At 36.8% G+C, this 72,089-nt stretch overlaps 2 protein-coding genes and 1 long non-coding RNA gene across 29 annotated transcripts in view; 2 read left to right on the forward strand and 1 right to left on the reverse strand.

Moving 5' to 3' along the window:
* The first annotated feature begins 17,890 nt into the window (after window positions 1-17,890).
* Window positions 17,891-21,891, forward strand: LOC117315710. The gene is made up of 3 exons (XR_004529747.1): window positions 17,891-17,998; window positions 18,949-19,039; window positions 20,127-21,891. It is a non-coding gene; the product is annotated as an uncharacterized LOC117315710 (long non-coding RNA).
* Window positions 21,892-32,991: 11,100 nt separating this feature from the next.
* On the forward strand, window positions 32,992-56,333 carry LOC117315858 (ras-related protein Rab-33-like). Its single transcript, XM_033870263.1, has 12 exons — window positions 32,992-33,132; window positions 33,298-33,409; window positions 34,870-34,953; window positions 38,854-39,047; window positions 41,588-41,668; window positions 42,126-42,262; window positions 50,725-50,860; window positions 51,782-51,893; window positions 52,805-52,888; window positions 53,318-53,511; window positions 54,278-54,358; window positions 55,109-56,333. The coding sequence occupies exons 1-12, from the start codon at window positions 33,027-33,029 to the stop codon at window positions 55,246-55,248; spliced, it is 1,461 nt and encodes a 486-aa protein (XP_033726154.1). The 5' UTR covers window positions 32,992-33,026; the 3' UTR covers window positions 55,249-56,333.
* Window positions 56,334-59,672: 3,339 nt separating this feature from the next.
* The window catches only part of LOC117315705, a 21,729-nt gene continuing 9,312 nt past the window's right edge, over window positions 59,673-72,089 (reverse strand). For 2 of the 27 annotated variants that reach the window (XM_033870032.1, XM_033870031.1), the window contains 7 exons: window positions 69,599-70,307; window positions 68,812-69,338; window positions 66,998-67,199; window positions 63,051-66,220; window positions 61,191-63,002; window positions 60,155-61,142; window positions 59,673-60,106 (listed from right to left, as the gene is read on the reverse strand). In XM_033870032.1, the coding sequence (XP_033725923.1) occupies window positions 65,631-66,220; window positions 66,998-67,199; window positions 68,812-69,338; window positions 69,599-70,307 (2,028 nt within the window). In that variant the 3' untranslated portion in view covers window positions 59,673-60,106; window positions 60,155-61,142; window positions 61,191-63,002; window positions 63,051-65,630. Of the gene's footprint in view, window positions 60,107-60,154; window positions 66,221-66,997; window positions 67,200-68,811; window positions 69,339-69,598; window positions 70,308-72,089 lie in introns of all 27 variants that reach the window. The other 25 variants (XM_033870039.1, XM_033870053.1, XM_033870050.1 and 22 more) reach the window with 25 other exon arrangements.

Consider the following 72,089-nt stretch of genomic DNA (forward strand, 5'->3'; position numbering starts at 1 on the left):
TTTATTTTTGTTTGTTTATTTGTTTATTAATTTATTGATTTATTTATTTTTTAATTTTTTTTGTGGGAGGAGTAATTTTACCTTTTTCTGGAGATGACATGCTTCTTCTTTAAGTAAATGCATAAAATGCCACCTGCGGTAGAGAAAATGATAAAGTAAACACAAACAAATGAAAACATAATCATAAAAGCGTCCTCTATCCGCTCATCATACCAAAACATTACATACAAAAGGTAGCGGCGAAGTTAAGTTAGAATTCATTAAGGTAATGCATATAAGTATTCATCATAAAAGGTGGGGTTTCAAAATGGCCTTTATAGCAAATACGATGGCTTGTATGTGCTACTGGTAGCCTCTGTATTCCTACGATTACAAATATGCATTTAAGTCCAAACATGTATACACACTCTAGAATATTTCAGCCTTTTGTGCCTAAAATGAAAAAGAAAGAAAATGGTGTTTAGAGAAAATGCTACGATATCATTTCTTCATTTTTTTTTTAGAAAACTAATTATGATTACGCTGATAACTACATATAGATATTAGATATCGTATATACAAAGCAAGATGTTACCATTTTGATTACATTACAAACGTGATGGACTTTTAGTAAGGACATGTTTTTTACATTAAGCCAAATTTTCTGATGGTCAAAACTTCCTATTACAGTTCAATAGTAATTATTTGCTAAAAAAAATCTTCAAACATTATAAAATAAATTGCCCAAAATTAGTAATTAGGACTTTTGCAAAGTAATTAAAATTGATCAATATTGGTATGTATTTTTTAAAAGAAAAACGAGCATAGGGGGGAATCTGTAGCCAGCTGTCAGTGATATTTGGTATGTGCCACATGATATTGTCGTAAGTCTAACTTTGGAAAGTCACAATTATCCATAACCGCATCTAGTTTGACCAATAGGGACTTGGTCTTTCTGGTAAGATCTTCCTCACGCTTTTAATAATTAGGCCCTTTCCTTAGCGTTTCGCTCTGCTGCTCTAACATATAAGGTCATAGGATTCCATTGAGACATGCTTTTTTTATTCTAACGAGTGCCTCGGTGACATCAATGAAATAGAGGCAAGTCAGTGGCATTGCTTGAATCATCCGTGATATTTCCCAACTACCCATCTGGATTTAGTTATGGATTATCAAGGTTACCTTGTAGGCCATCATGTTGAGTCTGCCAAAGTTTTAGATAAGATGACATCTTCGTTGTCAAACCAAGTGATTTCGAATCTGGCAAAACATTCCTAAGCATTCGAATAACAACGACATTGTCGTCTTTTCCAGGCAGAAGAAACTATCATCCATGATTGCTTTTGAAAGCTTCAAAGTATTAACGCTTCATGGAAAAGGTCCTACTGTGTCCAGAATATAACCATCAAGCATGGCTATGCTCATTAACTTGAAATACTAATGTAGTTCCGCTTCTTTTGGCCATAGTTAGAGATTCCCTGGAGCTTGTGATCAGAACTCTACAAAGGAATAAGGATATATGTACCATCAAGTATGACAGTCGCCCTGGAATGTTTTCTCTTGCAGGATATTCACGCCCAAGGAGTATTGGAATAATAGTTATGTCTAATGCTTTTACTATGGAATGAAATGTTTTCAATATACATGTACTAGAAACTGACATGTTAAAAAGAGTTCAACACTGTTTCCGCGACATGTTCATCTTCGATTTTACCAAGAACAACAGTAGCTCATCCTCCTGGTTTGGAGTGTAAATATCCGTGTCAATAGAGGACGAGCAATCTGAAAGAATTTCTAGAAACTGTCTTTTGCCTAACCTGTCCATGCTTTACAATCTCCATCATCAAGAGAGGAGAAACGCAGACTAAAGGAAGACTTCTGCTTTGATAGCGAATGCAATATCTCCAGAAGATCATTGATGATTATTTTTGATCTTGAAGTTGGCTTGGAAGTCAACATTCCTCTTTCATATGTACGAATTTCAACTTTTGGGTTTAGATATTTCCGTACGAGATGATGCGAACAAATACGTGAGGACCAAAGACACCACAGTTTGTGATGAAAGATGAATTAGTGTTTTGCGCGTTTTTATTGAAACTCTTCATACACAGTGTACATTTTGGCGTGGGACCATAAAATAGCTTTTCTATGGATAATAATGGGATGTTCCGTTACGTATCATCATCGTCACCAACGTTTCGATCTTAAGGTCATGAAAATTGAAGACATTCAAAATTTCATTTGTTCACACACAAAATACGTTTTAAAAATAAATATTATCGGTGGTATATTAACTGTTTTAATATTTTGGAATTAAATTTATATTTCAAACTTTCTTATTTCGTAAGAATAAATAATTATTCTTTTATCTTTTTTGTGGCCTTCTGTGATCGTAGTTTAGTAATTAAGCTACGTAATTAATTACAGTAATTTGGCAAGTGTATCATCGATTAATTTAGGTTAATTACATAGCCAAGGAACCAGCTTTGATGGCACACTGCCATGTATCGATGAGTGGTCCGTAAGTGTAAATAAACAACTTTTTAACATTGATAGAAACCTCATCTTTGAAAAATAAAAAAGAAGCTCAGACTTGGAAATGATAAAATAGGTAAACAAAAGATAACTGCATAATTCATTATTATTTTAATCGATCATAATATTTTATTGTCAATTATGAAGAAAAAAATACAGCATTTTTTTTTCTTTTTTGTCGACATTTTTCTTTAATGCTCGTGTGCATTTGTGTGTCACGCTAACGAGAGCATTGACACAACTGTCGCGTTTGATGTTTGATGTTATTTATCATAATTACCAGAAATGTATGTAAATTACACCAACAGGTGACAAATCCCCTGTAATGTATCACCTCCACTGAGGCCGTGCACGTTTTAATTGCATTCACATACAATACGAGCTTTAGGATTATTCAAGGTCAAGGTCATTGTTATTTTATTTATTCATTTTTTTTTTATTTTTTTTTTTAAATCCTTTTCATTTCTTCGGGGATTTGCATCAAACTTAAGACCCTAATTTTGAAGCATGGTCTCTCGGACAAGTATCGGTGTCAGGGTTATTGATCAAGGTCATTTTAACTTTCTTAGAATATTCATTGTCAGCACTGTAGCGATTTTATTCCTTGAAGGATTTACATTTACCTGATATCTGAGATAAGTTCCAAATGTAGGACCGTTGGGTCAAGGTTACAAAGAAACTTTAGAAAATAATTATCATCGCCTAATTCCTCGAGGGATTTGGATAAAACTTCAGATAATTGTAAAAGATCATAATAGCTAACGGTGGCCAGTAGAGGACATGTATTGTTTTAGAAATACCCAGTATACTTGTTATTGTCTTATCTATCTAACGCTATATTTAATGTACATAACGAAATTAAGCTTCCCGCAAGTATTATCTAAGGTAAAATTATTAAAAAGAAATCGGGAAAATATGAAAAACATATAGCAATATTTACCTTTAAAACTGAAAAAAAAATGTTTTTCATTTAGCACCATAAACATTGAGGATTGAAGTATTACCATATTACTATATTAATGACGTCATCACAACCTGGCTTGACCTTGAGTTACCAAGATTGTTCGTGACTTCATCAGACAAGAATGAGAGAATGTGTATTATGTAAACAAAAAAGGCAAAAGAATTCGCTAAAACTATAATTTATAACAAACGGCATAATCTCGGAACATAAAGGGATGAATTATTGCTTGATAATTATCAATACATCACGATAGCATTTAAATGTATGACTAACGAAAGTTATCATCAGAGCATTGCAAAAAAAGTCATTTAAATTAATCCAAATATATTCTTAAACCGTACCTAGCTAGGTATTGTCACAATAGTTTAGACGAACTTGCATTAGTACAGGTAAAATTAGACTATAGTAATGTGAAATTACACTAGTACAGGTAAAATTACACTGGTACACGTTAAATTACACTAGTACACGTTAAATTACACTAGTACACGTTAAATTACACTAGTACACGTTAAATTACACTAGTACACGTTAAATTACACTGGTACACGTTAAATTACACTAGTACACGTTAAATTACACTAGTACACGTTAAATTACACTATAGTAATGTGAAATTACACTATAGTAATGTGAAATTACACTATTACAGGTGTAATTACACTAGTACACGTTAAATTACACTAGTACAGGTAAAATTACACTATAGTAATGTGAAATTACACTATTACAGGTGTAATTACACTAGTACACGTTAAATTACACTAGTACAGGTAAAATTACACTATAGTAATGTGAAATTACACTATTACAGGTGTAATTACACTAGTACACGTTAAATTACACTAGTACAGGTAAAATTACACTATAGTAATGTGAAATTACACTATTACAGGTGTAATTACACTAGTAAACGTTAAATTACACTAGTACACGTTAAATTACACTGGTACATGTGATATGTCACTAGTACAGGTAAAATAACACTATAGTAATGTGAAATTACACTATTACAGGTGTAATTACACTAGTACACGTTAAATTACACTAGTACAGGTAAAATTACACTATAGTAATGTGAAATTACACTATTACAGGTGTAATTACACTAGTACACGTTAAATTACACTAGTACAGGTAAAATTACACTATAGTAATGTGAAATTACACTATTACAGGTGTAATTACACTAGTACACGTTAAATTACACTAGTACAGGTAAAATTACACTATAGTAATGTGAAATTACACTATTACAGGTGTAATTACACTAGTAAACGTTAAATTACACTAGTACACGTTAAATTACACTAGTACACGTTAAATTACACTAGTACACGTTAAATTACACTGGTACACGTTAAATTACACTAGTACACGTTAAATTACACTAGTACACGTTAAATTACACTGGTACAGGTAAAATTACACTATAGTAATGTGAAATTACACTATAGTAATGTGAAATTACACTATTACAGGTGTAATTACACTAGTACACGTTAAATTACACTAGTACAGGTAAAATTACACTATAGTAATGTGAAATTACACTATTACAGGTGTAATTACACTAGTACACGTTAAATTACACTAGTACAGGTAAAATTACACTATAGTAATGTGAAATTACACTATTACAGGTGTAATTACACTAGTACACGTTAAATTACACTAGTACAGGTAAAATTACACTATAGTAATGTGAAATTACACTATTACAGGTGTAATTACACTAGTAAACGTTAAATTACACTAGTACACGTTAAATTACACTGGTACATGTGATATGTCACTAGTACAGGTAAAATAACACTATAGTAATGTGAAATTACACTATTACAGGTGTAATTACACTAGTACATGTTAAATTACACTAGTACACGTTAAATTACACTAGTACACGTTAAATTACACTGGTACACGTTAAATTACACTAGTACACGTTAAATTACACTGGTACATGTGATATGTCACTAGTTTTTGTGTAATTACGCTAGTACATTATACTAAACTATTACAGTTTAAATTACACAAGTACAGGTGTAATTAGACTAGGACAGGTACAATCACATTAGTACAGGTACAATTACACTAGGACAGGTGTAATTACACTAGTACAGGTAAATTAACACTAGTACAGGTGTAATTAAACTAGTACAGGTAACATTTCATTACTATAGATATAATTACACTAGCCTATTACAGTCAGTACAAGTGTAATTAAACTAGTACAGATACAATTACACTAGTGTAGCTCAAAATACACAAGTACGGGTGTAATTACACAAATACAGGTGTAATTACACTTGTACAGGTGACATTACACTAGTACAGGTGTAATTAAACTAGTACAGATAAAATTACACTACTGTTGCTCAGATTACACTTACAGGTAAGATAACGTCTGTAGATGTAGGTTGGCGGGTATCATTTTTTTTTTATTATTATTTTATCATTGATGAAGTATTTTCCGTACAGCATGACCTCACTAAATCATCTGTAGTCTTTGTGTCTCTGAACTCCGTCATATAAGTATGTTTGAACCTTAGAATATCTCTGTTTTTTATCATTCAAATAATTACGTAAACATGATAAATGTTTGTATCGTCGTGTGCCCTATGATTAATATGATACAATGTTCAAAGGTCTGGAGCGATAAATATGAATTCTTGTCGTGAACATTGAAACAGGTGACGTCACACGGCATTATTCATTATTTCATTTATTCGTTCGTTCTGCTGTTCGTTCATTCGTTCATTCATTTTAACTTGACCAATCAATGAATGCTCGACATGACATTACAGCGTATCCATGTACAGATAATGACTTTCTAATGCCCTATCAGTTTCCCCCATAATGTACCTCCCTGTGACCTTTGTTCTTCAAGAAGACATAAAATGCCAAACAATCTGAACTAGAGATGAGGATACGCCAGAAGTATCCAATCAGAGGTGATCTACCATTGTAAAATAACCAATCGGAACACTCCTACTACGCAAAAAGTATCCAATCAGAGCTGCTTTACCTTCGAATGAATATATACATATAATACTTTTACAACACAAGACGTATCCAATCAGAGGTGTAAAAGAGACAGTCAATTAAAATTCTCCTGTAAAAGAGACAGCCAATTAAAACTCTCCTGTAAAAGAGACAGCCAATTAAAACTCTCCTGTAAAAGAGACAGCCAATTAAAACTCTCCTGTAAAAGAGACAGCCAATTAAAATTCTCCTGTAAAAGAGACAGCCAATTAAAACTCTCCTGTAAAAGAGCCAGCCAATTAAAATTCTCCTGTAAAAGAGACAGCCAATTAAAACTCTCCTGTAAAAGAGACAGCCAATTAAAACTCTCCTGTAAAAGAGACAGCCAATTAAAATTCTCCTGTAAAAGAGACAGCCAATTAAAACTCTCCTGTAAAAGAGACAGCCAATTATAAAATTCTCATGTAAAAGAGACAGCCAATTAAAATTCTCATGTAATTAAAACACCAGTGAAAAATATAACTTTTCTGATATTTTTCACTTCACTAGTGAAAAATTACTTTTTTTTCTAATATGACCAATCAAACACTGCTTACAAACACCTAAGGGAAAATTGAAAGCTGATTCAGTTTATTTTGCTACAGAATATCTAATAGTATCTTCAGTAATACCAAATATATTTCACTCGAGTTGCTAATAATTTAGTATGTTTCACTCGTGCTACGCATTCGAGAAAAATATCACAATGTTAGCCCCACTCGTGAAATATATTTGGTATTACTGAGGACAATGTTATATGTCCTCTATATACTAATGTTGAATGCACGCCAGTGACATTTAAGTATATCAATTATATTATCTTGTTGATTTGCCTATCCTGGCCGACTTTTGTCTGTAACAAGTAGACACTTAAGTGTAAAGTAATTCATTTTATAGAAATTAATCAAAGTTCGGCCTCGACGGTCGTCGGTCTGTCCATTAAAATAGCGGGTATAATGTCCGTTTTCAAACTTTTTTTTTTTTTCTCTCTCTCTCATTTTCGATACAGCGAACATCAGCCAACGAATGGTGCTTCGTTTGTCTCAATGCGACCTTTCAGGTATTGTAATTTTGATTTTTCATTATTATCAATCTATATTTCTTTCTTTATTTCTTTCTTTCTTTCTTTTTTTCTTTCTTTATTTCTTTCTTTCTTCTGTATATGGAAGTGATAGCTAAAACAGAAAAAGTTGATGCGGAGCGTAACCAAAACAGGAAAAAGAGAATCGGCCTGATCGGCCCCTAGCACTCTAAGACACACGTGTTCGGCCCTGATCGCCCCCCATGGCGCTCAAAAGGTTAAATCATATGTTTAACGAGCACAACAAAATGCCAAGCGTATGCCTTTTTTCACAGTGTATGAGTATGAATTACATACCTTTGGAGATATTCCTGCGCGAAGGTCGTAAAAATCGTACCTACTCTTAGGGTCTTCGTCTCTTCCCGTCGTTCTATACAACTTTATAATCCGAATGTCTCCCTTGACACCGTCTTGCTTTTTGGCCTTTAGATGAACGTTCATACCTGTGAGGAATTGGGGTTTTTTTTTCTTCTTTTTTGCTTGCTTTCTTGTCCATGAAAAACCAGGGTCATCTTGAGACGGATATCATTGTAGTAGTTAGTGACTACATCATTGAACATCATAAAATAGGCCCGTTTCATGCCATCCCGAGCAATTACCCATGGACAATGCATTTTTGGCTCGGGACAGAAAGACAAAATTGGCTCTCCAACGCTCGTCATATCTTCGGAAAAAAACACGCGATTTCTTTTCGACGTAAGTAAATGACCGCTTACGTGACGAAGCATGTGACCGATTCGGCTTTTTTCGTACTAAATCGGGCATACTCATTTTTACAAGCAACAGTCGAAGTGAATAATGTTTTTTATTCCTACAATGTACAACAACAGCAAACGGTATAGGCACGTGTATCGCTTTATTATTGATATTTTATAGAGAATACATGGTCAGTGTCTTAAAATATAAGCTGTATTTTGGCGAGGGTAAAGAAAGACAAAAGTGGCACGCTCTGGTGCTTTGTTATATGTAGGGTACCGGAATCTGCCGAGGTGAACCGAATGCGATGTCGCTGCAGGTTGACCTAGCAACCGTCAAGCGACATTTTAATAGTTCTCACTTTAACGAGATTACGCCGATTTAATGACTCCGATACATCAGGCACGTGACCGTCACGATCAACAATTCAACTAATAAGCAGATGACACATGAGCATATGTTCGAAGATTGATAACTTTACGCAGATCTAATTAACAACAAGTTTGACGGACCAAAACATCCGGAATTTGATAGATTGTCGAAAACCTAAAACGAAACAGTCTGAAGACAATGGCGGGTTCTGATTAGTGATAATGTTGTACTCCTGATATATCGGAGGTAATGCATGTTGTGATTTTGTATACTAGGAGAAAGTCCAATCAGCGAATTTCATTGACTGAAACACACAAAAATGGAGAAATAAGTCGCACGTGCATGCAGTTGATTTTAAGTAAAATCAAAATATAGGTTACCGACAGGCAAAATTTAGACATTTAGACAGGGCGTGTCTAGCATATATATATGGTATATAGATTGGTTGCGAACATAAACGCACTAGTTCTCAGGTCCATTAGGGAACATTTTTGTTAGATCCAGCGGAAGATTTTGACATGTTTAATAATGATATTGACTTTATACAAATTAGTATTTTAATTGATGTACTGTAATTAACAGTCTGCGTTGTCATTTATTTGTCTGTATAATTCTTATAAGGAGGTGGCTTCATCAGTTCCAATAACTTGTGCCTGATTCTTTTCACCGATTTCGGTTAATAAAATATGTTTAAAGTCATTCGGTCAATCATAAGACACGGAAACAGTGTATTAAGGATACATAGAATAGAGTACAGCTAGTTGTAGGTCGGATATGAACAAAACGACAAAAACAAAACGACAAATCATTTGAAATTATAAAACATTATCGAAACTGGTAGGTCGTTGGTACCTTAAGCCATAAAGTACATGGGAGTAGCCCGGATGTCAAATCATAGAGACGGAGACAATCGGTTATGAATAAGCGACGTCTCCCGAGCGGAAAAAGATGGATTAGGCCGGATGATGGATATGATCAAGGTTATCAAAAACCAAAAAAGTACACGTGTTATCCTACCTGGATATGATAAAGGTTTACCAAAATAACAACACACGTGTAATTCTACCTGATATGATCAAGGTTATCAAAATAACAACACACGTGTAGGTATAACTGGATATGATCAAGGTTATCAAAATAACAGTACATGTGTAATTCTACCTGATATGATCAAGGTTATCAAAATAACAGTACATGTGTAGGTCTAACTGGATATGATCAAGGTTATCAAAATAACAGTACATGTGTAATCCTACCTGATATGATCAAGGTTATCAAAATAACAGTACATGTGTAGGTCTAACTGGATATGATCAAGGTTATCAAAATAACAGTACATGTGTAATTCTACCTGATATGATCAAGGTTATCAAAATAACAACACACGTGTAGGTATAACTGGATATGATCAAGGTTATCAAAATAACAGTACATGTGTAATTCTTCCTGGATACGAATATACGATAATTATAACTGAAACTGAAGTAACAGCAAGATATGAACAAAATGATTGCCAGGACCATGTGGTCCGGAAGGCGAAGCGTCTTTTTCATTGACAACACGGCCATGTGAATCTAAATCAATGTCGGATTCGAAAAGCAAGGACCGGCAGGTCCTGCCAGAACTACCAAACATGTCAAAGAGCACTGAAAATGTCTAACTTCGTTAAAACAAGAGGCCCATGGGCCTTAACGGTCACCTGATTTTTGAAATATTTCAGTAAATTTGAATGAAAGAATGAATTTCAAAACAAATAAAACAAATGATAGTCAAAAATGTGATTTCCCTATAACTATAGTAAAGTTTATCCCCTCCCATGGGGCAAACGCAAGACCCCAGGGCTAGGAAATTCACATAAAGCACCTTAAGACCCTTCGATCTGTGAAGAGTATTTAATTCTACCTTATTTGGGCTGTAAGAAGAAGATTTTTAAAATTTCTGTTAATTTGACCCTTTTTGGCCCCGCCCATCAGCCCCTGGGGGTCAGTCAGGGCCAACATGTACATACCATCAAACTGTCATCCCAAGCTGATAATGTTAACGAAGTTAGAATGAATTCCAATAAAAATTCAACAAATAATAGTCAAAAATGTGATTTCCCTATATAAACTATAGTAAAGTTTACCCCCTCCCCAGGGGCAAACATGAGACCCTAGGGTCATGAAATTCACAATTTTGGTAAAGCACCTTAAGATCCTTCCATCTATGTAGAGTATTTGATTCTACCATATCTGAGAGTAGAGAAGAAGATTTTTGAAATTTTAGTCAATTTGACCCTTTTTGGCCCCGCCCATCAGCCCCTGGGGGTCAACTAGGGCCAACCTGTACATACCATCAAAGTGTCATCCCATGCTGATAATTCAATACAAGTTAGAATGAATTCCAATACAAATCCAACAAATAATAGTCAAAAATGTGATTTCCCTATATAAACTATAGTAAAGTTTACCCCCTCCCCAGGGGCAAACATGAGACCCTAGGGTCATGAAATTCACAATTTTGGTAAAGCACCTTAAGATCCTTCCATCTATGTAGAGTATTTGATTCTACCATATCTGAGAGTAGAGACGAAGATTTTTGAAATTTTAGTCAATTTGACCCTTTTTGGCCCCGCCCATCAGCCCCTGGGGGTCAACTAGGGCCAACCTGTACATACCATCAAAGTGTCATCCCATGCTGATAATTCGATACAAGTTAGAATGAATTCCAATACAAATCCAACAAATAATAGTCAAAAATGTGATTTCCCTATATAAACTATAGTAAAGTTTACTCCCTCCCCAGGGGCAAACATGAGACCCCAGGGTCATGAAATTCACAATTTTGGTAAAGCACCTTAAGACCCTTCTATCTATGAAGAGTATTTGATTCTACCCTATCTGAGAGTAGAGAAGAAGATTTTTGAAATTTTTGTCAATTTGACCCTTTTTGGCCCCGCCCACCAGCCCCTGGGGGTCAACTAGGGCCAACATGTACATACCATCAAACTGTCATCCCATGCTGATAATTTGATACAAGTTAGAATGAATTTCAATACAAATCCAACAAATAATAGTCAAAAATGTGATTTCCCTATATAAACTATAGTAAAGTTTACCCCCTCCCCAGGGACAAACATGAGACCCCAGGGTCATGAAATTCACAATTTTGGTAAAGCACCTTAAGACCCTTTCATCTATGAAGAGTGTTTGATTCCACCTTATCTGAGAATAGAGAAGAAGATTTTTGAAGTTTTAGTCAATTTGACCCTTTTTGGCCCCGCCCCTCAGGCCCCTGGGGGGTGGGGACCATATAATTCACAATTTTGGTTCACCCTCAGCCATGGAAGCTTCCTGTAAAATTTCATTGAATTTAGTTCAGCAGTTTTTAAGAAGAAGTTGAAAATGTAAATTGTTTACGACGCACGACGCACGACGGACGACGCACGACGCACACCGCACGACGCACGACGCCGGACAAAAGGCGATTGCAATAGGTCAACTGAGACTTCGTCTCAGGTGACCTAAAAATAAGATATTTCCTCAAGAAATCATATCGATCATAAAACTTTACAGTGTCTCCGTCAACCTACATTTTTAAAAAAAAAAATGGTGTTGTAAGTTTCAAGTCGAAATCTATCAGGAAATCTTATTATCGAGAAATTAAATACGCGAGTTGCTTAAATACCAAATCAACTGGGTCTTGTATATACCATAGGTCCAGGAAGCAGGGAATGTCGAGTTTGTGTACGTTGATAAACTTTGTTTGTTTTTTGTTTTTTTCTTGTTTAACGTCCTATTAAGAGCCAGGGTCATTTAAGGACGTGTCAGGTTTTGGAGGTGGAAGAAAGCCGGAGTACCCGGAGAAAAACCACCGACCTACGGTCCGTACCTGGCAACTGCCCCACGTAGGTTTCGAACTCGCAACCCAGAGGTGGAGGGCAAGTGATAAAGTGTCGGGACACCTTAAGCACTCGGCCACCGCGGCCCCCGCGTCGATAAACCACAAATGATACATCAGTATGATTTTACAGTCCTCTTTTCTCCGCGCTTCATGACAAAGCTTAAAAGTACATATACTAACCTACAAAACAGGGCGGACTAACTCATTGTTTGTAACTTGTCTAAGAGGACACATATACCTCTTAGAAACAAACCGTGCAATCTGACACCAACTTTTGATCTGGGGGAGTCAGCTGTTTTGTTAAACATACGTCACAGTGGACAACAACACAGTTGTTTATAATTAAATTTTTGTTTATTAACAAATTAACAAAAATTAATTCACAAAATGCCTATTCTCTTATACATCACACTCCACCATATACATAGAGAATACATGGTCAGTGTCTTAAAATATAAGCTGTATTTTGGCGAGGGTAAAGAAAGACAAAAGTGGCGAGCCTTGGCGAGCCACTTTTGTCTTTCTGTCCCGAGCCAAAGACCATGTATTCTATTTATCCTGTAACAATAAAAACAAAATCATCAAAAAATAGTCATTTTGAAGTGAAACGGTGTCAAAAATGATGTATGTTCGCCTTTTAAACGTAGTTTCACTTTGAAGTAGGTCAGTCGAACTGACGCACGTGCTAAGATTCCAAAATACAGCTGTTTTCCGTCACTGCCGTATACAGCAAAAATATATATGATGGGTGTATTCCGACAGGCAGTTGCAGGATAAACCCCTATGCATACCATATTATAGAAAACTGTACAGCAGAGAACTGAAGCGGGTGCTATTACGTCACACAGTATGACGTAATAGCACAACATAAGCTGTTTGCGTTGTCCACGTGACTACTATCTTAAAGAGGCCGCAATAACGCAGTCGATAAGATCGCGGTTACGTAATCTAAGGTGAAGATCCGAGGTGCATGGTTTAACGCTCCTCATCCGTGTCGGGTTTGTCGGGAAACTCAGAAACGGGCAGGTCTGTGTCTGCGTGGCTGTAACCCTAACTGCTCTGGATGACGTGCGACTGGTCTCCCCAATGTGGTTCAGTGAGGTAGTCACCAACTACCACAAATGACTATGCCTGTCTTCCCGCTGTGATGAAGGAACATCAGAGGCGCATACACAATCACGTTGTTTACACTTTTACGAACAATAGTGATATGATATATTGTTGGGTCGCACAGGCTTTTTTTAAAGTGGGGGTGGGGGAGGGGGGGGGGGGGGGTGTCTTGTTGTTGTTGTTTATATTTATTTTTTTCTGGAATCTTGAAGAAAGTGTTTGTGTTAAACTTTAAATTTCATTACTAACATAAAATATATAGCTTTTAACATACTTCCAAATGTTAAAAAAAATATCGGTTATGAAATGTTATCTATATGACAATTATGACGTCATAATCATCTACATTGGAAAGCATCGACAGCTACGCTACATATTTTAGAAGTGCAATCAACCGTGGGAATCCGATGATGCAATTGAAGAATGACGCAAAATTTGTAATTTTTATATACACTGTATTTTACAAAAATTGCCAAACAAGTTTTTCCAACTAACATGTGTATGTTAATCACCTTGTTGGTCCTGATGGAAGCGCGCGCGAGGCTGTCTCGTAACGACAGTAGCATGTATGCTTTGGTGATTTTTTATGCTTCAAACTGGCCATTGTTCTTGGTTACGCTCTATGTTACAACCAATCTGGATGTTTAGTTTAAAGGGGAGTAACTACATTTGATCTGGGTAATTTGACTAATATATAGACTATAAATATCTCTACATACAATAAACATGGCATACATGTCTGTTTAGAAACAAACGAAACTTTCCCATCATATGTACCTATGGTATAGTACATATCACCGTGACAAGGCAATTTTTTTTTTTTTTTTTTTTTTGTTATTTTATTTTCTTTTCTTTTAGGAACCAAAACTTCTATGATCCCCATGACAACAATTATATCCACAAATTTATCCAATATATATATCCTTTATGTAAGTCGTGCCAAATCCCTTTTTAAAGTTAAGTTACAAAGTTAAAAATAAAGATATGTTCAAATCAAAATCCTTGTCGTCAGTGCTTCCTGTGTTACTCCTAGCCTCACAATGATAGTATCATATATTATTATTTAATTTTTCTTAAAAAGAAGCGAAGCCTGTAGCTAACCGCATCGCAAGTACTACATAAACTATATATTTGAATTTGAACTTGATTATTGTAATTAAACAAATAAACAAACGTGTAAACAGGATATGGAACTATATTCAGTATCTAGGTACCGACTGGATTAGTATGTTATTATAAAGCGATCTTAAACTGCTATGTTGTGCCATGTCGTATATTAACTTCACTGTTCGGGCGGTTTTTTTTTAACGTAAACTTAGCCATGCCAATACACATATTGTACCTAGAACGACCTTCTTTAGAAATCTATATGTTCCACAAAACGGGTATCTATTTATAGCTAAAAATCGCGCGACCAATCCTAAAAGGCAATATTGAATCTAGAACTCATTAAATATTGAAACGATTACTTACTTCATTGACAAAGTGGACATGGCTCTGACCATTACTGACCGTCGTGGTCACTACACTGTACATGGAATGGGTCACCTCGCTTTAAATAAGAGCCGTAATGGATTTTCATTAAAGATTTGGTGAGAGAAGAATTATTTACCCCGACCGTTTTAAAATTGCTTCGTTCTACATAACAGTATTTAATACTGAATGAAATGAAAGCCAAGAATGTTTAAAGCGATAATTATCTGTTTGATCACGACGATTCTGTTGGTCAGTATGATGTGTGTTAAGGCAATGACTTTACGGAGTAGCGTATATTTTGCAAGTCCGTGAGAGTTTCAAGATTTGTACATGTTTTACAAGCAAGTCCGGTGTTAAGCTTTACCAATATTTGCGTATTATTGGCGGTTTTCGTGACCAAATTATATTTGTTGTACAAAATGCTTATTTCATTTGTCGTACAACAATTATGTAAAATTACATAATTCACTCCTGTTGTCCTGGAGCGCGTGAGGGGTATGTGGGAGGAAACAAGAGTACACGGAGAAATATCACGTGGTCCGGCTGGTTTTACAATACCCCATATAATTATTTGTTTCCTTAAATCTTGATTATGGTGTTTTAGGACAATAATATATTTGATTATATTAGCAACAGCAGTGAAATATATACCAAGAGAGAGAAAAAATGTAATCTCACAGCGGAAATGCTTGCTGCACATGCGCGTACGTGCATTTTAAAGTAAACGGTATCGGTACCGTTTCTTAGGTCAAGGACGTTAGTTTATAAAGATAAATTTAATGGCCTGCTGGACACCAAATGTCTTTTAAATCAACAAAAGCATCATTAGGTTCCGTAAGAAAGTTTGTCTCGGTTACTTAAAGGACCTCTTGTGTCCAAACGGCTTTATTGATTATCAAAAACACACGAATAATGCATGTACTTCATAAATATCGTTCCTGATGAGAAGTATGACTTTGTTTTCTATTCTATGTCTATTACGTAACTCTCGTAATGTTATATGTCCGGACAAAGGGCGGATTACTTTAAAAATTCACTAGTCCGTACTGTGCCGCTATTATAACGATCGTATTTATTTGACAGATGGCTTGTCCCTTCCAATTTATGAGAAAGGTCGTTGATTTCTGTGATTTCGTTATGTCCATATTGTTCATAATGTCCCTAATGTCCATATTGTCCATAATGTCCATAATGTCCCTGGTGTCCATAATGTCTATTATGTCCATAATGTCCATAATGTCCATATTGTCCATAATGTCCATACTGTCAACTATGTCCAAATTGTCCCTAATGTCCATAGTGTCCATATTGTCCCTAATGTCCATATTGTCCAAAATGTCCATATTGCCCATACTGTTCATAATGTCCATATTGTCCCTAATGTCTATATTGTCCATAATACCCATAATATCCATAATATCCATAATATCCATATGTCCATATTGTCCATTATGTTCATATTGTCAATCTTGTCCATAATGTCCATATTGTCCATAATGTCCATAATGTCCATATTGCAACACTATAGTTTTTCCTAGCGTGAACTTATCCTTCGATGATTCCTCGACACCTGTCCGCACGTGACCTTAGCTGCTACGAATACCTTCAAATACAAGCTCTTCTATCTACGAGATAGATTCGAATTCCCTACACAAGTCACACCAACCCGAAATCAACAATTTCTTCGTATACAAGTAAATTGATTTGAAAAGACAACTTTTATATTAAGGAATACACTTTCAACAAGTAATATAGATTGTCCACTTTCGTCTCTATTTTGATAAACTACATATTGTCGTTACATTGGCGGAAAGATCCCAAGCTCAGCAACATGTGTAAGTTTCCAGCTCGGGTTGACATTTGACCAATCAGAGCGCCTTAAACGCTGATTGACGTTTACCGTCGGGAGTGAAAAGGGGACGTCGTTTTATTACATTTTTACCAGTGAAACATCAAAAATTATTCATTCTATAAAAGTGATATTTTTCACTAGTGAAGAATATCATATTTTTCACTAGTGAAAAATATCACTTTTGCTGATTTGACCAATCAAATTAATTATTAGAAAATAACAAAATAATTGACCAATCAGAAAGCCCGACATATATGTCAGCACCTGGACAGGGGAAACTACTTTTTTTGTTTACAAATTATCGCTGTAGTCCTAGTTAGCATACGGGGTAGGGTTTTCGTTAATAAAAAATGTAATAAACAGAATATCTAACAGTGTCTTCAGTAATACCAAATATATTTCACTCGTGTGGCTAATATTTTGATATTTTTCACTTGTGCTGCGCACTCGTGAAAAATATCAAAATATTAGCCCCACTCGTGAAATATATTTGGTATTACTGAAGACACTGTTAGATATCCTCTATATATTTAGAAAAAAATATATCGAACTGTTGACCACAATGATTGGAAATTTAATTGGTTGAGTTCGAGTGTCCGAAGATCTCGGACAAATCGTGACGTCTATTATGATGGACTTTTAATCCCGTCAGCTTTTATTTACCTGTATATGGGGCAACCATTAACGACTGTTGATACAGTACACCTACTGTGTATCACTGTGTAGGAGCTGTAACGCTCAAATCTACAGTCCAATCGAGTCTCTCGAAACACCGGTAATCTAGAGAAGTCGTCGTCCGAATTGATGGCGTAATTGACGCATGTTGGTATCCACGAAAATAAATAATGTAACAGAGGTTGATTTTTTTTTTAAATGTATGTTTAAAGATATATGAATGAGAAAAAAAAACATGATAAGTAAATGCTTGGTAAATCATATTTTACGCGTACAAGCGCCACTGGGGTGTCTAAAATCAGTACTGTCCGGTCCTGGACACGGAGGTCGGAAATGACTGACAAGCACCAAGGTATGTTTCTGACTTTTATTGATCAGTTATGAATTATCATTTTTGATAAATATAGATCTATGGAGTTATGGTTATTGCATATTATAAACATTTACGATACACAAAGGGCCATGAAATTTCATCGCCGGGAAATCTCCCTACTAGTATTACAAGACTCGCCTGCTTTAGATTTCACTTATTGTTATATCAGTAAATCTCAATGACAATGGACTATTGTTTTCACGATTTCTATTTTAAGAGTATATCTGTTTTGTCAAGATTTCCTTAAAACACAATATCGGTAAATCATATTTATTTATCATAGATATGTGAGGTTATCGGACAATATTAGTGTCAGTCCGGGTATCATTTGACCTCCGTACCAGGCGATAGACATGTTAACGGACATATGTCTTGTGTAGACATCTGTCCATTAATATGTCTGTCTGACGATAGGGCGAGAGGAAACTCGGACTACGTACAGTGTGAAATATCAGTTTGAAGATGAACTATCTTAAGCATAGTAGGTTCTATGTACGTATATCGAATTGCAAATATCCCGTAGTTCCATGTGTGCTCTGGTTTCCACGTCAAATAATGACAGCATATTCAAATACGTGATTTGACGTCATAAAAGAAAAAAAAATCAAAGTGTCTTTACCTTTTTTATTTATTTCAATAAGAATAGAAAATACTGTCGTTTTCAAGACTTCTTGAAAAAGTCTTATTAATATGAGAAAAGAAATCCGTCATTCATATCTCAATTGATAAAGTCATTACGAATATTTCTTTGTTGATTGCCGAAGTTTTACTTTGAAATCATAATATCGAGACTATATTAATCCTAAATCCATTAAATTTAGTGTAAGAACTGAAATGTATGCTAAATCAATATATTGATATAAGAAATGCCGTCTTAAGATTTAGACTGACTACCAATTAAAATAACAGACCATGTGTTTATCATTCAGGAGCTGAACTTGTTACAAAATGCCTCCAAATAGAGTGCAGCCGAAACCTCCGCCGTCACGTGACCCTAATGGACTTAACAAACACATAACCGTAAGTATTGTGTGTAAGTGGTGTAAACACGTGTGTTGATTACCATCGTACGTGTTACTCATGTGTCATTCTCTTGTTCGCTCCCTGTTATATATTTAATACTTTAGTACTGTTTTACATGAGGCCATTAAACAAAGTGTATTAGCACAACGTGTTGTGTATAATTATGGTTGTATGGGTGTGATGAGGTTACATAAGATCTTGTAACAGTAAAGTCATAGGTCTAGGGGAAAATAATTTGGATTTCAAACTGTAAGAGTTCTTCCCCCTTGATTTGGAACTCTCTCAGTAAAATAACATGATTCACGAGTGTGTATTTAATCGACTTGAAACGAGAAGGCGAGTTTTTGTGCGTCCGTTGATATTCATCGCCATGTAAGCGAGTCTCCAAACTCAACCTCACATCAACAACAGAACACGTGTATCGCGGTGCTCTCCGTAACATGAAGGGAGACAACCCACAGCGTTTACGTCGCGAAATCAAAATTGTGTATTTATTGGGTTGCGAAAAAAATGCATTTCTGCCAAACGGGATATTATGAGTGTTGTTTGAAAAAAATATATATATATATACATACATGGGGTTTATAGTCTTAATGGCAGAATTTACTGAATGACATCATGCTTAACGTAAATTTTCTCTTTATTCATCAATACAATGTACTTACCTTTTGGTGAGATAAGCATGGTGTTATACAAACCTGGTAGAAGTACATATTAACCAGGTTAAATTTGACTCTACCAGGTCGATAAAACACTATATTAACCGCTTCAAATGTCCTTAATTTTTATATTAGATAAGAATATTGTTTTTGTTTTTTGTTTGTTTGTTTTTCTTTGTTGAATTGCATTGTGGTTATCTTGATAATCGGCAAATCATATTGGGGCAGTTTGACGTAACAATGATTATGAAGTCATGAACGCAATATCAATCCCGTGTTTCTAAAAATAGAAACATCAGGTTGATATATCTAAATATTAACGTTCATGTTTTAGCCGATGACAATTGAGGCAAATCAAACCATTTATGTATTAGTAGTATACTAAGATATGTTTATTTTATGTGTTTACACTTTCGCTTATTCAGATTCAATTCTATGACGTCCTAGCTGAACAGAAATCGCCAGAGAGCCTCGACATCATCTGGGACTGTTCTGAGATTTGCTACTCCTGTTGGTCGGGACTTTGCTATGGTTTGCTCACCGTTTTTACAGGACCCTGTATCGCCAGCGTCTGGGCATGTCAGTTCGCCTACACAGCCTTTGCGCATGTCTGGTGCCTGGGTCCCATCTTCCTCAACGTGAAGTTCTGTATGGTGGACTGTTTTCAGCGAGGAATTCGTAATGTGTTAAACTGTTGTATTGTACCATGGACAAATGCGTGCGGAGCCTTTTTTCATCTGTGTCCGGTAAAACGAAAACCAAAGCCACAACCGGAAGTAAAGAAACCTCCGTCACCGGAAATACTGTTGATCATTCCTCCAAAACGAGACGTTTCTAAAACCATTCAGAGACAACTGGGTCTATTTTTGCGATAAATCGACATGGCGCGAGGTTTTAAAGTGATTGTGCGTGGATTATTTCAAATACACGGAATTTGTTTTCTAAAAAAGATTATTTTTCCTGAATAGATTAACAACCAAATTTCTCGTAGTTATGAATTTTGATAAACTCTGTGTGTGGCGCTTTTGTCAACATCACATGTTCCAAGTGTGATAATGAGACCACTTATTTGAAAAACACGATAATTCTTCATGCTGTGAGACATATATCAAAAGTGCTATTTTTCTAAGAATGATTTTCTTTTTATTGCCGACCAATCAGAACCGAGATTTATATTTACTGCATTTGTACTGAAACATTTTCTTTTCTGAACTTCATTCAGATGTAGATGAAACGATGTTATGATTATTGATTTTTTAAACAAAATTACTCAAGAGTTAAAAATTATATGAGTGAGACGGGGAGTGGTATCCTATGATTAGATTATGGCGCCATTATGAAAAAAAATATTAATATCGCATTTTTACTTTTGAATTACATTATTCTTTCCTGCAAATGCTTGAAGAGCCACAAATTCTTTGAAAATATTAAAGATGCTTTACTGATCCATGTAGTTTTATTTTAAACGTTTTGATTGGTCAATGGTATACGGCAATTTGTGCTATGCATCTTGGTGTTTTCCTGTAAATTTAAGTAAACATAGTTTGCTTTTAATCGAAAATATAAGTTTATCTCAGCCTCATTACATTTGATAAACCAATCTAAGTAGACCTTAAAGCAAGACTTGTCCTTGTCGACTGAAGATTCAGTTGAAGTGAATTGGTGTCAATATATAAGTGTTTATACTGTAATTTACATATTTAAGCGGTTATCTTATTTTGGCGTTTAATTTTGGTTGCGCTAATTGGCGTTTACTGTGTGCTGCGAGCATTATTTTAGAGCTTTTCGTGTAGAAAGTCTTGCGCTAAATATTCGTTGCGCTAATTGGCGTTTACTGTGAACTGCGAGCATTATTTGAGCAGTTATTCATAATTGCGCTTACCTGTTAAAATTTAAGTATCGCGCTAAAATTCGAGTTCGCCAAAATAAGTCCGCTTTCAGTATACATATGTTTAAATTTAACTTTTGTAAATATTTTTTTATTTGTTGGCTCTTTATTTTCGTGTACAGTTGGATTTTGAATTATGAAATGAATTATTATACATTTGGACCTGCACATACATGTATGTATGTGTTAATATTTATTTATTGTTGAGAAGGTAGTTAGTTACTTGGTCACAGATTAACCGCCTACATAACTCTTCTTCTGTTGAGGAGAAGAATAGAAACAGAAATAAACGATAACAATATAAAAACATTTTCCATTTTGTGTTTAAGGTATCAACTCTGTCTGCACGGCATGTACGGTATACGTTATAGGAGTTAGAAACAACCACATCCCTTCAATTAGAAGTTATCCACATTTGTCTTGTGGCTAGGGCGTAGGCATTGTACCTTCTGCCCCTATTGTTTGATCATAAGGGGCGAGTTTTTTTGGGATCTCATATTTTCTCTTCTTTCGAAGCGTTCGCCCCTGTGAAGACGGCATTGGGTTCTGTCCCCTGGCCGAGGCATACCAGAGTCCGCAAAAACGATAGTTTCTACTCCTACGAAGTACTTAGTGGGACGACTGGTTCGCCCGTTGTCAGTATAATGTGACCGGGTGGGATGTCCTGCTGGATGTCTTCGTCAGTATGCTTCAGTGAGGTAGTACTATAAAGTCGACATCAGCCCCGCGCAATCACAAGGAGGCGAACACGAAAACATCGCAACCCCTCAGAACACAAACATCCACCACACGTATGCATTTCACATACAGGGGAGATATTTGATGTCAATAGTCTTGAATGAGGGGGAAATCCGTGACAACTTGTATGTCAATAGTTTTAAATGAGGGAACAAAGCCGTAGACAGCTTGTATGCCAATAGTTTAAAATGAGGGAGCAAAGCCGTAGACACCATGTATGCCAATAGTTTAAAATGAGGAAACAGAGCATTGAAACCCATTTTGATGACAATAGTCTAAAGTGAGGAAAACTGTTGGTCAATGCCACCATACGCCTTATTCATATTCTCTCCCTGTTCAAATGTATCACGATTCTACCAAACACATATGCATGTCACCTATATAACTGTACCATCGGATTAGTATGACTCGTCGGTAATGCTAGGGACATCATACAGCTGTGTTGCTCTTCTAGGTCTCCTCCGTGATGATAGGGACATCATACAGCTGTTTTGCCATTCTAGGACCCGTTCGTGATGCTAGGGACATCATACAGCTGTTTTGTCCTTCTAGGACCCGTTCGTGATGCTAGGGACATCATACAGCTGTTTTTCCTAAGACCCGTTCGTGATGCTAGGGTTATCATACAGCTGTTTTGTCCTTTTAGGACTCGTCAGTGATGTTAGGGACATCATACAACTGTTTTGTCCTAAGACGCGTTCGTGATGCTAGGGACACCAAACAGCTGTTTTGTCCTTCTATGACCCGTTCGTGATGCTAGGGACATCATACAGCTGTTTTTTCCTTCTAGGACCCGTTCGTGATGCTGGGGACATCATACAGCTGTTTTGTCCTTCTGTGACCCGTTCGTGATTCTGGGGACATCATACAGCTGTTTTGTACTTCTGGGACGCGTCTGTGATGTTAGGGACATCATACACAGGCGCGGATCCAGGAATTTGAAAGGGGGGGGGGTCCAGTAAATTAAGAGGTGATGCTAGCACCGTTTTGGCGTGGGCCTGGGGGACAAAATTTCGGAAAATGAAATGATTATAGCTAATTTTGCATTATTTCGGGGATAAGATTTACGATAAGCGGTGTGGGGGGTGAGGGGGGGGGGGGGGGGGGGGTGTTGTGTTGTGTTGTGTTGTGTTGTTTGGCATAGGCTTTTTTTAGTCTATAAAACAATTTCCTCCTCCTCATGCGAAAAAGGGTGGGGAGGGGGGGGGGGGGGGGGGGGGGGGGGTCCACTCGTGATACAGCTGTTTCGTCCTTCTAGGACTCGTAAACGTACAGTTGAGTGTAAGCTAACCTTTACGCCTAGTGCACTATAGTAGTGCACGCACTGCGTTTAAACTAGCAGTGCACTACATTTAAACTACAGGTAAACTAGTAGTGCATTACACCCAAAGAGGTGATGAACAGCAAAACCCCCATACAGGTAATGGGCAGTACCCAAGGCTACCTGTGATTTTTACCTAAATAAGACTATCTAACAGCTATATTTTTAAGAGTTTTAAAAAGGTTTTGGGAGTTTAGTTTGATGGTATATTTCAACCTTTCTATTCTTGTTAATTATACACTGTAACTAAGTTAAGACAAATTTACTTTATAAATCATTGAACTAGTAAGTTAAATTGTTCAAGCCAAGTTTCATTTATCTTTTGGTACTTTATATTTTGTATCGATTGATCAGTTAGACATTTCACGTTAAATTCCAGGTATTTTGTTTTCATCACATGAAAGTATATAATAAAACATTTTAAAACACTTATCGTTACTTCGAACATTTTCAATTTGATACATTTAATCTATATTGAAGTTTAATTTCAGACTAAATTATGCGACATATTCATAATTTCATTTTTGATGTGATATTATGCTTATTAAAACCTTATTCAGCCCATTATGGCATAATATATACTGTACATTATAATCTTTTGCGTGTATACTGTACATACAATGCTTAAAGTCAGAAACCTGAACACATAAAGAAATTAATTAAACCTTGATTTAACATGTAAAGAAACTGATTCTTTGAATGAACTGGTAATTAAGTGATTATAACAGTTATACATTTCAAAAGTTTAAGTTTATAAAAGGTATATGTTACTTGAATACACCTTCCATCTTCCTTTACTGAAAGAGTTGAACTTTCTGTACATGTACCCGTGTGCAGGTATCTAATACTTTGAAGATCTAACATATTGGATCTGATTCCAGGTACATGTATCAGTTACAGGTAACACAGAACGAGATAATGGCCTGAGGGAACAATTAGTGTCATTTTTGTTAAGAAATACATATACTGGCAAACTTGGGCAACAGTTTTAAGCTTATATAACACACATACATGTTCATGTATCTGGAGCTGTACAACACTTGAATTTGTGATTATATAATTTTCTTCTATAAAGTTACCTGCTAACAAATATATTATATACACATGTGGATTATGTGGACCTTAAGTAATTTTTTTTTACAGTTCACGCTAACATGTTTTTTTGCAATATTTTTTCAAAAACAAAATTTTGGGATACATTTTGATCAGCATTTAAGCGTTTCCCTATTGCATTAAGAAAATGATTAATTGTTCTTTACGTTCATTCTCCATTAAATGGTCTAGTTCGGTTAAAATGGGTCCTTTAGTTAGTTCGGGACTTAAATTCCACGTTATTTATTCATTTTTTGTTTTTAATTGAAGTGTATATATTGATCTTTAAAATCATTAAACGGGAGTCCCGAGATTTTTATATCAATAATATATTTATCTATTAATATTTTTCTCGGCAGCGCGCTAATCATGGTCAACATGACGAATTTCCATTGTCCGTCTAAACGATATATTTTTCCATACATTAACTGTAACTGAATAAGGGGATACAAATTGTGTTTTTTCCTCCCTATATCGAAGAAATCGACATACATCTTAAACAAAAACACGTTTTGACAGACGGAATGCATGCATATTCGAAAAATATTGCATTTTGTCACTGTCTCAAAATATGAAGACAAAAAAAAAACATCCACGGGTAGACATTATATATGGGTAGTGTTAGATGCTAATTACAGGTAGATTAGGCAGAGGAGCCTGACACAGCATGCTATAAATGGACCCCTGGGGAGATAATTGGTGACTTGACAAAACTATAGCCAGGTGTTCAAACAGGCACACCTTAAGACTGATCCTCATCTGATACATATATATAGGTAAGGTATTATGGAGGTCCATAAGGTGGTGGTGAGGTGGGGTTTGAGCCCTAGAGCCCAGGTGGCCATGACAACAGGCATGACCTGATCGAGAGTACCAAATATACATAAATTACATAACTCGTGTAGATATTGTCTCTTACAGAACATAAATGAGAATATACGAAACTTCTGATTTTTGATTATGTACTATGAAATGATTTTATGGTTGAATTAACAGATATTAATGAAGTAACAATACACTGAATTTTAAAATATTTTTGTCTGATGAAACAATAAATATTAAAATATATGTACATATCCAGTCAGAGACCTATATACTATAGGTCTCTGATACAGTGTACTTGAGAAAAAAAATACAGTCATCAAGGCCTAAGGTAGAATCGATCATTAATATAAAATGTATATATTAATTACATCTAAAAATATACATGACAGGCATCAAAATTTTGAAATCATGAAGATGAACCTTAATTTTACACTATAATGAAATCTTAAAAAAAAAATTAATTATGATAAAAAATCCACTACAAATCCAATTGATAGAGTTTTTAATTCCTCTTGTGCAATATATCATATAAGAACCGCAGCCAATTTTATTTTGAGTTAAATATTAGATAAAATTTCATCAGCATTTACATATACATGTGTACCTGGTAAAGTCAGGATGACAAATATAAGACAGTCAATTTACACAGGTAACAACTACATGTATCTAACACAGGTGTCCAGTGGCACTGTCCATTACCTGTATAGGGGGATTTGTGGTCACACCTGACTGGACGTAGTGCACTACTAGTTTACCTGTAGCATTTGTGTAATGCACTAGTAGTTTAAACGTAGTGCACTAGGTTGTAAAGGTTAGCTTACACTCAACTGTAAGTAATACTAGGGGCCATCATACAGCTGTTTTGTCCGTCTAGGACTAGTCAGTCGTACTAGAGACACCATACAGCTGTTTTGTCCGTCTAGGGCTAGTCAGTCGTACTAGAGACACCATACAGCTGTTTTGTCCGTCTAGGACTAGTCGGTCGTACTAGAGACACCATACAGCTGTTTTGTCCGTCTAGGACTCATCTGTGGTACTAGAGACACCATACAGCTGTTTTGTCCGTCTAGGACTAGTCAGCTTTACTAGAGACACCATACAGCTGTTTTGTCCACTAGGACTAGTCAGTCGTACTAGAGACACCATACAGCTGTTTTGTCCACTAGGACTAGTCAGTCGTACTAGAGACACCATACAGCTGTTTTGTCCACTAGGACTAGTCAGTCGTACTAGAGACACCATACAGCTGTTTTGTCCGTCTAGGACTAGTCAGTTTTACTAGAGACACCATACAGCTGTTTTGTCCGTCTAGGACTAGTCAGTGGTACTAGAGACATCATACAGCTGTTTTGTCCGTCTAGGACTAGTCAGTCGTTCTAGAGACACCATACAGCTGTTTTGTCCGTCTAGGACTAGTCAGTCGTACTAGAGACACCATACAGCTGTTTTGTCCGTCTAGGACTAGTCAGTCGTACTAGAGACACCACACAGCTGTTTTGTCCGTCTAGGACTAGTCGGTCGTACTAGAGACACCATACAGCTGTTTTGTCCGTCTAGGACTAGTCAGTCGTACTAGAGACACCACACAGCTGTTTTGTCCGTCTAGGACTAGTCGGTCGTACTAGAGACACCACACAACCGTTTTGTCCGTCTAGGACTAGTCGGTCGTACTAGACACCACACAGCTGTTTTGTCCGTCTAGGACTAGTCGGTCGTACTAGAGACACCATACAGCTGTTTTGTCCGTCTATTTTGCTTGGTCCCGTCGACTTCGACTTATCCGAGTTTTACTGTAATACAATGTATAAATATACAGACAATAAAATGTACAGCTGCCTAGTCCATAGGCGTTTCTGATAAAAGTTTTAATGCGCGATGAATAGTGCTTAATTTTCTATTAGGTGGACAACTAAATTGCAAAATCCTAGAAGAGCGTAGACATTTTCTCGGTGAGCTATTTATATTTTTGCTATGTAAAGAAACACATGAACAGTCCATGTCCAAATATCGCCTGCTTTGCATAATGTACAAATTTATAGTCTAAGGGAGATCACTCTTACAGCTTTACAGATAAACCGGGTTCACGCATGAAACTCGCTTTTCTTTTTGTTTTTTGTCTGTTTTTTGGGGGGGGGGGGGGGGGGGGGGGGGGGGGGGGGGGGGGGGGGGGGGGGGGGGGGGGGGCGGGGGTACTAAATCCATTTGGTAAATATCTATGTTTTTTTGTTGTTGTTGTAGTTTTTTGTTGGGTAAAATACAATCACGGCACAGGCTTTGGATTTTCAAACTGTTTCAAACATTAAAATAGAATCTTGTATAAACTGCCAGGAACAACCTGGAACGTGACTTCCACAACGAAACTATCCAAGAAAATGATTTGACGTGAAAATATAGATAAACATTGAGAAAGCTTGTTAAACTATTCAAAGAACCTTAATACATACGGCAGCGACGTCAAACGGCAACCAAAATTGATGAAAAAGTATTTTAAATATTCAATGAAAATATTAATATTTTAAATGGCTCGATATCTGACAGCAGTGATGGAAACGAGTTGCCGAAGCTGTAAAATATCTCAAATTATCTCAAATTATTTTCTACACTGGACATTATATACTGTTAAACGTGCGATTTTCGTGATAATATAATTATATAGGTGTGAGCTAGCGTGAAATTTAATCACTGCGATCATTCAATTTAAATATATAGACCTATGTATATTGTATATAGTAACTAGATGTTTTGAAAATCGAACAGGGGGCAATACAATTCGGTAAATACAGTACATCAGTCCATGTATTTTTTATTATTATTTCATGTTAAACTTGAAAGTTTTGTCAGCATGCATGACAACAGCTCGGTAACGATATTAGTTTTATTTTTTACTTTTATTTATCGTAAACGTATCGATTGGTAATGGTTTATTATGGAATATAATTGTCCTTACTTAAGTTTTCATTTATTGTATTCGGCCGGAATTGTGAATGAAAATCACGGTTGCAGTCGACATGCAGATATATATACTAGATCCATGCATGTCAGATACACGTGTACTTTATCCGACGGTTAAGGAGATATTTTAGCCATTTCTACAGACAATATTGGTAGAACCTTCAGACAGAGAGGTCCCTGCTTCAGATAACGGCGGCTTGGCACATTATTTTTATCTATTTATTTATTTACTTTTTATTAATAATTATTATTTATAGTATTGTTTTATATAGATTGTTATAGACATCTATCGGGAAAACCATGGACGTCTGCATATGGGTCATATTTATAGAAAAAATATTAGCCTCTGCTCCAGATCCTATAAACGTTGATACATTTTTGTCTATAAATACCATTCAGATGCAGACGCCTAAATTAGTATATTTAAGTCTCTGTTCAGATTCAGACGCATGGAGGAAACAAAGGAAAACGCGCACTTTTTACCCCACTAATTATGAAGCATATTATTTGTATATATTTCGACAGAGACCTATATAAGATATATATGACTAATGTGTCTGTGATACATATAGATCTATATAGACTTCTCTGATTTTGATGATTAATATCTGTCAATATTTTTATACTGGTGAGAGCCGATTTTGACAGCTAATTAGAGCTAATGTTAATTTGCTATGATATGTAGAATAATCTACCGACTATAGATAAAGTTTTAATTGAACTGAATTGAATATTGAAGCATCTTTTATAGGTCTCTGGGCGTAATCACGCATTGTACTCCTCGACAAACCGGTCCTGCGATCTAGGTTATTGAGAAGATACTAGGCCTAGTGTTATATTTATGTAAGTGGACGACTGCAGTGAAGTGTTCGTATAATAATCATATATGTTATTCGAAAGTTTTGTCATAATGAATATATAAAGAATTGACAGAATGACCTCAGATATTTATTTAGCAATATTGTTTCCTGGTGAGTTGGCCGGGTACATGTCAACTTCCGGCTGCGCCAAGTTGACGTCATTACCTGCGCAGAACCTAAGGGGCGTCAAATCCGCCATATTGAATACACTGACGGGAGAGGAGACGAAGGGGAGGTTGAAATTCCAACTAATATCAGCGCCATCCTCCATATCTCCCTAACACTGACACCTGGAGGGAATTCTAAACTTCGTAGTAGAACAGCCGAAGGGCTGATTTTGTATCTATAGTCAGCCAAGACGCTTAAACATATCCAATAATATAGCTTCCGTCAACTTCCGGCAGAACAAAAATGGGTACCAAGGATGACGAATATGATTATCTTTTCAAAGGTAGGCAGTTTATTTAGGAATTATGGGTCAAAAGCTCATAAGTGGATGTACCTGATATCGTCACTCGTATCGTTTGGCGAGACATTGTCATAAAAATGTTCATACTTGACAAATAATCGCCTATTCACTGAAATGTCAAACGAGGAAGCGGTGTCATTGACATTTTTGACAGCTGAATATTTTTGACATTGTTATGACTTGCATACCTGTTTATTACCACTTCTCTTCTCGTCCGTTGCCAGATATAAACTCTGTTTGATATAAATATCGTTCAATTGACGTATAATGATTGAATTTCACGTTTTTAACGATTGTTTAATTTAACATTAAAATCAATGCGTCATGATTTCACTACGAAATAAAATGTAGGACCTACACATTCCAATAGTGTATTGTAGCACAAACTCGTGTAACTTCCCAATATATTTAATGCTATTATTATGATTTTGTGTTTAGATGTTCTGGAATCAAATTTGATGCACAACTACCACCATAAAATCGTTTTGACACACCCCTTTCAATAGTGTATCCATGAAGTTAAATTGATCCAGATTCATGTCATTCATGGAGTAATCAATCTATAATTCATTTTTATGGGACTTTTTTACCTACATTTCTGAAAATAATGAGTCCACAGTGCTGAATAAGTAGATTTACATATTTCCTGATATTAGTGAGTTCAATCAAAATTCTATAAGTACAGAACTCAGGACTGGAATGATTTATCACTGCCCATGTTATGTGATAACCAGCTAATTGCAATTTTAGGAAAATGGGTTCCTGTTAGGGGTTTCATAGATGCAAAATTTTTACAACAGGACTCAAAATTTGGTGTGTGTGTCTCAGACTATTTACATGAGAAGTTGGGTATTAAAGTATACGAGGGAAGTTTGCCGGACAAAAACCCTTCAGCCAAACCAAATAATGTTTGCAGAAGTTTTATATGATAATACATGTAGCAAGTTATTAACCAAGATCGAGAATTTCAGTTTAATTCCTTGTTAATGATGTTGTATTCAGTTCTGCTTATAATTTTTATCATTTTGTTAACTTCAGTGTAATGGAAACAAAAGTCTTGGTACTAAATGCACAATGGAGATATCTTATGTATGGTATTAATTATACAAAGTACAGCGTGAACAACAAATTCATGATTACAGGATACTAAAGTTCAAACGCTTGAAAATGTATAGTCTGGTGTCAGGGCCAGTGAAAACTCAAGCTGCAGACTTGTATACCTCAGACTCCCTGCATGAGCGTGTGTTTATGTGTTGACAAATTTGCGGTTATTTATGTTCTACGAAGTATACATCTTGTCTAGGATTTTACTCTGTGCATATTGCTGGTGAATGCGTGTATTGACATCCTCCTGTTGACCTCGCTATCCTTCACCTGTTTCCTGTATCCTTAGTAATGACGTGAAGACTAATGTACACATAGCATGCAACTCTTTACTGTGTTGTAAGGCTATATACACATTGTTATTTAATACAGTGCTTTTACATGTATATAGCAGTGCTAGATATATATATTACTAGTTTGTGCCGTTTCAACTCTTTTGGGAAGAAGTTTGGTTAACTGGAAAGGCTGTCGGGAAGGCGCAGTATTTCAATTGCTTTTACCTGTAGCTATATATATAGGCAGCCATGATTTGATTCCCGAATGTACCTGAAGAGGTGTCTGTTGGGTCGCCAAGGTCGGTTTTTCCTGGGGTGGTCCAGTTTCCACCGGGCTCCCACAGTATGACTGCTTGTGCACTTCCATCAGGACCAACAAGCTAAGAGTAATTGATATTTGAATAGAACTTGTTTTGCATTTGTTGCAAAACAAATTAAGTTAACATTTTTGTAAAGAAATTTTCACGAGTAAGCTGCAGTAATGCAGTAAATTTGGGATTAAGGCATGTATACTGTAAATTTGCTTGTATAGTGGGCACTTGGGTATACTGCACAGGTATGGTTTTGAAACTTCATTTTCATGTCAGATTTGATGTTGGAATGACAGGATACTTGAATTGCATTACAATGCAATATGCGAATAAAAACATAAGAAAGTAGATGAATGTCCATGCGTCAATAACTGCAACAGTCAAATTTAAGTTTAGTTCTTATATGTAGTTGTACATGTGATTTCACAGATTTATCAATCAAACATGGACTTGTATTCATGTAATCCCGTGATCAAAGCAATGATCAGTCTGGTTGATATTTAGTTATCTTTGACTTTGTTATTTCTACCTCAAAATGAGATTGTATACATGTGTGCGGACTGCGGAACATGTGTCACTTAAGCTTATATTAACACAAGTGCAACAAGTGACACAGATAAAATTTCTAGTTTCAAGAAATTAAACAACAAAATAACCATCTTTTCCATGATTATTTGTTCATTACATGTATTCGCTTACTTATGCTTTATCTATATTTAAGTATTAAATCATAATCCTGTTGTCAAAGGAAACGGTGATTACCAATGGTGCAATGCGTATGGTACATAGGTACATATCGGATTCTCGAATCACATTCATTACATCTAACCAGCCAGGCCAAGGCTTGTTCGTACTTATAGTGGACAGTGGATACTTTTAAATTTTGAGAAAAAAAGTGTAAGCTATACATGAATATTTACGGTATATGAAATAGGTTCATTTGGGAATGTGGTCGATCATCGACCCCCTCCCCCCCCCACCCCCCCAATTAAAAACAAAGAAAAATATGCACAGTAATATATATCTTGTTGGAGTTTTTAAATATTTTGACTTGTGTCTTGAAATTCTTATCAACAACATGATTCATTGATATACCAGGTACATAAAAAAATCTCAAATGTCATGTCTATTTTTAACTTGTGACATAATTAAAATGACTCATTCTTTGTTATGATGACATGGCCAGGAATGTAACCTTACATATATATATATAACAGCAGGAATAGATTTTAGATATTATTTTTGCTCAAGCCTTTAAAGTTACAGACTTCAGACTTTCCCCAGCAGACCTACGCTGTGTGGAGTACCAATATACACAGTTTGGATTGTGAAAACTGTTCATCATCATCTAGATTGATGGACGATTCAAGTTATAATATTAATTAATTGCGCGCTCTCCAAAAATTAATAATTTTCGAAATTTACTTAAACTTTGTAGGAATTGATTTTTAGTTGTATATATATATATACGGAGATAAATACTAGACAAAATGTTTGGTGTGAACTCGCATTGCACAGCTTGTGGCCACAAAGTTGGATCTCGCTTCAGGAAAGGCCATTTATATGCAGATGACGACTATGACTACTTGTGTAAAGGTGTGATATAACAGTATGATGTGGAGGAATTCGGGGTCTAGATCAGTTTGTATTCGGAGCTGATGTGATTTAATTGTTACTTTTGTAGGTTCCTTTGGTCAAGTTATAACATGAATAATTTTTGTCACAGAGAATATATATAATGATTGTTTTTTTCTTTTACAGTGGTACTTATAGGAGACTCAGGAGTAGGGAAAAGTAACCTGTTGTCCAGATTTACTAGGAATGAGTTCAACTTAGAAAGTAAAAGCACAATTGGTGTGGAGTTTGCTACCAGGTATATTTTACAAATTATCTACAAATACAGTAATTTCCCCACAATGGAATCTGAATCTGGATCCCCGGATCCGTTAGAAGGGCTGATTACCATAAATTTTTTTTTTTTTTTTTTTTTTTTACTTTACTTTTTTTTACTAAAAAAAAATCTTGTGAAAATTTCCAATTTTCAACTGAAAAATTCCAAAAATGTGCTTGATGAAAGATCTCGGGCAATTTTGAATAGATAACAGATGTAAATACCAAATGAAATAAAAAAAAAAATAAAGGTAATATCTATTAAGAAGAACATGAATTTGTTAGAATTTTATGATCACCTTCCTTTGTTTTTCCCAATTTCACATTTTGTAGATTGTAGAAAAATCCCTGAAATATAAAAAGTGTGTTACACATCTGCCAACTGTATCCGATACTTATCCTCTCAAACTTGAATCTCAATGTTATCTAATTCCATCATATTTTCTTTGAAAACCGGGCCTAAATTAAGATGGTCAGACCTGTATACTGGTTTTCAATTTTATCAAGTATGATGTTGTGTAGATCTATAGAAGTGCAGTGTTCGTTTTAGATTTGTGAAAAGGGGGGCCATTGGGCCCCCTTGAGTTGAAAACCTGGGGTCATTGACCAAAAAAGTAGGGCCAAGGTAAAAATAACATGAAAAATAATTATCCTGACCACTGTTATAAATTGTTTTGTTTTTCTTCTTCTAATTATAAATCTTCACATGCACTTCAAAAATTAAATGTCAGGCAAAAGTAATTTAGCATTACTAGTATAATTTTTATTTTCTTAATCTTCACATTTACATCAAAATTCACACAATGTCAGTCAATTTATCATCCAGGAACAATTAACTTATCAAAAAGAGAAAGCCATTTGCTCTGAAACATTCGTGCCGATGTCGATGATTCCGTTTAGTCCACCTTAGATTCAGTAACTTCAATGTCGGAATGCTCCGTATTTTTCGCTGAAGCACCGCCCTATTGCTTTGTGGAATCATTGATCGTTCCGTCATTGTTACTATCTGACCATTGACTCACCAAGAAATAGGAGGCTAGTGTAATACAGTTCGTTTTTTACTTTTCACGGACCCCTCAAACGGAGTATTTCTTTTTCCGGAAGACATTTTTGTTATGTTTACTTCTGAAACGATCTGAACCAATCAAAGTCATCGTTAGGTTACATGTCTCTATTGACCAATCAAATACATCGTTGTATCACTCGAGGCGCGTTCGGCATGAAAACCAAGAAAACAACGGTTGAGATCGGTTATACGGCAGATATTTCTTTACTATCGCTAAGGAATCGTTCATTTTTTTTGTTGCGCCCGAGGACCCGGTGAAACATAATTTTATGCGCCTAGTGATAAAAAATAGCGTCAATGGCGCGATGGCGCGGCCTAAAATGAACACTGGAAGTGGTAAATTAACTTAAATTTGTTCAAACATTTTCTACCTATAGGAGTATACAAGTTGATGGAAAAACGATCAAAGCACAGATCTGGGACACAGCTGGGCAGGAAAGATACCGAGCCATCACTAGCGCGTAAGTACAACTTGAATGTATATCGTGTCTCTTAATATGTGTGTAGAGGGCCACTTTCAAACTCCGAAAGATAATGCTAGTTGTGGCAGGACTTCAATAGACCCCTGAGAGTATTTCTTATCCTTTGACTTCCCAAAATGTCTGCCAATTGGATCAGGTTTGTCTACTTGACTATGTTTTGAACCGTCAGTTTTCTGAGAAATAATATTCAACTTTATTCAGGAATTGCCAAAAGATCGAGGGTCTGCTGGATATCCTTTCTGTAGTTGTTTTTTGGACCCTGCTTATTTTTGGGATGTCCAATCAGACTGTCCAGAGAGACCCGATTTACTCTGTGAGAATAATTTTACATGTTTTCTTTGTCAGGCTTAAGTCGAGTGTTGATCTCGAGATTTCTGTGTTACAGGTTTGAAGTCGAGGTTTGATCTAGAGATTTCTGTGTTACAGGTTTGAAATCTTGGTTTGATCTAGAGATTTCTGTGTTACAGGTTTGAAGTCGAGTGTTGATCTAGAGATTTCTGTGTTACAGGTTTGAAGTCGAGTGTTGATCTAGAGATTTCTGTGTGACAGGTTTGAAGTCGAGTGTTGATCTAGAGATTTCTGTGTTACAGGTTTGAAGTCGAGTGTTGATCTAGAGATTTCTGTGTTACAGGTTTGAAGTCGAGTGTTGATCTAGAGATTTCTGTGTCACAGGTTTTGAAATCTTGGTTTGATCTAGAGATTTCTGTGTTACAGGTTTGAAGTCGAGGGTTGATCTAGAGATTTCTGTGTTACAGGTTTGAAGTCGCGGTTTGATCTAGAGATTTCTGTGTTACAGGTTTGAAGTCGAGGTTTGATCTAGAGATTTCTGTGTGACAGGTTTGAAGTCGAGGTTTGATCTAGAGATTTCTGTGTTACAGGTTTGAAGTCGAGGTTTGATCTAGAGATTTCTGTGTTACAGGTTTGAAGTCGAGTGTTGATCTAGAGATTTCTGTGTTACAGGTTTGAAGTCGAGTGTTGATCTAGAGATTTCTGTGTTACAGGTTTGAAGTCGAGTGTTGATCTAGAGTTTTCTGTGTTACAGGTTTGAAGTCGAGTGTTGATCTAGAGATTTCTGTGTTACAGGTTTGAAGTCGAGTGTTGATCTAGAGATTTCTGTGTTACAGGTTTCAAGTCGAGTGTTGATCTAGAGATTTCTGTGTTACAGGTTTCAAGTCGAGTGTTGATCTAGAGATTTCTGTGTTACAGGTTTGAAATCTTGGTTTGATCTAGAGATTTCTGTGTTACAGGTTTGAAGTCGAGGTTTGATCTAGAGATTTCTGTGTTACAGGTTTGAAGTCGAGTGTTGATCTAGAGATTTCTGTGTTACAGGTTTGAAATCTTGGTTTGATCTAGAGATTTCTGTGTTACAGGTTTGAAGTCGAGGGTTGATATTTCTGTGTTACAGGTTTGAAGTCGAGTGTTGATCTAGAGATTTCTGTGTTACAGGTTTGAAGTCGAGGTTTGATCTAGAGATTTCTGTGTTACAGGTTTGAAGTCGAGTGTTGATCTAGAGATTTCTGTGTTACAGGTTTGAAGTCGAGTGTTGATCTAGAGATTTCTGTGTTACAGGTTTGAAGTCGAGGGTTGATCTAGAGATTTCTGTGTTACAGGTTTGAAGTCGAGGTTTGATCTAGAGATTTCTGTGTTACAGGTTTGAAGTCGAGGGTTGATCTAGAGATTTCTGTGTTACAGGTTTGAAGTCGAGGGTTGATCTAGAGATTTCTGTGTTACAGGTTTGAAGTTGAGGTTTGATCTAGAGATTTCTGTGTTACAGGTTTGAAGTCGAGTGTTGATCTAGAGATTTCTGTGTTACAGGTTTGAAGTCGAGGTTTGATCTAGAGATTTCTGTGTTACAGGTTTGAAGTCGAGTGTTGATCTAGAGATTTCTGTGTTACAGGTTTGAAGTCGAGTGTTGATCTAGAGATTTCTGTGTTACAGGTTTGAAGTCGAGTGTTGATCTAGAGATTTCTGTGTTACAGGTTTGAAGTCGAGGGTTGATCTAGAGTTTTCTATGTTACAGGTTTGAAGTCGAGTGTTGATCTAGAGATTTCTGTGTTACAGGTTTGAAGTCGAGGTTTGATCTAGAGATTTCTGTGTTACAGGTTTGAAGTCGAGTGTTGATCTAGAGATTTCTGTGTTACAGGTTTGAAGTCGAGTGTTGATCTAGAGATTTCTGTGTTACAGGTTTGAAGTCGAGTGTTGATCTAGAGATTTCTGTGTTACAGGTTTGAAGTCGAGTGTTGATCTAGAGATTTCTGTGTTACAGGTTTGAAGTCGAGGGTTGATCTAGAGTTTTCTATGTTACAGGTTTGAAGTCGAGTGTTGATCTAGAGTTTTCTATGTTACAGGTTTGAAGTCGAGTGTTGATCTAGAGATTTCTGTGTTACAGGTTTGAAGTCGAGGTTTGATCTAGAGATTTTGAAGTCGAGTGTTGATCTAGAGATTTCTGTGTTACAGGTTTGAAGTCGAGGTTTGATCTAGAGATTTTTGTGTTACAGGTTTGAAATCTTGGTTTGATCTAGAGATTTCTGTGTTACAGGTTTGAAGTCGAGGGTTGATCTAGAGTTTTCTATGTTACAGGTTTGAAGTCGAGTGTTGATCTAGAGATTTCTGTGTCACAGGTTTGAAGTCGAGGTTTGATCTAGAGATTTCTGTGTTACAGGTTTGAAGTCGAGTGTTGATCTAGAGATTTCTGTGTCACAGGTTTGAAATCTTGGTTTGATCTAGAGATTTCTGTGTCACAGGTTTGAAGTCGAGTGTTGATCTAGAGATTTCTGTATTACAGGTTTGAAGTCGAGGTTTGATCTAGAGATTTCTGTGTTACAGGTTTGAAGTCGAGGGTTGATCTAGAGATTTCTGTGTTACAGGTTTGAAGTCGAGTGTTGATCTAGAGATTTCTGTGTTACAGGTTTGATGTCGAGTGTTGATCTAGAGATTTCTGTGTTACAGGTTTGAAGTCGAGGTTTGATCTAGAGATTTCTGTGTTACAGGTTTGAAGTCGAGGGTTGATCTAGAGATTTCTGTGTTACAGGTTTGAAGTCGAGGTTTGATCTAGAGATTTCTGTGTTACAGGTTTGAAGTCGAGGGTTGATCTAGAGATTTCTGTGTTACAGGTTTGAAGTCGAGGTTTGATCTAGAGATTTCTGTGTTACAGGTTTGAAGTCGAGTGTTGATCTAGAGTTTTCTATGTTACAGGTTTGAAGTCGAGGGTTGATCTAGAGATTTCTGTGTTACAGGTTTGAAGTCGAGGGTTGATCTAGAGTTTTCTGTGTTACAGGTTTGAAGTCGAGGTTTGATCTAGAGATTTCTGTGTTACAGGTTTGAAGTCGAGGTTTGATCTAGAGATTTCTGTGTTACAGGTTTGAAGTCGGAGGGTTGATCTAGAGATTTCTGTGTCACAGGTTTGAAGTCGAGTGTTGATCTAGAGATTTCTGTGTTACAGGTTTGATGTCGAGTGTTGATCTAGAGATTTCTGTGTTACAGGTTTGAAGTCGAGTGTTGATCTAGAGATTTCTGTGTTACAGGTTTGAAGTTGAGGTTTGATCTAGAGATTTCTGTGTTACAGGTTTGAAGTCGAGTGTTGATCTAGAGATTTCTGTGTTACAGGTTTGAAGTCGAGTGTTGATCTAGAGATTTCTGTGTTACAGGTTTGAAGTCGGAGGGTTGATCTAGAGATTTCTGTGTTACAGGTTTGAAGTCGAGGTTTGATCTAGAGATTTCTGTGTTACAGGTTTGAAGTCGCGGTTTGATCTAGAGATTTCTGTGTTACAGGTTTGAAGTCGAGGTTTGATCTAGAGATTTTGAAGTCGAGGGTTGATCTAGAGATTTCTGTGTTACAGGTTTGAAGTCGAGGGTTGATCTAGAGTTTTTTTGTTACAGGTACTATCGTGGAGCCGTAGGAGCATTACTAGTCTATGATATAGCTAAACACCTGACATATGAGAATGTGGAGCGTTGGCTGAAGGAGCTGCGGGACCATGCTGATAACAACATTGTCATCATGCTGGTGGGCAACAAGAGTGACTTGCGTCATCTACGAGCTGTGCCTACTGATGAGGCTAAGGCATTCGCAGGTAATGGTCAGATAATTTAACTGGTAGTGATGAACTTAGAGTTTACATAGTCAGATTTTAGTTGTAGGGTTGAACTTCGAGCTTAAGAGTCAGATTTTAATATACAGTGGAACCTCTATAAACCGAACATGCATGGGACATGACTATTTGTTCGGTTTACAGAGGGTTCGGTTTGGAGAAGTTGATCGAAAAATGACCGGTCGAATTCCGGATATAATTGGTCGGACGATTTTTTATTAGAATGCACCCGATTACAAACCGGCACGTACACACGTAGACAATATTTGGTTTGTCTGAATAATATGCATATTATGAAAGTTAATCAATGTACATGTATATATTGCAGAATATATAAGAAAGGCAAATGACTTTAACTATAGTTTTAAACAGTTTTTTTCACATGTACAACTACACTTTACGATCGACCTACATTTTGTTACATCCGGTGAAGCTTCCGTCATGTGGGTGGGGCCGATAGTCCAATACGGAATATTTTACATATCGACTAATATTAAAGGGTGTGAAGATGTTTTGTTTCAATATCAATTACAATTGATCAGTTGATACTGGTCGTATTTCCGACATCGCTGTTGTCTAAAAAAACATCAGTGGCTTCTTTTACGAAAACAACCCCCTTTGGGCCTCATTTAAATTAAATGCGAAACTCAGGCTTCTAGCTCTACTTGCATTGAGAAGATAAACGAACTGACGCGCTTCAATGAAGTGTGACATTGTTTCATAATTATCGTGTTGATTATACACTGGGCCATCCGTCATAATGCCCCCTTGGGATATATATTGGATACCTGTACAAATCACCTACGTACAATGTAGGTCCCGAGACAATAAGGCTTCACACAATACCCGTCACAGTTGTTGTTTCACGGTTGACTGGCCTGACCTCGTGTCATAATCGCTCAGGTAAGGCCGGTTTTCAGAAGCAATTTTTGGTATATTTTAACAGGAACCGGACGCAAAATCGGTCCGGTGTTCGGAATTCAGAGGGATCGGTATTTGGAAGTTTTTTAATACTATAATAAAGAAGGACCAATTCCGTACAATGTCAATTCGTTCGGTATTCAGAGGTGTTCGGTTTTTAGAAGGTTCGGTTTTCGGAAGTTGCACTGTATGTCATTTTCCACATTCTGTAATATAAACTGGATGCTGTTCGTTATTAGTCCCGAAACAGGTATAATATAGGTTTTCTCCCCGTCCCGTCTCGTCTCTCAGTTCGCCCATGATTAGTTTTCCGCTCTTTTCTCGGCCGTGCTTCAAGATGAAAGTTGGTATGTAACTTCAGAATGAGTAGCTATAGATCAAATTCCAGTTTCAGGGTTTTGGATCAAGGTCACTGTAACATTCTTTGGCGGAGCCGGTAGGGGGCATAGCAATACACATTTGTTTAAGTTCTTGTTTTTTTTTCTCTTGGACAAGAACTTAGTCTGTGACTCGAGAATAGTCATGAACCTCCCATTCAGTGAATGGTACATGTGTTCGCTCAATTGGCATTATAGAAGGGGTAAACAGGCGTAAACTGAAGTAGAAAGTTCTGTAAAATTCCAAAATTTCTTGAAGGGTATCGATAGATATCGCAATTTAACAGATATTGAGATAACCGGCCCATTCTTCCATGTAATACAACCAGGTGATAGATAATAATAATCTGTGCTAACTCTATCGATAGCATTTTGCGCATTTTGCTAATTGTAATCACTAATTGCTAAAATAAAATTACTCATTTTCGCAACTTTTGCTAAAACAAATTTATCTCAAATAAATTGTCTGGTTTACCCTGAGTATTGAGATGAGGCTAAATTAATGAGATTGATGGTAGTACCCGGACTGTGTGGACAGTGTTAAAGCCTAAGAACACAGAGGTCAGACTGAATTAATGAGATACATGTAGGTCACTTCCCTGGCTCCATGGATAGTGAAAAAACAGATGTTCTTCAATATTTTAGTGGGTAATAGTTGTCCGCAAAAAGTTCTGCTAAAATGTTTTTGTATTTGCTAAAGAAAAATAAGTGGTTTTAGCAACTTCTGCTAAAGGATTTTTTAGTCTAGAGTGACCAGAAGATATCATTAGACATATATGTAATAACACCATGGTGACGTCACAATTACTATATATATACAGTGGAACCTCTATAAACCGAACATGCATGGGGCATGGATATTTGTTCGGTTTACAGGGGGTCCTGTTTGGAAAAGTTGATCGAAATAACCGGTTTTGTAGGCCTAGGTATATTTTAATAGGAACCGGACATAAAATTAGTCCGGTATTCAGAATTCAGAGAGATCAGTTTTCGGAAGTTTTTTAATGCTATGATAAAGGAGGACAAATTCTGTGCGATGTCAATTCATTTAATATTCAGAGGTGTTCGGTTGTTACACTGTTCTATGATTTGTGTCATGCCAAACTACAGAACTTGTTTAATAAATTCATTATTACAAAGCCACCCATGGAAGATTCTGTAGATCTACCAATAGTGCTGTCAATATGAATGTACTCATATATAAATTTTATGTTTTCTTTTCAGAAAAGAATAACCTGTCTTTCATAGAAACATCAGCACTGGATTCTACTAATGTGGAAACAGCATTTCAAAATATATTAACAGGTAATTAACTAACAGCTGCCTGGATAATCATTTTCCTGTCTGTTGGAGTTTTAATTCTATCCTAACCTATTATTACTGATTTAAAAGTAGATATAATTTATTGAAAGTAAAATTTTTGAGAGATCTAGTATTTTAGGACTAAGACCACAGTTAGCTTCGCTATATGTTTCATTGTAACATTAAAATTCATAATAGATTCCCAAAATCTCATGTACAACTTTCCATCTCGCCTGGCAAAGACCAACACCTGAGAAGCAATATTATTGCTGCTGGTTTAGCAAAGGGAGGTAACTCCAATAAACAGCATTTTATAGACCCTGTAATAAACTGACATCTGTCTCGTACACATGTATGCAACGTCAATGCATTTATGCTTTAGCAAGACCAGGATACCCAGCATGCTTGTGAAAATACTGTGTTTATGCTTGCCTAACACTGATTCTTTTTTCTTTGACAGAGATTTACAAAATAGTATCCATGAAACAGATACGGGACAGTAATGACGACGATAACTCCCCCAGTAGTAATGTACAGACAATACATGTGGCGCCTACAGACAATTCTATGCCTCGCCCACAAAAGTGTTGTAATGTCTGAGACCGCTCCTCCGCTGTGGTTATTTAGCCACAAAAAGGGCACCAAACATTCACTTAACTTTCCAATCGAGTACAGATGAGGGGATTTGGAAGAGTCCAAGTTCAAGATCAAGAGGGGCTGCAGTGTCTTTCTGGAAAAGATTCCGATGAAACAGGATCAGTTTCCTTTGATACAGGAAACATTTTCTGATACAAATGGATATTTTTTATCAAAACGTGATATCATTTTCAGCAACAAAAATGAAATGTTTAGTAGATTTATATATACAAAAGTGACATCAACTTTGGCAACTAGATTTAATTAATAAAGGTGATGGTAGGGGGGGTGACTGTCGGAATTTTAGATGATGTAGAATACAACTATCATAGTTCCTCACGACGTCATCAGATTAAACGTGTTTAGTTATTCCGTGTGTGAGCGTAAAGGATTTCTGAAATTTGAATTTTCAGTTTCTGTACTTGTACAAAGGGAACTGATATCATTATTTATTCATATGGGAGGGGAGTGTTGAGGCAGAGTCGGAGGATCGGAAGACTTTGTCACTTTTATGGATGTGTGCAAGTTTTATGGGAAAATTTCCTCGAAAAATATCACCGATTGATCTGTCGTGGAATTTAACGAGGAAGATTTACCAACATTCTGAAAGGAGCAAAAATATATATATGCGTGGAGGACTACTGTGATTTGTACCATGCCTGGCATATGTCGTGTAATGTATCTGTCCCGCATACACCATGGTACCGCAACATATTGTAGATGTTTTGACGGACATGATCAGCCTTGTATGGCTGCTATTATATATACTTGTTGCACTGTAACCCCAAACATTTTCAATACATTCTTTACATTAAACTGCGGCCACAGCCATTTATTTTTTATGTGAAATGTGCGTGTCTAACAATGACAGAAAATTACAATGACTAAGTTTGGTGCAAAATTCTACAAGGACTTTTCAGTAGACCATTGAGTTTGTTACTGGGTTCCCAAAATGAGTTCTGCCTCATGAGCTTGATGGGGCATGTCTATTTGTTTTGAAACATCATATTTCCGATAAAAGTTTAATTGACATTTAATAATTTACTTAATGTCAAGGGCCAATGGAAAGTCCAGATTCTGTGTAATTTTCATAATTTTCTTGTGTTAGATTTTTTGTACTTTGTTCTCCCTATACGAGACGGAATACAGTCTTTGATGTATATGCTCTGGTATATGAACTTGTTTTGATTTCAAACTCGGGACCCTGAATGCTGTCTTTAGCTGTAATATCCAGGGGCAATTTATGAAAATAGTAAAACATTTGGCGAGAACTCTATTACTAAGCTACCGACTACATTTCACAAGTCGCATGTTTCTTTCGTTTTGAATATAACCAATGTTTTCAGCTCACCAGCATTACAAGCCAATTCACCAGACTGTGTCGGACTGTCTCCTTACGATAAAACCCAGGTGTTTATCGAGAACAAATTAATAGATAATGTTTTATTGTCGGTACATGTATATGTATTTTCCATATTTTGGTAAGCATGATGTTTGATGATTTGGTTCTTGGGACCACAGTGTAAAAAATTACCGGTTCGTTTTCTGCTGACCTCCATGATCGACCTTCCTTAACATTGAAACACGAATGAAACAGAACTGTAGAGATCACATGACTTAAACCTTCAGCCTCACTTTGGCAGTGTGTTTCTCCCATAGTGCAAATTTATTTTCTTGTTAGTTAGTGAGGAGTGTAGACTGCAAATTGAATCATCTTTAGAATATTTAATCAGATTTTTCACAATCCAATAGTGATTTATTTTACAAAGTCAAAACTAAATATCAGAATGGTTGTATATGAAGCAATTTTTCTGAAAGTAAACATATTAGATGGTATGAAATCAAAAGACTGGCAACATTTGTGTAAGGATTTGAACTTGGCTATGAATCAGGGATTTGAGAAGGAATCTTTAAAGATATATAAAGTACTTGTTTCTTAAGAAAACTACCAACTGTGCATAAAAACAAGGAAGTATTGTTGAAACTGATCATCAAATGAACGTGTACATTTATTAGGAATATTTTATCGTTTCTTGTGATGAATGTGTTAGTTTTTCACCTCAAATAGATATGCTGGAATTGAACAAACCTGGGAATTTGGATCGTCTGTGTTTTACAGATCAGTATTTTTCAGAGCTTTCTGTTGTAAGGATATCGTAACATTAGAAGTTGCTGGGGTGTAAATGTGTATGTAATTTTGCTCTCTGAAAAACATTCCTCTGTCAAATATGTATGGTCTGCCATAGTTAGGAACTTAACACTAGCTATTTCAGAATATCAATCCATCCTTGATCCCCCAGTGGTGTGCTCACAGTTGGTCTCTGTAGACCTGGAATATGTCGAGGCAAAATCAAAGACACATAACTTATTTTTTGATTGGGTGACGGGGAAAAAAATACTGACCAATCGCTAAGCTGGTGCATTTATTTTGAAGATCACGGCGACAATGAAATAAAAAGTCAGTCGGGTTTACAGTATAATGACCTGGAGATTCATTCGATGCACCCAAGAGAATCAAACTAGTCATATTTTTATGGTGACTGGGTCTTCGATTTTGCCATGACATGTTACAATGATGCAGATAGCAAAAGTGAACATAGCCCCTGGAATATGCAGGATGATAACAGTTCAAGGCTCAAAATTTTGATTTAGAAGTACTATAATGGAAATTTAGGTTTTATTCTGGAGTAGACGTTTTAGTGGAATAGCCAGTAGAATATGTAATTGTTTTGCACTTGTGAAATGTGGTTGGACAAAGACACAAGTCAAAGACTTGTATTGTTTTCCTGTAAGTTGGACCATTAAGTGATTGTCATTATATGTATGGCTACATACTACCCTCCAAGAAATTTTTATTTTTTCCCATGCTTTTTCTCAGAGACTACGTTTAATCTTATATGTACAGCTACGAAACATTATGATTATGAATTATGTTGATAAACTTTGAAGAAGATGTCATGATTGTATGCTTGTAAGTATGTAATTTGTACAAATGTATATCTTATCACCAGCTGTGACAGTTTCCTTGTTATTATTTCACTTACACCAATAAACACTTGGACCAAACACCAACATCAGACTTACGAAATAAGAGGGACTCATTATAGAACAGTTAGATTACATTTGCTGTTTTTTTCCTGTTGATCTGTCAAAAAAAAAAAAAAAAAAAGAGTGGTTAAGGTGTCCCTGACACTTAATCACTAGCCCTCCACCACTGGGTTGCGAGTTCGAAACCTACGTGGGGCAGTTGCCAGGTACTGACCGTAGGCCAGTGGTTTTTCTCCACCTCCAAACCTGGCACGTCCTTAAATGACCCTGGCTGTTAACAGCAGTTACATACAGGCTGTTGAACTGCAATATATAGGGGTAGGCTTCTTGCCACACATGGTATTACAGATGTATAGATATATTGTTTTCCTGTATATAAATGGCAATCATATATTATATATATATATATATATATGAAAATTATAACATTGAAAACACTAGTTTGTAAAGCACATGCTTCTTTGATTTTCAATCTTCAGCCTACTGAGATGTAAAGATCCTAAAGATTGAAAATAAAAGTTCATTGTTATAACCCCGCAACGAAGTTAGGGGGGTATACTGGAATCATGTTGTCCGTCCGTCTGTCTGTAGACACATTTTGTCCGGACAACTCCTCCTAAACCGAAGGGCCGATTTCAATGAAACTTCAGGCAAAGATAGAGGACCATGTGTAGATGTGCATGCCACTTTCATTTTCTCAAAATTATGGTTGCTATGGCAACTGGTCACTATAAACAGGTTTTCCGATAAGAACCATAACTTTAAGTTTGCTGCCTAAACCGAAGGGCTGATTTCAATGAAACTTCACACAAATATAGAGGAAGATGTGCATGCCACTTTGTTTTTCTCAAAATTATGGTTGCTATGGCAACTGGTCACTGTATTACTGGGTTATCTTAGTTAGCCTCTATTTCCAGTTCCAACTGTTCCAATTCACCATTGACTCGTACAGATTGCGGGGGTATTAGTCAGCCATCCTGGCGACAGTTCTAGTTATAATTTTTATATATACATAGAATTATTTAAATACATTTATAAACATTTATATATATTGCATGTAGAGCCTGAAATCTCTGAAAGTCCCCAACAAAACTGATACAAATGAATAAAGAAATAAAACTGATACTAATAACAGTTTAATCCTCCCAGGGTATGGATTTAAAACCATTGAAAATTAATCAATTCATCTTCTGTTTTAAATTATCTTGACCGACACAGTTAAACGATTTCAAGGAAATCTGTCGAAGATGTAGATCACTGTGAATGGTATCACAAGTTAGCGGAGTGTTTTATTCACAAGTTTGGGTGGTTGACTTTAGTTAGTTACCGGACTCGCTTCAGATGAACACAAAACTGATGACTTCAGTCTCAGCATTTCTTTTACCAGATAATCAAATTTTTATGTGATGTAATTTGAAGAATTAATTTAGACATCATAATATTTCTAAACAAATTCCAAAAATTGAAAGGAAAGATCTTTTGGTTAAAACAAACTACACAGTAAAAGGTTCGACAACTCTGTGTAGAGAGTGTGGTTGAAAATCTTTCGGAAAAGTATAAATTTGAATCGATTGATAACCCAACCTGTCTTTCATTATCTATGAAATGATAAATACGTATGTATTAACTGCTTTAAGGGAAGTAAATGGAATTATAAATAATCTATTTAAAACATTCTCGTCATATCCACAGATACTTGTGGACATGATTATGATGTTTTTAATTTAAATGTTATATTATAGACGAGTAAATTATTGTATTACAATCGCATGCTTAATTTGTAAAAAAAAAAAAATATATCGTACCTCGGCCTTATATTTTTTTTTACAAATTAAGCATGCGATTGTAATACAATAATTTACTCGTCTATAATATAACATTTAAATTAAAAACATCATAATCATGTCCACAAGTATCTGTGACAAACAGTAGACAATCTTGTCTTTAAATAAAGATATGCCGAACCCAAAACATATATCGGCGTTGTAGAGGAATTTTGAATCCGTTTGTTTCCTCAAAATAACTCATTTCTGTCCACCGGAAACATGATTAATTTCGAGTATTTTCATTTTACCGAGATGGAACAATCAAACAGTATTAGGGATGACGGGTTGAAGCGCACTAAAGGGAGATAATTGGTCGTAATCTTCAAATCTATGGTGTGAATAGCCCGAGTTTCATCTGGCCCTGACAACATTGAAAATAGATAGGTGTTTACATAGTATTATATAAAGATGGGGTATAGGGAAAAAAATTCTCTTGCAGGCCAAAATGGGCCTCTTTATATCACACAGTCAATGATAGGAAGGGTTACACTTCTTTTGTTTAGTGATGGGATTGTCTTATTATCGACTTGTTTACTTATAGAAAGTGGGGATATATGTTACTTTGTGATCTAAAAAGAGGGGAAATCAGAGTCGTGTATATCACATCATATCCGCTCCAGAAACATCTTAATCAACGAACTTCCAGGCTTGGTAGATTCAGACATGTACCTTTTTGCAGATGATACAAAAATTTTCAAAATATTAACTAAGGGAGAAGATACAATAAAACTGCAAAAAGATTTAGATACTATGTGCAACTGGAGTGAGGAATGGCTTCTGAAAATGCACCCGGATAAATGCAAACACATGCATATAGGAAAAGAAACAGACTTGGCCACATATCATCTTAATAACAAACAACTACAAACAACCACAGGTACTTGGGGTCAGGAACTAAAGTTATAATGGAATTGTCGAATTTTAATTTGTAACATCATTTCATGTCTATTTATGCACCGATACAACATTGGAATCGATTATATAGCGGTTTTAAAAAAAAAAAAAAAAAAACCCGTTTCTGGTTATATTATAACAACCAGAAACGGCTGTTTTATGTCTCCCAGTGAACGCAGTAATGCGGGGATGATGGGTCGTCTGCCTCAATTACGTAGTGTGTATAGCTTCCCGCCTTTTTTTCGTTTTTTTTTTTTTTTTTAATATTCAGATTCTTTTATTTCTTGGTGTTTTTCAACATCTGAGTGAAGACATTACAAAACAATACAATGTAATATAGTATAACACTATACAATTACAAAAGTACATGTCAATTACACTTAATAGTCTAACACCATGTCTGGGTGTCAGGGTCAGAGGAAACTCGGGCTAGATATAACTGAGCAAGGGGACTCTCGCTCTCCCAACCACCTGTACTAGTTTCGTCTGTCAATTAGGTACATACAAAGTCTAAACCTACCTATTTTGATATACAATATAGATCATTATATTTATTTCGGATCTTTGGTATGTCCAAGCCTGCTACACTTCTAGACATGGATTTTTTTTCAGAAGTTTTCATACAATATAAGTATATAAGTATAAGATTGTATTCAGAAGTAATAATCATTATTACAGTATCATACAATTGCAGAAGACCTAACACACACACACACACACACACACACACACACACACACACACACCGTACTCCACATACATAGAATCATTGATTATCTTTTGATGAATTTTCCAAACATTACTTTTACACTGTATTTAAAGAAAGAAAGAAAGAAAGAAAGAAAGAAAGAAAGAAAGAAAGAAAGAAAATATTAAGTAAAGAGAAAATCATGTAACGATAAAGAATTAAGAAACGAAACAGGCATGTACGAGGAAAAATAGAAAAAAATATATCGGACCACTTGTGATGTCGATACAAGTTCAATATTGGGCTTGACTTTGACTTTAAACATATTTATTGTCCAAAAAAGGCACAAAGGATTTGGCACAAGTTATGACAACTTATGAAGCCATCCCCTATCAACAAAACATTTTACGCAATTGATGACATAGACATTTACAAAGTCAAAGTTTAAATAAATCAATTTTATGCAAATAGTGATATAACGATAGACTTGCATGTTTAAAATCACTTGCTGGATTTGATGAAAGTCTGCACATGTTCGAACACATACTTATTTACATCCAAAGCCAAGTCTTCCTTACCAAAAAGTAACAAATTAAGATTAATTTCAAATATTTTAAAGCATTAAACATATCAGAACGGGCAGTGGGAAAGTATTGACACTCGAAAAGGAAATGGTATGCATTTTCACAAAAATGCCCACAATATGCACATTATGAGTCTTGAACTATATGGAAGGGATCATCTTTAAGGGAGCTACAACGGTGTCTTAGCCTAGCATGTATAATGTTTAGTTTTCTTTCCCCATAACTATAGAAGCAGGGCTGAGTTTTGGTAACATTTTGGGAGAGAGCTAATTTAAAAGATGATAGAGTTAGGGATTAGATAACATCATCTAAAGAGTTCCAGTTACTTAATGTACAAGGTAAGACAGATTTGTGTGTTGCAGAAAGTCGATAATTTGGAATCCTGAAGTTTTCCTTATTTCCTTATTCAATATTGGGGTTAAAATTATTACTCCAATACTGAACTTTTATGAGCTTGAGTAGTGAAATGTGCATTTTACATACTGTGACCTTTGACCCCTGAAATTTCTATGAGCCCAGAATATATGAAACTTACCGTAAAGTATTTTCCTGCGAAATATTATGATTTTCACTGAGGGCCGCAGAATCTAAATACTAACGTCCAAATGACATTTTGTATAGAAATCAAACGATCTAAGGACACTGGTTGTGTTTAAATAATATCACACATATGTATACATGTATAAATCTATAACTATAAGTACATGTAACTATAAGTAAATAAATTCGTCATATATGACGTGCACTCATCCATGTATATTGAATACTATAGTACGTACACATTCATTTTAATCTTACCAAGTAAAAAAACGTATACATGTAAGTAAGTTATACATATGTAGGAAAGACAAGATTTATCGGGTTTTTTTTAAATCACGACAAATTTATAATACAATAATATTGAATGCTTCTTTATCGTATAGCTACCTATTACCCTGTAATGACAGGGGTGGTCTGAAATCAGTAATATCTATTTTTAGCCGGTGACTCATGCTTTGTTTGTAAACAACGATGACATGGCCAGGAAGATATATCCATATGGTTTAATCATTGACTGATATTACTGGTCTGCTGAATTTAGATATTATCCCCACAATACTATAAAACTAGGGTTTCTGGCCATGTCCGGCATTCATACTCTGTGTAGAGGACCGAGAAGTTCGTATAGCGAAATATAGTTCTGAAACAACCACACATTACTGAAATAGCGTCCGACATTGACATTTAGTGAAATCTCAAAAAGTGAAATAATTCTTTAATTTTGAAATACTAGTTTCGTATATTGAAACTTTGGGAATTATTTCGAAGTGTGTGTATTTTTTTTTTAATTATTTTTTATTTGTTATTTTATTTTATTTTATTTTTTCGCTTTGACGAACGTAAATTAGTTCTTTACACTACGAAGTCGTTATGTCCGGTACGAATACTTGCTGCACGCCCTGTGGCCAGAAGACGGGATCTCGCTTTAACAAGAAGCGGACGACGTACGCCGAGGATGACTACGAATTCCTGAGTAAAGGTTTGTAATGATAGTTTAGCAATCGTGAACCGTCGGCACTTTCCGTAGACGAGAAAATACTCGTTTACGGAAAGTGCCGACGGTTCCCGATTGGATAGTTAAGATTAGTTCTAGTGATGTTTATCGTCCTACCAACAGCTATAGTCATTTAAGGACGACTGTAATAGTTGAACAAATATTTTATATACCAAACAATACCAGTCATGGAACACGAAAGGAAGGATATAATATAGTGAATTTAATATTAGAAATATTTTATATACCAAACAATACCAGTCATGGAACACGAAAGGAAGGATATAATATAGTGAATTTAATATTAGAAATATTTTATATACCAAACAATACCAGTCATGGAACACGAAAGGAAGGATATAATATAGTGAATTTAATATTAGAAATATTTTATATACCAAACAATACCAGTCATGGAACACGAAAGGAAGGATATAATATAGTGAATTTAATATTAGAAATATTTTCTTACACCTCAATTCTGAATATCCTGTTTATCATAATTTTATCACATCTCATTCCTCAATATTCTGTTTATGATATTTCCAAAATCCTTTCATTAAAAAAAAATCTGTTTATTACATTTTCGTTACGAAAGGATAATCCATGCATTTTTATCGTGGTTCAATTTTTGAGGTGTTGACATCTGGAGTAAAAGTAAAACACAGCACCTTGGTACAAAATTTCAACCCATGGTCCCTGTACAATATATAGATATTGACCGCGTGATGGGATTTTCTGACAAGTCCCTGTGCTAAGAAGCGTTATTCTTAAAAATTGGTATTTAGGCATTTTGATGTATTTATTCTTGTTCACTAGACAATAACTGTATGCGTTAGGAATGCATCTAATAAATATGTATTTAGTTATACGTGTTTAATCTTTGATAAATATGATTTTTTTCAGTGGTACTTATAGGAGACTCTGGAGTAGGGAAAAGTAACCTGTTGTCCAGATATACAAGGAACGTGTTCAACTTGGACAGTAAATATACAATTGGCGTGGAGGTCTCGACAAGGTATATATGTTTTTATATGCTTCGTTCTTTTTCGCGTTTTCGTTTTGTCGCCGCAATTTTTTTTTAGCAAAAGCAATAAATAAATAAATAGATAAATAAAAGCAATAAATAAATAAATAGATAGATCAAATGAAAAATAAAGAGTTGTTAAACGGGAAAGCTTAAGCGTCATACTTGGTCACTAAATAGCGAGTTACTCGTTATGATTTTTCGCGGTATGCATGTATATAGGGATTTGTTTCGCCCCGCAAAAACGAGGTTAATTACATTTTTACCAGTGGAATGTCGTTAATTATCCACTTGATAAAAATATATCATTACTGCTTATATAACGCACTCATGAAAAATATTGATATTATGAAATATTCGTGAAATATATGTTATATTCTACGGAAAACCATTCAATATCCTCCATTTACATGTACTCTATTAAAATGACATTTTCTGGCAAGCTGAAAAGGGCGCCATACTTTGTAAAAAAAAAAAAAAAAAAATAGAAACAAAAATCAAGACCATTAACTATTGTAGGCATGTTTTCTATTTTCTTGGTGACAAAGCATGGTTTGAGAAAATTGCAGCTTTTTGCTTTTTCTTGGTAAGAAGGAAAATTCTTCTCGTAGCGATAAAGCGAATGTAGCTCAAATTTGCTGCCTGTCTCTATACGGCCCGGATATTATTGTGTTATGTGAAATATTACGACAACTAAAAAGATTTACATGTATTTTGTTTTGAAAAATATTGGAAAATCTTTTCCCAAACATGCGAAGACGCAAAATAATGAACATATGTATAAATGCACAAATACAAATTAATGAAATAATAATAAAAAAAAAACCAAGTAAAATAACACTTGATTCACACAAAGCATGAATTCGTTTGTTTGAAATCTGATTTTAATGTTTTACCTGTAGGAGTATCCAAGTTGAGGGAAAGACAATGAAAACACAGATTTGGGACACGGCTGGGCAGGAGAGATTCCGGGCCATCACTAACGCGTAAGTACAGACGACACATTGCATTCGGATCACCCTCGGGTTGTATTTGGTATAAACAAAACCCGAGGAGTTCCGAATGGACACATTGGGGCCTTCATTTAAGTTTGGTTTGGGTTGGTTTATTTGTTTAACGTCCTATTAACAGCTAAGGTCATTTAAGGACGGCCTCCCGTGCGTGCGACATGCATGCGTGTGGTGAGTGCGTATGTGTGTTTTGGGAGGCTACGGTATGTTCGTGTTAAGTCTCCTTGTGATAGGCCGGAACTTTTGCCGATTTATAGTGCTACATCACTGAAGCATACTGCCGAAGACACCCAGCAGGACACACCACCCGGTCACATTATACTGACAACGGGCGAACCAGTCGTATTCAGTCCAAGCTAAGTTTCCTCCATAACTATTAAGTACAGAGAGACTTTCGTGTTACAGGTACTATCGTGGAGCCGTAGGGGCGTTACTAGTCTATGATATAACTAAACACCGGACGTATGAGAACCTGGAACGCTGGCTGAAGGAGCTGCAGGACCATGCCGGTAACAACATTGTCATCATGCTGGTGGGCAACAAGAGTGACTTGCGTCATCTTCGAACTGTGACTACAGTCGACGCCAAGACCTTCGCAGGTAAAGACCGTTAATAGGAATTAAACATATTTATTTATTCATTTTTTTATTCATTCATTCCTTTTTTTATTTATCTAATTATTTTTCTCCTATATCTACCCCTTGCTCATTATATATTCTTCCGTGCTTCATTCTTGTCAATACAGAGGACGGCAACACTTCCGGAACACCTGGTCGTTTCGTCTTTTTCAGGGACCTCCCGCGTAAATATATAAATAATATTTGCCCTAGTCTCAGCGATTTTGAGGTAGTATTAGGCAGCAGTCTTTTCTCTTTCACACTTTTAGTGTATTTTATAATTTCCCATCGTTTGAAGTAAAATATTTGTTGTCAATTCCCATTCATGGTAATAGCTCATCCGGAGATTTTTGTTTTATTGGCCTTTTAAGAATCTGATATGGGCCGACTTAACTCATACCATATATATGGCCGATAAAACATCAGAAACCTTCGGATTAAATAATAAAATGTTATATTTGGTCATTCAAGAAGTTCATTTTGGAATTCCTTCCTTCCTTCCTTCCTTCCTTCCTTCCTTCCTTCCTTCCTTCCTTCCTTCCTTCCTTCCTTCCTTCTGGAGTGGCCTTATAAGAAAAGTGATGAGGTGATACAGCTATCGAGATAATTACAGGCACTCAGAATTAAAACCAAGTGTATAGTACTTATAAATCGAGGATGTTGGGTTTTAACACTGTAATTTACCAGGTACAGCTACCTGCAGTCTAACCTGGGTACAAAACTCAATATTTTTTTGTCTTATTTGCAGAAAAGAATAACATGTCTTTCATAGAAACTTCAGCACTGGATTCTACTAATGTGGAAACAGCATTCCATACACTATTATCAGGTGCGTATGTAGTATATGAACATATTTATACATGTATCTATAATTAAAAGTAAATAGTGTCGTTATGATGGATATAAATAAAATGAAATAAGAACACAAACCTGAAAATCACAAGCGCTTTCGCTTACTTTCAGAGCTTGTTCGCTTACTTTCAGAGCTTGTTCGCTTACTTTCAGAACAAGCTCCTCGATCGGGTGATATAAACCTTTCATATCACATGAAGAGCTTGTTTTGGCGTTCTCAAATTTTAGCGGATATCCGAATGAAAAAGATTATCGCAATGTTATTGCACTGAAAATGGTTTTCGTACAAAATTTTATGTCAAGAAAGTGTAGTAACCGCAGTCATAAATTAGCGAGATTCCATCTGCGCCAATATCGCCAAAATATTATTACCACTAAAACACGTACGTTTACAGTACGACTGAGATTTATCTGTATGTAGACCATTGTGGTAAAATATTCCATGTCAATCATAGTTATGTAAAATACATTTTCGTTGAGTACATATCCAGGATCTTGACCAAATCAGAAACGATAGATAAGTTGTTTTAGACATAATTATAAACATGTTAAGATATATATTATCACGTGACACTACAGACAATAGCCCGGTGTCAGGGTCAGAGGAAACTCGGGCTATACAGATAAGACCAGAGAGCGGGTGAACACATATTCTATAAATACATCTACGTCATTAAAACGCTTCTATTTAAATCATTGCATTTATGACAGTTTTTTTCTTTGACAGAGATTTATAAGAAAGTATCCATGAAACAGATACGGGACAGTAATGACGACGATAACTCCCCCAGTAGTAATGTACAGACAATACATGTGGCGCCTACAGACAAGTCTATGCCTCGCCCACAAAAGTGTTGTAATGTCTGAGACCGCTCCTTCACTGTGGTTATTTAGCCACAAAAAGGGCACCAAACATTCACTTAACTTTCCAATCGAGTACAGATGAGGGGAATTAAAGGAGTCCAAGATCTAGATCAAGACAAGGTGCAGTCCGTCAGTTTCATCTGGACATGATGTCTGCCAACTCGGGTTCGAATGTCTGTAAGTCGGGTGTCGGGGCCAGAGGAAACTCGGACAAGAGGATTCGCACTGAGTATCACAGGAATGCGGACGAGTTCAAGTGAAAAATCTGGAAATATCGCAGTGTCATTGTGGCAAGATGAACAACAAGTTGTGATAAGAGACATGTATAAATATGTCTCTTGATAAATTTAGCAACCGGATGGTTAAATATTTATTTCCTAAGACACACAGTGACACATTCATATGTCCAATTCGATTAAAACCAGCCATCTCGTTCCACTTCATAACTGGTGGTATCGTTTTGTGAGTTTTATTATCGAGAGTAACATGTACATTGTATGATAATGTATTGTAACTAGGAATACGTTTGTGAGTTTTATTTTCGAGAGTAACATTGTATGACAATGTATTGTAACTAGGGATACGTTTGTGAGTTTTATTTTCGAGAGTAACATTGTATGACAATGTATTGTAACTAGGAATATGTTTGTGAGTTTTATTGTCGGGAGTAACATTGTATGACAATGTATAGTACTTAATATGTTTGTGAATTTTATTTTAGAGAGTAACATTGTATGACAATGTATTGTAATTAGGAATACGTTTTGTGAGTTTCATTATCGAGAGTAGCATTGTATGACAATTTATTGTAACTAGGAATACGTTTGTGAGTTTTATTTTCGAGAGTAACATTGTATGACAATGTATTGTAATTAGGAATACGTTTGTGAGTTTTATTTTCGAGAGGAACATTGTATGACAATGTATTGAAACTAGAAATACGTTTTATTTTGAGAGTAGTATTGTGAAAATGTTTTATTCTAACTAGAATATGTTTTGCTTGAGTTTTGCATACTAGAACTTCGTATTTATTTCGTAACCTAAATATATATTTTATAATGCAAACCAAATAAATTAAACTAAAACAACGAACTGTGTAACTTATAACTTCAGCATGACGAGAGTCAGTCAGTTATTACAATCTGTAGCCGAATGGACGTGTACAATATCAACTACTCATTGTACAACAGATTATAGTGTAGCCAAAAGACCTTTCTACGAAGTCCTTTGGAACCAGGTCTTCAGGGGGCGCGGTGGCCGAGTGGTTAAAGTGTCCCGACATTTTATAACTAGCCCTCCACCTCCGAAACCTGGCACGTCCTTAAATGACCGTCCATGGCTGTTAATAGGACGTTAAACAAAAGACATACATACAAAACCAAGTCTTCGTATTGACCCCCCCCCCTCTTCCCATGGGCTTATTGACAGTAGAGTGTTGGTAATCAAAGTTGATGTGTTGAGTGCGTTTGTCTTATTTCTTATTACAGGATTAATACGGTAAATCTGTTATTGATAACTTTACAAACACATCTATAAGGAAAATATACCAGAGCCCCACAAATGGTAGTTGCTACTCCTTTAAAACGTTCAGCATTAAAAGGATGGGGCGACAAATTGACAGTATGTGACCGGGTGGGGTATCCTACAGGGTGTATTTGGCAGTATGCTTCAGTGAGGTAGCACATACACACACACACACCACACATACATCTAACATACACACACCACACATACATCTCACATACACACACATACATCTCACATTCACACACATTTCACATACACACACAACACACATACATCTCACATACACACACCACACACATACATCTCACATATACACACCACACACATACATCTCACATACACACAAACACATACATACATCTCACATATACACACACATACATCTCACATACACATACATCTCACATTCACACACACCAACATATACATCTCACATACACACACCAACATATACATCTCACATACACACACATAATCTCACATACACACCACACACACATAAATCTCACATACACACACCACACACATACATCTCACATACACACACATACATCTCACATACACACACCGCACACATCAATCACACATACATCTCACATACACACACCACACATACATCTCACATACACACACATACATCTCACATACACACCACACATATACATTTCACATACACACACCAACATATACATCTCACATACACACACATACATCTCACATACACACCACACACACATACATCTCACATACACACACCACACGCATACATCTCACATACACACATACACACACCACACACATACATCTCACATACACACACCACACATATACATCTCACATACACACACATACATCTCAAATACACACACCACACACATACATCTCACATACACACACCACACATATATCTCACATACACACACCACACACATACATCTCACATACACACAACACACATATACACACACCACACACATACATCTCACATACACACACCACACATACATCTCACATACACACACCACACACATACATCTCACATACACACACCACACATATACATCTCACATACACACATACATCTCAAATACACACACCACACACATACATCTCACATACACACATCACACATATACACACACCACACACATACATCTCACATACACACATCACACATACATCTCACATACACACACATACATCTCAAATACACACACCACACACATACATCTCACATACACACACCAACATATACATCTCACATACACACACATAATCTCACATACACACCACACACACATAAATCTCACATACACACACCACACACATACATCTCACATACACACACATACATCTCACATACACACACCGCACACATCAATCACACATACATCTCACATACACACACCACACATACATCTCACATACACACACATACATCTCACATACACACCACACATATACATTTCACATACACACACCAACATATACATCTCACATACACACACATACATCTCACATACACACCACACACACATACATCTCACATACACACACCACACGCATACATCTCACATACACACATACACACACCACACACATACATCTCACATACACACACCACACATATACATCTCACATACACACACATACATCTCAAATACACACACCACACACATACATCTCACATACACACACCACACATACATCTCACATACACACACCACACACATACATCTCACATACACACAACACACATATACACACACCACACACATACATCTCACATACACACACCACACATACATCTCACATACACACACCACACACATACATCTCACATACACACACCACACATATACATCTCACATACACACATACATCTCAAATACACACACCACACACATACATCTCACATACACACATCACACATATACACACACCACACACATACATCTCACATACACACATCACACATACATCTCACATACACACACATACATCTCAAATACACACACCACACACATACATCTCACATACACACACCACACATATACATCTCACATACACACACCACACATACATCTCACATACACACCACACACATACATCTCAAATACACACACACCACACACATACATCTCACATATACACACACCACACATACATCTCACATACACACACACACATACATATCACATACACACACCACACACATACATCGCACACACACACACACACACACACACACACACACACACACACACACGTATCAGAAAACCATTTTCATGTTCAAATATTTTTTCATAATGTTATCTAAAAAAAGTCTCCCTCAGGTACATTCCAGTCCTGTACTGTAATACTTTTCAAAATTCCCTGTGTATATCTCAATTTTTGTTGATATATTTTTTTTTTCAATTTTGAGTACAGATTACACTACAGGTTCATTTATTTTACACATCAGATTTTTTATGTACTTGTGTCTACTTCCTGTTTCCGTGACACTATGAGTAAGTTCATACTGTGCGATGAGGAAACACAAGAGGCCCAGAGGGCCTGTATTGCCCACCTGGCTATTTCTGTGATTATTGATTAAAGGCTATCCACAACATATAGATAACATACATGTTCCTCTAGAGGGTTGCTCATCACGTTGTACTTTTCCAATTTACCGGGTAAATATGTAGACAGGGCTTTTTCTGAGGGCTTTTTGGGGCCATAAATAGGCCACATTCCCAATTGAAATTATTTCATATTTAAGCCAAATTCCCAAAATTTGCAGTTTACTCCTGAAATAATATTTCCCAATTCATCAATTTTCTTCCCAAAATGAGAAAAAAGGCCCCTTCCTAAATCAGTGAGAAAAAGCCCTGATAGACAACAAACATTTCAACAAAAAATTGACTTCTGTAAAAGTTTTTATTAGAATAAATAACATCACAGTGTGTTGAGCACCAAACATCAATATCAAGTCCAGTGTATATTGACTGCCACACAAATATGTAGGGATATAATGCAAGGCGATTGTGAAATACAGGTAACTGTAAATACATTGTAGATCATGATCAAGTTGTTAGCTCAAGTTTCTTCTGTCGGTCAAATGTCTGGTGTAGGTGTCATAGAAATTTCTCACCTGTCTGTCAAAAAATATGATGTAGGGGTCAGAGGAAACCCAGACCTGTCAAAATATCTAAAGTCTGGTGTAGGGGTCATAGGAAACTCAGACCTGTCTGTCAAAATATCTAATGTCTGGTGTAGGGGTCAGAGGAAACCCAGACCTGTCTGTCAAAATATCTAAAGTCTGGTGTAGGGGTCAGAAGAAACCCAGACCTGTCTGTCAAAATATCTAAAGTCTGGTGTAGGGGTCAGAAGGAACTCAGACCTGTCAAAATATCTAATGTCTGGTGTAGGGGTCATAGGAAACCCAGACCTGTCTGTCAAAATATCTAAAGTCTGGTGTAGGGGTCAGAAGAAACCCAGACCTGTCTGTCAAAGTATCTAAAGTCTGGTGTAGGGGTCAGAAGGAACTCAGACCTGTCTGTCAAAATATCTAATGTCTGGTGTAGGGGTCATAGGAAACCCAGACCTGTCTGTCAAAATATCTAAAGTCTGGTGTAGGGGTCAGAAGAAACCCAGACCTGTCTGTCAAAATATCTAATGTCTGGTGTAGGGGTCATAGGAAACTCAGACCTGTCTGTCAAAATATCTAATGTCTGGTGTAGGGGTCAGAAGAAACACAGACCTGTCTGTCAAAATATCTAATGTCTGGTGTAGGGGTCAGAAGAAACCCAGACCTGTCTGTCAAAATATCTAACATCTGGTGTAGGGGTCAGAAGAAACCCAGACCTGTCTGTCAAAATATCTAAAGTCTGGTGTAGGGGTCAGAAGAAACCCAGACCTGTCTGTCAAAATATCTAAAGTCTGGTGTAGGGGTCATAGGAAACTCAGACCTGTCTGTCAAAATATCTAAAGTCTGGTGTAGGGGTCAGAGGAAACTTAGACCTGTCTGTCAAAATATCTAAAGTCTGGTGTAGGGGTCAGAGGAAACTTAGACCTGTCTGTCAAAATATCTAAAGTCTGGTGTAGGGGTCAGAGGAAACTTAGACCTGTCTGTCAAAATATCTAACATCTGGTGTAGGGGTCAGAAGAAACCCAGACCTGTCTGTCAAAATATCTAAAGTCTGGTGTAGGGGTCATAGGAAACTCAGACCTGTCTGTCAAAATATCTAAAGTCTGGTGTAGGGGTCAGAGGAAACTTAGACCTGTCTGTCAAAATATCTAAAGTCTGGTGTAGGGGTCATAGGAAACTTAGACCTGTCTGTCAAAGTATCTAAAGTCTGGTGTAGGGGTCATAGGAAACTCAGACCTGTCTGTCAAAATATCTAAAGTCTGGTGTAGGGGTCAGAAGAAACCCAGACCTGTCAAAATATCTAAAGTCTGGTGTAGGGGTCATAGGAAACCCAGACCTGTCTGTCAAAATATCTAAAGTCTGGTGTAGGGGTCAGAAGAAACCCAGACCTGTCTGTCAAAGTATCTAAAGTCTGGTGTAGGGGTCAGAAGGAACTCAGACCTGTCTGTCAAAATATCTAAAGTCTGGTGTAGGGGTCAGAAGAAACCCAGACCTGTCTGTCAAAGTATCTAAAGTCTGGTGTAGGGGTCAGAAGGAACTCAGACCTGTCTGTCAAAATATCTAATGTCTGGTGTAGGGGTCAGAAGAAACCCAGACCTGTCTGTCAAAATATCTAATGTCTGGTGTAGGGGTCATAGGAAACCCAGACCTGTCTGTCAAAATATCTAAAGTCTGGTGTAGGGGTCAGAAGAAACCCAGACCTGTCTGTCAAAATATCTAATGTCTGGTGTAGGGGTCATAGGAAACTTAGACCTGTCTGTCAAAATATCTAAAGTCTGGTGTAGGGGTCAGAAGAAACCCAGACCTGTCTGTCAAAATATCTAATGTCTGGTGTAGGGGTCATAGGAAACTCAGACCTGTCTGTCAAAATATCTAAAGTCTGGTGTAGGGGTCAGAAGGAACTCAGACCTGTCTGTCAAAATATCTAATGTCTGGTGTAGGGGTCATAGGAAACTCAGACCTGTCTGTCAAAATATCTAAAGTCTGGTGTAGGGGTCAGAAGAAACTCAGACCTGTCTGTCAAAATATCTAATGTCTGGTGTAGGGGTCATAGGAAACCCAGACCTGTCTGTCAAAATATCTAAAGTCTGGTGTAGGGGTCAGAAGAAACCCAGACCTGTCTGTCAAAATATCTAATGTCTGGTGTAGGGGTCATAGGAAACTTAGACCTGTCTGTCAAAATATCTAATGTCTGGTGTAGGGGTCAGAAGAAACCCAGACCTGTCTGTCAAAGTATCTAATGTCTGGTGTAGGGGTCATAGGAAACTCAGACCTGTCTGTCAAAGTATCTAATGTCTGGTGTAGGGGTCAGAAGAAACCCAGACCTGTCTGTCAAAATATCTAATGTCTGCATGGTGATGGGGTCAGAAGAAACCCAGACCTGCCCGTCAAAATATCTAAAGTCTGGTGTAGGGGTCATAGGAAACTCAGACCTGTCTGTCAAAATATCTAAAGTCTGGTGTAGGGGTCAGAAGAAACTCAGACCTGTCTGTCAAAATATCTAATGTCTGGTGTAGGGGTCAGAAGAAACCCAGACCTGTCTGTCAAAATATCTAATGTCTGGTGTAGGGGTCAGAAGAAACCCAGACCTGTCAAAATATCTAATGTCTGGTGTAGGGGTCAGAAGAAACTCAGACCTGTCAAAATATCTAATGTCTGGTGTAGGGGTCATAGGAAACTTAGACCTGTCTGTCAAAATATCTAAAGTCTGGTGTAGGGGTCAGAAGAAACCCAGACCTGTCTGTCAAAATATCTAATGTCTGGTGTAGGGGTCAGAAGAAACCCAGACCTGTCTGTCAAAATATCTAATGTCTGGTGTAGGGGTCAGAAGAAACCCAGACCTGTCTGTCAAAATATCTAAAGTCTGGTGTAGGGGTCATAGGAAACTCAGACCTGTCTGTCAAAATATCTAAAGTCTGGTGTAGGGGTCAGAAGAAACCCAGACCTGTCTGTCAAAATATCTAATGTCTGGTGTAGGGGTCATAGGAAACTCAGACCTGTCTGTCAAAATATCTAAAGTCTGGTGTAGGGGTCAGAAGAAACCCAGACCTGTCAAAATATCTAATGTCTGGTGTAGGGGTCATAGGAAACTCAGACCTGTCTGTCAAAATATCTAAAGTCTGGTGTAGGGGTCAGAAGAAACCCAGACCTGTCAAAATATCTAAAGTCTGGTGTAGGGGTCATAGGAAACCCAGACCTGTCTGTCAAAATATCTAAAGTCTGGTGTAGGGGTCAGAAGAAACCCAGACCTGTCTGTCAAAGTATCTAAAGTCTGGTGTAGGGGTCAGAAGGAACTCAGACCTGTCTGTCAAAATATCTAAAGTCTGGTGTAGGGGTCAGAAGAAACCCAGACCTGTCTGTCAAAGTATCTAAAGTCTGGTGTAGGGGTCAGAAGGAACTCAGACCTGTCTGTCAAAATATCTAATGTCTGGTGTAGGGGTCAGAAGAAACCCAGACCTGTCTGTCAAAATATCTAATGTCTGGTGTAGGGGTCATAGGAAACCCAGACCTGTCTGTCAAAATATCTAAAGTCTGGTGTAGGGGTCAGAAGAAACCCAGACCTGTCTGTCAAAATATCTAATGTCTGGTGTAGGGGTCATAGGAAACTTAGACCTGTCTGTCAAAATATCTAAAGTCTGGTGTAGGGGTCAGAAGAAACCCAGACCTGTCTGTCAAAATATCTAATGTCTGGTGTAGGGGTCAGAAGGAACTCAGACCTGTCTGTCAAAATATCTAATGTCTGGTGTAGGGGTCATAGGAAACTCAGACCTGTCTGTCAAAATATCTAAAGTCTGGTGTAGGGGTCAGAAGGAACTCAGACCTGTCTGTCAAAATATCTAATGTCTGGTGTAGGGGTCATAGGAAACCCAGACCTGTCTGTCAAAATATCTAAAGTCTGGTGTAGGGGTCAGAAGAAACCCAGACCTGTCTGTCAAAATATCTAATGTCTGGTGTAGGGGTCATAGGAAACTTAGACCTGTCTGTCAAAATATCTAATGTCTGGTGTAGGGGTCAGAAGAAACCCAGACCTGTCTGTCAAAGTATCTAATGTCTGGTGTAGGGGTCATAGGAAACTCAGACCTGTCTGTCAAAGTATCTAATGTCTGGTGTAGGGGTCAGAAGAAACCCAGACCTGTCTGTCAAAATATCTAATGTCTGCATGGTGATGGGGTCAGAAGAAACCCAGACCTGCCCGTCAAAATATCTAAAGTCTGGTGTAGGGGTCATAGGAAACTCAGACCTGTCTGTCAAAATATCTAAAGTCTGGTGTAGGGGTCAGAAGAAACTCAGACCTGTCTGTCAAAATATCTAATGTCTGGTGTAGGGGTCAGAAGAAACCCAGACCTGTCTGTCAAAATATCTAATGTCTGGTGTAGGGGTCAGAAGAAACCCAGACCTGTCAAAATATCTAATGTCTGGTGTAGGGGTCAGAAGAAACTCAGACCTGTCAAAATATCTAATGTCTGGTGTAGGGGTCATAGGAAACTTAGACCTGTCTGTCAAAATATCTAAAGTCTGGTGTAGGGGTCAGAAGAAACCCAGACCTGTCTGTCAAAATATCTAATGTCTGGTGTAGGGGTCAGAAGAAACCCAGACCTGTCTGTCAAAATATCTAATGTCTGGTGTAGGGGTCAGAAGAAACCCAGACCTGTCTGTCAAAGTATCTAAAGTCTGGTGTAGGGGTCATAGGAAACTTAGACCTGTCTGTCAAAATATCTAAAGTCTGGTGTAGGGGTCAGAAGAAACCCAGACCTGTCTGTCAAAATATCTAATGTCTGGTGTAGGGGTCAGAAGAAACCCAGACCCAAGAAACCCAGACCTGCCTGTCAAAATATCTAAAGTCTGATGTAGGGGTCAGAGGGAACTCAGAACTGTCTATCAAAATGTCTAATTTCTGGTGTAGGGGTCAGAGGAAACTCTGGCCTCTGTCAAAATGTCTAATGTCCGGAGTAGGGGTCAGAGGAAACTGTGGTTAAAGTTCTTTGTGTATATGTGAAACAAACTATCTTGGACTGAGGTAGTATGGAAAGCATGATGACTCTCTTAAAATATTTGAAAGACTTGAAGGGATGTGTTAAAAATTAAAATCTCCAAACAAAATAGTTTACAATTGACAAATGCATGCATCATCAAAACACATTCCATCAAATTTTTTATTGGGGGATTAAAAATGGAATGTCAAAAACTTCAATAAACCAGACTAATCCATCAAACTACAGTCCCCCACCAGGTGTGAAATAAAATGACAAGAATGCACAGATGATGAATTTGTAATAAATAAAAGTGAACCCACACCCCAAATATGAATTATAAGTGACAGATAATAATGTATGCGGTAGAGCCTGAACAACATTTGTCTAGGACTCTGGCCAAAGGTCAAAAAGTAGGTCAGGGTGACTTACTTTTGACACGTAACACATTGCCTCACCAAGGTGAACTCCTACCCCAAGTTTATAGTCAATACAGTGACAGACATTGTATAGGTAGAGCCTGGACAAGTTAGCGGAAGGGTTGACGGAAGGACAAACATCCCTGGTTTCTGGTGGGGAAATTTATTAAGAGTGGAAGGGGGGGGGGCACATATATGCCAATATTTATATCATTATTCGAGATTTGTGAGAGAAAGACAAACAAAATTCGCAAACAAACATAACTTTCAAAATACAACAAAAAAATATTTCATGTTTGTAAATTTGTAAATTCTCTCATCATACAAAAATCATCTAATCTATACGTTTCGACGGAGTTGGATCATAACACGTCTGAAGAAGACATATCGACAAATCAGTACAACAATCACTATCAGAAAAAAGTTTGCTGTCAGGGCTCTGATTCGGACACTGGTAGGTAGCAAGCTTTTTGTTGACTCGGACTGGAAGAATTCCACCTGGGGCGACAGTACCAAACCGCCAAGGAACTCTACGATGGCCTGGCAGATGGGCTGTGACACAGAGCCAATAAGTTTGACTGTGTAGACAGTCACATAGAGAGTTAACAAGGTTAGAAATGCTAGGAGGATCAAACCCATCACTATAGTGATCTTACTATAATGACGACATGCGCGACGTATGACATACGCTAGAACTAAAAAACAAATTAACACGTATCGTACAGCTAGTTCCATCATCATAATGCCCATCCAGTTGTTGTTTCTCGCCCGAGCTGGTTGCCGTGGATTCTGGCCTGTGTAATGGAGCCGTAATGTAGACGAGTTTACCTCAGGGAGTTTATGGTAGGAGTTGTTTCGGAACCTGTGTTCTGTGGCTTGTCGTTTTTTGTAGAGAGATGAATACAGGGTCTTCAGTTCTTTCGCAAAACCTTAATCAGAAAAAGACAAATACTCCAAGTCATATCTGCATGAATTATATTTTCATAAAGGGAACTATTTAAGGAAACACTAAAGTAAAGTCATAAAGCTTACCGTATGCCCCTGCTACAGAAAGTAACTTTGACCTTGACCCCAAAACTTGAACTGTAGCTACTCCTACTTAAGTAGTAATAACTTTCACCAACATATCATAAAGTATGGCTGAGAAAAGTGTGGAAAACTGAGTGGAAGGGGGGGACGGACGGATGAACAGACAGACAAACAGGCATAGGGGGAGGAAACCTTTAGTTTCCCCTTGTTTCACCAGTATGAACCTAATACTTGGACACTGTAGCTATATAGACTTGACAATAACAGATATATAGATACATAGCATATGTCACCATTTGAAGATAGCCGCCACTCTAATCCAAATAATAATCTATTCACAATATCAGCGGGTTTTCATCAAATGCAAAAGTATCATGTCTCCAGATTTCAGGATGTCACAAAACATGTCCCTTACCAGTCCCAACGTCAAATAGGTACAGTGACCTTGACCTTGACCAAAAAACCCTGAAACTCAAACTTGTCCGAGATATTACGATTCTGTCAGATAGTACTCCTTCGTATGTACTATCTTCACCATGGCACTTCGAGACGACCCTGTCAACTTCCCAGATTGTATTTTGAGACGACCCCTTTGTACATAACATCTTCTCCATGACACTTTTAGATGACCTGTCAACTCCTTCGATTACATTTTGCAACAACCCCTTTGTACTCACCATCATCACCATGACACTTTGTGATGACCTGCCTACACAGAGGACAGGGTGTGTTGACTGGTTTGTTTTGAGCCAAGCGCCGCAGACAGGTGTCACAGAAAACATGATTACAGGGGCTGGTTCTCATTGGATGACAGTAGAGGTCAAGACAAAGTGGGCAGAGGTGTTCCTCGGGATATACTGGGTCAACAACTTCATTCTCCTAAAAACAGAAACAAAATCTAAAAAAAAATACATGTCTGCAATTTTCAGCTTCTAATTACTGTTCTTAGCCACCCGATTAATACCTAAACATGGCAAATGGTGTTCAGCACAGAAAATAGAGCAATCCCCCAGACCAAGACTAGCAAACCGTCCCTGTTTATCAGTCAGCTATCAACCTGCCCTTGAGGCATATTGCCAGAATAATCTGAGTTTTGGTGGGATTTTTGACCCATTATTCCTTTTTTGTATGTGTAGCATACCGGATTCAAGTTTCTATCGATTATTTTTTTTATTATTAAATCTACAAAGTGTACACACATTTATTAAGTTTGATCTGGTGGAATCATATATTATCTAATACATATATGTGGACCACTGGTCAGGAATTCGTACCAAGTCCCTGTGCGATACTATATACCGTATTTGACCTAATTAGGGCACCCCTACCTTTTTTCAAGGAAATAAATCTTTGACTGTTTGTCAAAATGACATGTCAGTGCAAAGAGCACCCGAAACTAAACACACATACAAATAATAACTTACCATCTTTATTTGAAGATTAAGTAAAAGACATCATTCTTGTTGATAAATAACTTTTGTTCAGAACAGAAAGCTAGTAAAAGACATTGTAAATCAATTATTAGGTCAAAGAAAACAATGTCTGATATGATCTGGGAAATCACCTGTGTCTATAAATAGAACACAAAAGCGTTCCATTTGAACATAAATGGTGGAACACACTTTCTCTGGTCTAAAGATCAGCTGGCAATAATTTATTGGTTTACAAGTTTACAGGAGCATTCAAGTGATGTTTAAGCTTTATATATTATAATGAATAGATATCTTCATCTGGAATATTTTTATGACTGAATATATTTTTACCGTTTCCACAGCCTTGGGTATTCTGCTATAAGGTATATATAGTCTGTTTCATAAAACTTCAGAATAACTAATCTTAATAAGGGAGCCCCCACTGTCAATTACCCATGCCCTGCGCCCTATTTAGGTCAAATACGGTATGTGAAATGTGGGTTTGATATCTGACAAACAAAGTGAAATCCCTGTGTGATATAGTAATGTATAATATCATTATTATTATTATCTATATGCGTTTACCCTGGGTCAGGAATTTGTGCCAATTCCCTCTGTGAGTACTATAATACACATATGTAGAGTGAGGGTTAGCAGGGATTCTCCTACAATAGAAACAGGGTTCTGTAAAACGACCCATTCCACTAAAAATATCTTGTGAAAATTTCCAATATTCCCACTTTGGAATGATTGAGTATGTTTTATATGAAACGATCTAAATAAAGGCAATATTGAAAAACAGTATAATGGCAATATTTATCAAAGAAAAACTGAAATTTGAATGAATTTAACTTATATTTTTTGTTTTTCCCAATACCACATTTTGCCGTGTAGAAATTCCTAATTCAATGGACCTTGGACCTTGTTGAAAAATTGCAGGAAAATCCCTGGTCAGGAATTTGTGCCAATCCCTGTGCAATACTACAATATATTAGGAGTGAGGGGCAGGATATCATACCAAGCCCCTGTTATTGAAATATACATAGACTACCTGATTATAACCAATCTTTGATAATTACCTGATCAGTATCAGTAGACAATGCAACATTGTTACACTTTCCTCGTCTACATCTACGTCTTTGTTTTGAATTTTCCGGAGAACCAGAGTTTCTCCCGTTACCTCCACCTACATTATCAGAGTGTAAATAATCAGACTCGTCACCTATACTGGGCTCAGACTGCTCTGTCCTACTATCACACGAGTGTTGCTGTGACTGTCCTGTTGTGCTGGGACTTGAGCCATCTATTTGTCCCATTGTACTGGGACATCGGCCATCTATTTGTTCCATTGTACTGGGACGTGGGTGCTCTGACTGTTTCATTGTAATCGGAAACGGTTGCTCGGGCTGTTCTGTCCTACGGGGACAGGGACGATCCAACTGTTTTGTTGTACTTGGACATGGGTGCTCTGGCTGTTCCGTCCTACTGGGACGCTTGAATTGCGGTCTTTCACTGAAATGTGGACTTTCCAACTGCTCGGTCATAAACCCATCTTCAGTAAAATCCCTGTATTTTTGACCTTCAGGTATTGTGTCGTGACCTTGACCTGATTTTAAGAAATAAAATAAATTAAATCCTGAAAGAAATTAGATGCTTTAATAGTTGTCAAAAATGACTCAACCACTCAAAGAATCTGATACCAATGTGGTAATTTTAAAAGCTTGAATCAAAATATATGGGAGCCACACAAAACATTTACATATGTATACTTATTCATTCTCAAGGAAAGTGACAACCTTTTCATCTGGTATTAAAAAGTTATTATGAATGTTTACTCCTGTCAAGGCCGACTGAGGAAATACTTACCAAGTGATTCTTGTTGATTTCCTGTCATCTGCTGGTTATCTCCCTTGAAAAAGTTCTCCATTACTTTCATCATCTCACTCTTTCTATCAGCTTTAGATTTATTCGGTACAAAGTTCAGATGAACATCTGACTCTGGAAGACTAATATCAATGTCTGTTCTTCCTCTCTCAAATGATCCTGTTCTCTCTGAAGTAAGTTTTGAGTTATAATTAGCATCAAGCACTGACCGTCCATTTTCACCCTTGAGGTCAGATTCTCTGAATGACCTGTCAGCACCATGAGGGAAAGTGTCCGGGTTGGCTTTGCCAAATGACACTGCACTTGTCTTTTCGGAACAACAGCTACGTAAGTCAACTGTACTGGCAAGGTCAGGGTCAAAGATCAAATCATAACTGCGGTCAATATTTTCCGTCTTTTCATGGCCTAAAGATGTAGATATATCTAGATTGAAGCCCTCCTCAGCGTTGCTGGAAATTTGTTTATTTTTCTCAGAATATTTACTTGGATCAGCAGCAATATTATCTCCACGTTTTCCACTGAGGGTCTGTATGGCAGCAGGAGATGTTCTGAGGTCAACACGGCACTGCGATATGTGGATAGGTGGCGCTGTAGACTCACCACAGGCACATTTCATCGTTTTTGTAAAATCAAATGATCCGAGACGACCTCCACATTTTGGACAGAGTAGCTTCCCTTTGGACCAAAAGGCCTAACAAGAAATAAGGATATAAAATTTATTCGTTAATTTTTTTTTATCAAATACTTGTCAAGTGGATCTGCAATCAGACAATCGTGAGTGACATTTTTTACTAAATATCTTCCGAGCAATGTATCCAATCTGCCAAGTCAGTTCGTCTTTTGACAGACATTATCATCTATTCATGTCTTATAAAGTTAAAGTTGATATCTATGAAATACATCCATGAATTAAAACTTCTAACTATATACTCACTATAAAATACAGAAATGAAAAGGTAATTAAATTTTCTTGTAACTTTCCCTTGGAGTAAGAGAAACCTAGCTACACAGCCTCTCGGCTGATCATAATTTGAAGCTTCAACAGAATTTTTGTAAGTGATGGCATCTGAAAACAAAACAAGAGGCCCACAGGGCCTGTATCGCTCACCTGGTTTCATGAGATATGAAACAAGAATGATGCTTAAGTACAGTGTATATGTAGTATTTGTTACTGGTATTGCTATGTCAATATATATCATAAGCATTTTATATGGGTACATGTACATTGGTTTTATTTTAATACTTAAAATACCAAAAAGTGCATTAATCCATGAAATGAAATTGACTTTTGGTGCGACCCCATAGGGATGCTACCAGGCAAATATGAGCGATATCCATTGCTTAGTTTCAGAGCAGAAGTCGTTTATATCAATTCTGCAAAACTGACCCGTTTTGGCCCCGTCCCTCAGCCCCCAGGGGGTCGGCCCCATCACTTGTACAATTTCAAATTCCTACCCCAAGGTGATGCTACCAGTAAAATATGAGAGATATCCACTGTTTGGTTCCAGAGAAGAAGTCAATTATATGAATATAGCCCGATTGACCACATTTGGCCCCGCCCCTCAGGCCCCTGGGGGGTCAGTCCAATCATTTGTACAATTTTGAATCCCCACCCCATAGTGATGCTACCAGGCAAATATGAGCGACAGGCATTGCTCGGTTTCTGAGAAGAAGTCGTTAATATCAATATAGCCAAATTGACCACATTCGGCCCCACCCCTCAGGCCCCTGGGGACCTGAGGGGTGGGGCATTATACTGGAAGAGGATTCTTATTATACTGGATTATACTGGAAGAGGATTCTTATAATTCTCTACTTTAAAACATGTGACTGCATATCAGAGACATATATACAGAGAGATTAGTAACATCGCTATTTCCCCATACAGATAGTGGCTCCCTTTATTCGTGACCACTCAAGCATATCCCTTATCGAGAGCGTCCTGTCTCCTATCAAACACATGCAAGCGCAGGTAAATCGGGCTATGCGCATGTGTGTATCGTAATATTTGAACTTATTCGACATGTCCAAGTTTGTAATTAAGCCGCTATTACGTCAGACCAAAACATTGTCATTTATATGCACACAGAAAGCACATCGTTTTATTTTGGCCACTACAAAAGTTACCACATTAACCAAAAACTATCAAACTTATGGGATATAGTCTTATTGATCATGCATATTGTTGTCATTTATCCGTATTTTCGAAAATCCATTGGGTCCTATTCGACATGTCCAAGTTTGTAATTAAGTCGCCATTACGTCAGACCAAAACATCGTCATTTTAAATACACACAGAAAGCACATCGTTTTATTTTGGCCACTACAAAAGTTACCACATTAACCAAAAACTATCAAACTTATGGGATATAGTCTTATTGATCATGCATTACTGAGAAAAAGTGATAACAAACTTCAATTGTCAAAATCCAAGATGGCTGCCTGTCGCCATGTTGTTTTCTGATTGGTCTCA

Source organism: Pecten maximus, chromosome 17 (assembly GCF_902652985.1).
Source record: "Pecten maximus chromosome 17, xPecMax1.1, whole genome shotgun sequence".
Taxonomy (NCBI): Eukaryota; Metazoa; Mollusca; class Bivalvia; order Pectinida; family Pectinidae; genus Pecten; species Pecten maximus.

What these genes read in the sequence shown, in the direction of transcription:
- LOC117315858 (XM_033870263.1), top strand. Translation starts at nt 33,027, where the DNA reads ATGTTTGGTGTGAACTCGCATTGCACAGCTTGTGGCCACAAAGTTGGA. An exon ending in TGAGGCTAAGGCATTCGCAG is followed by an intron (nt 39,048 to 41,587) that starts GTAATGGTCAGA and finishes TTTTCTTTTCAG; the next exon opens with AAAAGAATAACCTGTCTTTC. An exon ending in CGACGCCAAGACCTTCGCAG is followed by an intron (nt 53,512 to 54,277) that starts GTAAAGACCGTT and finishes TCTTATTTGCAG; the next exon opens with AAAAGAATAACATGTCTTTC.